The sequence below is a fragment of the Saccostrea cucullata genome, unplaced genomic scaffold (assembly GCF_032062105.1).
Source record: "Saccostrea cucullata isolate Sc308-1 unplaced genomic scaffold, CSIRO_AGI_Scuc_v1 ctg3350, whole genome shotgun sequence".
NCBI lineage: Eukaryota > Metazoa > Mollusca > Bivalvia > Ostreida > Ostreidae > Saccostrea > Saccostrea cuccullata.
Genome location: NW_026933358.1, coordinates 1 through 56,946, shown reverse-complemented (window position 1 = coordinate 56,946; position 56,946 = coordinate 1). Strand labels below are relative to the sequence as shown.

The following is a 56,946-nucleotide window of genomic DNA, read 5'->3' as shown; positions in this document are numbered from 1 at the left end:
TTTGAATATACATGATGTAAAAATGCATTATAATTCTTTGAAAATCTTCTCTGCCAAACCAACTACCTACATAGTTATAATAATTGGGTACCACAGAGGCGGGGTGGCTCTAATCATATACTGAAAATGAATTAATGCTTTGAAACCTGCTCACTCAATATAACTCAAACATTTATGATGAACAAGGATAACTCTTCCTAATTATAAATTGTGACAAGTGTGGACCTAGGGTCGGGGGGGGGGACATTACTGATTATGGATGAAAATTACTGATTAGATGAAATGCATTTTTTTGGTTCCCCTACTCTGCCTTTATATGGGTATTAAGTAACCAAACTAAACATGCTAAGTGTATAGTTATGATAAGCAATGGTGCGTCTTTCAAAATTGTGAATGTCATGGCCTCTGGTTTAAAACGCGAACCGACTTCAATTGTTGGAAAATTGTTGCATAATGCTCAGGTGACCTAGAGGGCCCATGGGCCTCTTCTTTTTGCAAGGCCAATGTTCCAATATGCTTTCTTGTATCTCACTAAGTACATGTATTTGTAGTCCGTGTACTGGTTAGTTTACAATCTAAGACATTCTGAGGCACGATGCTTCTACCGAGACGTGTACCGTGTCTTTGAATACCATATATCAGAGGACAGTGGCTACGTGAGCACAACTACCCACCAAACGTGCCCTAGTTGTACATTGGCAATACCAACATTTAACGGGGTCTGCAATATCCAACACGTCATATTTTATCCAGAGATAATACGCCTTTGATAAAACATGGCGGGATTGAATTTTAGCCTGTAGAATATTTGGTATATTCTTATCGTACCCCCCGTCTTCATTCATATGTTCCGCAGAATATGAGGATGCCTGCTTCAGTTGATAGACCCCAAAAGTGAGCGAACGAAAGTAATCCTCAGTCAACTCAGGAAAATCGGGCACTGCTTCTGTGGCCTCTATTTTCGTCATTTTTAGAGAGAGTCTTCTTCCGCTTTCTTTTATGAAAAGCTCTTTTAACGGATTAAAACGGACTTCTCAATCATGTGTTTGGCAACTGCTGTATCATTGACCGAGTCCTTGGCTAATGGGGGTCTGAATGCATTGATTAATGCTGAAACTATGCGAACATAGTCACCAATAAAAGGAATTTGAGTATTGGTGACTACGTTCGCCAAAAATTGCCATCGTTTCAAACGGCCATTTGCAGATTCCACCGCCCACCTAATTTTGGCCACCAAACGTGACAAGTTACCTTCCTCCGCAGAATGTTGTCGTGACAAGTTACCTTCCTCCGCAGAATGTTGTTTTTGCCCCTTTCCCCAAAAATATGGAGATTCTGATTTCAGCCCAACTGATTTAATAACTTCTAGTGAATCTCAAAACCCACGGTCTAAAACTAAAATATAATTACAGTTTGCCAAATTTAAAATTACACTCCCCTCATCTGTTAAGTGTTTATTAAGAATGGCCGCGTCATTATTTTTCCCGTCTGCCAAATACGGACCTAGTATTTCAACAATGTACCCATCTGATGCCACTATCATCATCGGTTTAACCAAGGAACTACCTTTATACATACTGAAAGACCTCCTTTGAAAAGTGTATTTTGAACTCTTTTGGATATAAATATACGTTCCGTCAATCAGTAAAATTGCAGTGTCGTTCTTTCCAGAGGCTAGCAACTCTCTTGCAAATATAGTTGTGTGTTTTCGATAACACATTGTCTTGAAATATGTTCAAAACCAAGATAATTTGGTACAAAATATTTTATCAATGACTCCCTCGCTCGTTTAATGATTTTACAGATATAAGTACTGGATTTAACATTAAACAAGGTCTTTAACAAACTACTCGAGAGTCCTGTTCGAAGTTTTACAAGTAGTATCCCAATTTCTATTCTAAGAGAGTATTTTCTATTTCTCGGTTTTTCAACTTGCAAACAAAGAAAATTGAAATGATTGCGAGTAATACCCGTAAGATTTACAAAATCTTCGTCATCGAAATCAAGATTTTCAAAGTCAATTCTAGAATTCTCATTATTTTGTATTAGCTGTCGGCAACGAGACAGGTGCTCTAAGAGATCAGCTGAAGATACAGATTTTGTAGCCCGTTGGAGACGGAATGAATATTTTTGAAAATCAGTTTTCTTGATGGTCTTACTGTCAGCAAAAAGGCAGATACAAGCACGTGCATTGTCATGCAAAACTACATTATACCTTACGAAAATATCTTTTCGTGCAACTGAGGGATTCTCTTTAAGACTTTTCTCCGCATACCACAAATAGAACAAAACCTGTAGCATTTGTCACAAATGCAGTCTTTCTCCAACACTTTTGTACCTAAAATACTAGAAAGATTTTCCCTGTGTTGTTCATTCTTTACTCCCTTCAAACCTCGGCGCTTACCAAAAGGAGTCCTCCTATTACAACATGTACAATTGAATGATTTCGGCATATTTAATGATAGATGCAAACAAAGTATCAAATATAAACCCAGAAAAAGCTCTAACCTATCTATGTTCCCAAAACTTACCTTAACCCAACAATACCCCCCCCCCCCCCCAAAAATGAAGGTGAATTGAAAACACAAATATAAACCCAGAAAAAGCTCCAACTATCTAAATTCCCAAAACTTATAACTTCGTTCAGGCAAGAGGTCTGGGGCCGCCTTAAGGCCCCTAGTGGGTCCTGGGCGAAGCAATGATGGAGGCCAAGGGAGGGAAATTCCCCAGAAGCTCTTGGGTTTTCGGGTATTTTAAGAGTAAAACCAGGGCAATTATAGTGGTATTGGTTATTATGTAGCAAAGTATGACATTATTAATATTGATCATATCATACTTTGAATGAAGGGGGTCCAGGGGGTGAAGCCCCCTGAAGCTCGTAAGTTTTTGTGTATTTTAAGAGTAAAACCAGGCACAATTATGTAGGAATTGGTTAGTTATGTTCCAAAGTATGACATAATTAATACTAGTCATATTATACTTTGAATGAAGGGGGCGAGGCCCCCTGAAGCTCTTGGGTTTTTGTGTATTTTAAGAGTAAAACTAGGCACAAAAATATTGGTGTTGTACTAAAGTATGGCAATATTAATATAATTCATATCATACTTTGAAATTTTAAAGGGAAGGGGTCACACATGTATACCTCCCTTACATCCGCCACTATATACTTTGTATTAATTTATCAGGAAGTATAATTCTTTGACAAGAAAATTTATCTTTTGTGGTGTTTGAGAATGGGCTTGTATTTAAAGTGATTCATCACATCTACTGAGTGCACATTGTCATGTTGATCAACTGACTACATTCAGTATCCAATCTGGTAATCTGATTTTAAATATTATTTGGCTCTAAAATCTAACAAAGATTTTAAACAGAAAGGCTATTATGACCATGACCTAGAAACTTCGACCAAGGTCACTGCACACCCATTGACCAGTGGAACTCTGTGAGTGAAGTAGTAGCCAGATTAGGCCAAGGAGAGAGAAGATATGCTCCAGACAAGGATTTTTCATAAAATTCTGCTATGACCTTGACCTTTGACCTAGAAACATAGTTGAAGGTCACTGCACACCGGTTACCCAAAGGCACTCTGTGGGTGAAGCATGAGCCAGATTGGGCCAAGGAGAGAGAAGATATGCTCCGGACAAGGATTTTTCATAATTTTCTGCTATGACCTTGACCTTTGACCTAGAAACATGGTTCAAGGTCACTGCACACCAGTTACCCAAAGGCACTCAGTGGGTGAAGTATGAGCCAGATTGGGCCAAGGAGAGAGAAGATATGCTCCGGACAAGGATTTTTCATAATTTTCTGCTATGACCTTGACCTTTGACCTAGAAACATGGTTTAAGGTCACTGCACACCGGTTACCCAAAGGCACTCTGTGGGTGAAGTATGAGCCAGATGGGGCCAAGGAGAGAGAAGATATGCTCCGGACAAGAGATCTCGGACGGACGGACAGACGGACGGACGGACAGATTGATCACTATAGGGCGGCCGCCAAGCGGGGCCCTAATTATATCAATAGTGGTTGAGAGTGCATTTCAATATCAAACATAGGTAATAGGCCTAAATTTGCAGCCCTTCACCGGCAATGGTGACGTCTCCATATCAGTGAAATATTCTGGAGAGGGACGTTAAACAGTATACAATCAATCAATCAATCAATACACAGACGGGTACCTTAAAGAAGGGGGATAAGACCTTACACACCTACCGATGTGCAAGAGGGTCCACTTCGCTTGAATCTTTTCACCTCCACCTAAACAGATTCATACCTGGCAAGAACCTTTAATTATATGCCTAATATAAACATTGATTTTCTTTAAATGATGTATGTGCAAACCTTTATTTTTTTAAATATATTTTTAGGGACCAGTGCAAATGACGTGCACTACCAGGCCTATCTACTGGAAGGACTCTACAGGTGGAACCAGGACAGGGCTTTTCAGGCCGTGGAAGTAGAAGCTCCGCTGTGTCACACGTACAATGGACTTCTACGCCACGCTGTCAACTACTTGGCACAGACTGTCCTTGGAACCCCTCTAGACCCAGCTTTCCAGCCTCCGAGAGTCCACACTGGTGAGATGATAGGTATCGAGTACCTTTACTCTCAGACGGGTAAAGCCCTCCAGGATATTAAGGTGGAAGAGGAGACAGAGGCGGAGGATGAGGGGGATGTAGACGAGGGATTCGATGAAGAGGAGGCCTTGGAGGACATGACTAAACCAGAGATAGATATCCTACTCAACTTCTTTGCCTGCCTCAGAGCCAGTGCCTCAGGAAACAGGTGACTAAAAGCCAAAGACACCCCCACTCACCTAGAAACAGAGATGGAAGAAACAGTAAGTTGCAATTTGAAAGTGCTGTATATTATTTACTCAAGTTTAATCAGTGTATCATTTTTATGGATTTATCTTACAGGATTCAGAGCTACCGGAAACTACGACAGGAATGCAGGAAGTGGAAGACCTAGCAGATTGTCTTCTGCAGTTCAAAAATTGTAGGACCCTGACTAAGACACAGGAAGACAGAGTGATCGCCCTTTTGGAGACACTTAAACCACAAGACCAAAGACCCACAGTCTTTCAACCAAGGACCAAGTCTCCCCATAAAGGTAGATTCATGGCAGTAAAAACTGCTAAAAAAAAACCCAAAGGCCAATCAGGAGAAAACAAAGAGGTAATTTTTTTTAATATTTACTTTATAATACACAAGTAAAAATTCATTGTAATCAGTTTATTTTTTGTATATTTCTTCTACAGATCCTTTGTCGGGAGTGCTTCTGGACCAGCTACCTTCCCCGATTCTAACCGTTACATGGAGGCAGTGGTTAGACGTTTAATGGAGTTGTACCCTTCGCCCCAGAACATGAGAAGCGCCCCGATACCCCAACCATCTCTAGGTTGGGCCTCGTACTAACATCTTACAACAGAATCAGAGACGTGGTACTAGACAATGCCATAGTGATGTGTATGACAGCAATTCAATAGTTGGCCATAAACAATACTACTCTGATGTTATGGTAAGTGTATGTATTTGTATTATATGTTATAATTATTCAGTGCCCTATGACATTATTTTTTTGCAGACATAGCTTAGTTATTTCTTGTTTTACAGGGACAGAAGGAAGCAAAAGAAGAGGGAGGAACAGGTCTTGTCTCAGGGAATTGAGGTCTCCAACCCCCAGTCACTGCCCCTCAGCTCGTCCTACATGCTTTGACCAATCCTCCGAGTTTGATGACACAGACCGATCCAGCCTTTAATTACAAACTACCGCCAAACACTGCCGGTCAGTCTACAGTCAGAATCAGGACGCTACCACCACAGTATCCACCTAGATTTCCCTCACCCCCTAGGATTCCGCCCTCACCACCAAAGGGAAGAGAGTCCATACCGGTCAGACCTCAGCCAATCAGGACACAATATGTTTTTCTTATGCCTGATGGGTCTACAACACAGCGTGAAGCCCCAGCAGTCCACTATCGCTGGATGAAAAATACAGTTTCCGCATGGCTGAAACTCTGCGGAAACTTAAGCTTACTAATAATTTCTGCAAAGTTTCATCAAGTTTCCGCAGTGCGTTTCCGCAACTGAAAATTGAGGTATACGCAAGGTTTCAGTATGCGTATACAGTTGAAATACATATGGTGTACCATAGGTTTCCGCAACAGAAACTTGTTTAAACTTGAGTTATACTCAAGGTTTCAGTATGCGTTTACAATTGAAATACATATGGTTTACAATAAGTTTCCGCAACTGAAACTGTAGTATTGACTAAACAATTTAGCCCAGCTTTTCATCCAAAATTATAACAAGTCTCCTTGTATTTGCTGTTGCATAAAAACTTATTTTTCTCCCTAAATTTTCATATTGGAAAAAAAACAACAAACTCACACTTGTAATCAAAGAATATTTAGTACAAAATGAAAGTAAAACTTTAGCAGATTAGGCCATACCAATTTCTAATACAGTTCGTCGGATTCGCCGCTTCTATTTTTAACAAATCCAAATTATAATATAAAAAAAATAAATTTCGCGCGCGCGTCCAGAAATATCCGAATTCAATTTTTTTTCTCTCGACTTTTTACACAAAACGCATAGAAGACTTGGAAATTTATGACAGAAGTGCGGGATTAGTGTATGTTTGTACTTTGTAACAGTCTGTGAAGTTTTGCAAGACGCTCATGTAACTGTCTGTATGTACTAGGGGTGAGCGATTAGCATATCCAAACAACCGGGGCTACCATTTTTGGGGATCAAGCTAGTTGTTTTCTGTAAGGAGGTAGCACGTCGGGCTAGTAAAAAACATAAATACACACGCAATGCAACAATGACAAGAACAATCGGTATTTTCACTTGTATTTGTTATAAAATTCCCAACCAGTTAAAATTTTCCAGACAACATGCTCCTATTGTCAATGAATCTCCATAATCTTATCTGTTTTGTAGTTTTATCTGACTTAATTACTTGCAAAAACGATCGTTTTTTTCGTAATCCGAATTTCCTCTATTCCTCCATTTATGGTAAATAAATGCAGATATCTCATTAAATTATTTACGATTATCCAATGAACTGAAAGATAAGTGTTTTGTGACTCACATAAAATATATTTCCAGTGTATTTAATGATTTATGATGAAAACAAAATGAATTTGATTTTATTCTAAATGAGCTAGTGTAATGATAAAGAAAAAGGGAAGATAATTCATTTAAATTAATTTAATGTTTTTTTTCATAACAATTTATGCATGATTAGTATTGATAGTGAGAACTTTTAATTTTAAAAAGAATGACCCCAGTACCCTGATTTTTTCAGCAATTAATTTCTTCTCCAGATTAATATTTATTTTAATTTTTGCCCCTCTGTTTGGGTTAGTAACTTTTACTTGGGACTATTAACTTGAAAGCTGCCACTAGCCTGTGGGAAAGTACTTGATTTTTTTCTCAATTACTATAGAAGAACATAGAAATTTTTGCCACTAATATTAATTATATTCGCTCGCCTCATAATTTTGAAAACTGAAAAAATAAATATTTGTAAAATATTTTCGCTCGCTCGCCTCTCTTTTTATTTTTGAAAATCCGAAGAACTATGTTACAAATTGGTGTGGCCTTATTTTAATTGTTTTTTTTTTTTTTACAACTATTGCATTAAAACTTGTAAGCAAGTTACCTAGTCCTTCATATATGTTTTCTGTCACCTCAAGGGTTTTTAGACAGTTTTATGCAGATAAAAATATAGAAAACAAAACTTTTGTACTTCAACCTGAGTCTGAAGATTTTATATACAAAGAACTAAAAAGTTTGAATGTTAATAAAAGTACAGGTTTAGATAATATACCAGCAAGGTTTTTGAAAGATGGTGCTTTTTATATTAAAGAACCTATAATGTCCATTGTAAACAAATCTATAACCACCGGTACTGTACCAGATGATTTTAAAATGGAAAGAGTCAAGCCTCTGTTCAAGAAAGGAAATTCCCTTGAAGTGGGAAATTATAGGCCAGTCAGTATACTATGTATAGTATCAAAGATTTTGGAAAAATGTGTCCATGTTCAACTTTTAGATTTTTTTAAAACAATAACCACTTGTTGTATTCTTACCAATCGGGTTTTAGAAACAAATTTTCAACAGATACTTGTTTAATACATATGTTAGATTTTATTTCAAGTAATACATCCAAAGGGCTTTTTACAGGTATGGTAATGTTAGATTTACAAAGAGCTTTTGACACTGTTGACCATACAATTTTATGTGACAAGTTAAAAGTTTAGGAGTTTTATCCACTGAGTGGTTCAAATCTTACGTCTTGTAGACAACAGCAAGTTCATGTCAACAATACTTCATCAGAAATTAATTCTGTAAATAGTGGTGTTCCTCGAGGCAGTATCTTAGGGCATCTTTTATTTTTAACATATGTCAACGATATGACTGTCAGTATTGATGATGACTGTATATTAATTTTATATGCAGATGACAGTGCTATTTTTTATGCACCCAGAGACCCTGCTATTATTGCTCAAAAACTGGGCATTGTTCTTGACAAATGTTCTTCTTGGTTAGTTGACAATAGACTGTCACTCCATCTAGGTAAGACAGAATCTATTTTATTTGGTCCCCCAAGAAAGCTTAAAAGTATCACAGATTTTAAAACTGTGTGTAATGGTCACATTATTAAAGGTTCTGACAGTGTTAAATGTTTAGGAATCTGTATTGACAAGTTTCTTTCATGTGAAAATATTGGTTTAAGTATCATACAAAAAGTTAATGCTAGACTTAAGTTTTTATGTAGAAACGCATCCTGTCTTAGTACAAAGTCTAGAAAGACCATATGTTCTGCCTTGATACAATGTTATTTTGACTATGCCTGTTCTTCTTGGTATTGTGGAATAAACAAGCAACTTAAACACAGATTACAAGTAACCCAGAACAAAGTAGTACGGTTCATTTTAAACATTGGTCCTAGAGAGAGTATCTCAAACAATATTTTAAACTCTCTAAATATGTTAAGAGTTGAGGATAGAGCTAAACAATTAAGATTAAATCATGTTTTTAATATATATCATGGAAATGCACCAGCTTACCTCCATGATCATTTTGTATTAAATAATAATATCACAAGAAGTGCAACAAATAAGAATTTTATTATATCGAAGATAAAAGGGAAAGAGTCTTCATGTTTTTTTCTATAATGCTATCAAAGATTGGAATACATTGCCACTGGAGATCAAAGAGGTGAAAACAAAACAAAGTTTTAAGAAAGCTGTAAGATCTTTTATATCTACTTTTTATCGTTTATTTACTTTTTAGCTCACCTGAGCCGAAGGCTCAAGTGAGCTTTTCTGATCACATTTTGTCTCGTCCGTCCGTCCGTAAACTTTTCACATTTTCGACTTCTTCTCAAAAACCATTGGGCCAATTTTAACCAAACTTGGTACAAAGCATCCTTAGGTGAAGGGAAGTTTAAATTGTTAAAATGAAGGGCCAAGTCTTCTTACAAGGGGGGATAATCAAGAAAAGACAAAAATAGGGTGGGGTTATTAAAAAATCTTCTAAAGAACCACTTGAAGCATCCTTGGGTAGTGCAGAAATTAAATTGTTAAAATCATGACCCCAGGGGGAAGGGCGTGGCCACAATAGGAAATCCAAGTTTTACAAAGAAATGTATAGAACAAATCTTTAAAAATCTTCTTCTCCAGAACCACTGGGCCAGGAAAGCTGAAACTTATATGGGAGCATCCTTGGGTAGAGTAGATATTAAATTGTTAAAATCATGACCCCCGAGGGAAGGGCGGGGCCACAATAGGAAATATAATTTTTATATAGAAATGTATAGAACAAATCTTTAAAAATCTTCTTCTCTAGAACCACTGGGCCAGGAAAACTGAAACTTATGTGGAAGCATCCTTGGGTAGAGTAAATATTAAATTGTAAAAGTCATGACCCCCGGGGGAAGGGCGTGGCCACAATAGGGAATCCAAGTTTTACATAGAAATGTATAGAACAAATCTTTAAAAATCTTCTTCTCAAGAACCACTGGGCCAGGAAAGCTGAAACATATGTGAATATAATTTCTACATAGCTTTTTATCTTTTTCTGGGCCAGGAAAGCTAAAACATATGTGAAAGCATCCTGGGGTAGTGAAGATTCTAAAGTATTAAAATCATGAAAAGGGAAGGGGTTTGGGGCATGATAAGTATAGCAAGAGGGAAAATCTGGTAAAGAACTTCATCACCCAAGTTACTCAGGTGAGCGATGTGGCCCATGGGCCTCTTGTTTAGTATTATAAGCATTTTGTGATAATTATAAAGATAAATATGTGCTACTGTAAACATGTCATTTTTCAAAGCATTAAGCTATACTCAAAAAAGTTCCTTCCTAAATTCCAATGTTTATGTAATTTTGTAATTTTTTGTTTACTAACATGGCTGTTATTTGAAGACCCAAATGGAAATAAGCTTTTTTCATAAGGCTTTTATGGGTTATCCTTATGTAGTATCTATCATCTGTATGTCGTGCAATTTATTTAATAATAATCAAGTGGATTCAAGGCAGGAAGAGGAGGTGGGTATTTTGACAAACTTCAATCTGTACTTTTTTTTAAAAAAAAAAGGGATAAATATTGGCTTTGCTGCTTTATCAGATGAAATTTTTTATTGATATAGCCTTTGTGTAACAATGATTTACTTTTAAGGCTCCTCTATTTTTCTGGTTGCTCATGACCCTGAAGGGGATTTCTTCAGATCCTTGTGTAGCAATCTATGTGAGCGGATCAAAGGATATGATTTTAATTAGATTGCAACGAAGATTTTGCGAGATTCTCTACGCAGAAAAATCAGCTCGTCTCAGTTATACAATGAAGTCGACCCTCCGGAATTCTGCTAATTAATTGACAAACCCATGTAAATAAAATTCTGAAAGGAGGGGACGCCATCATTTTTTAAGTGTGAAAATACAAGTTTTCCACCGATGTGTCCGTAAATTTGCTAAAATGCAATTAAGCATATGTACATTGCTAAATAACCCTGTATGCATCCGTATTAGGTCACTAACTGACTGTGTAACGAATTTATCCCGCTGAAGACCTTTTTCAATATAAAAAAATATTTGTGCATATTATGAAAATATTAAGCTTTAATCCAATAACAATCAACATAAAATATCGTTACGGTTACAAGAAATTTAACTAAACTACCTACGTTATTCGTTTCTTAGCCGCCATTTTAATTTACATTAACAACGCTTCGAACGGAATCGCGTGCCCGATTTTCATATTACGCCTCGACGGAGACGTAATATGAAAACGGAGACGTAATACGGAAAATTTCAGGGCGTCATGTGATTAGCTTTTATCCAATCAGTAAATTTGTCTGAAGCGGAATAAATTTACTTACCTACCCCCATGTTGTTATTCATTTCATTTATTCTAAGCTGGGTTTTCGTATAAAACACATTCAACTCTGAAATATTGTAAATCTAAGATCTCCCTTTTCCAACCATGGAATTCAAAGCACCTCGCCCCAAGAATTTGATTTAGCCAGCTTCTGCCTGGCTTAGGACTGAAGAGCCAATACTTAGGCCCACATCACAGCAAGTGCCTACATACCACCGCCAATTAGGCCAGCTCTCGACGTTCTATCGGTGGCCAGCTTCGCCCGTGAGAGGGTCAAGAAGGTCCCGGGAGGTACCATAGCTGAACATCCTACAGTTCGGGAAGTACCGGGGCCAGACCTTCAAGTGGGTGTTGGAGAATGACCTCGGGTTTACGACTGGTATTGTGGCACTGGTAGAAGCCCAAGACAAGGAGACACAGGCAACCATGCCCTTCAAGTTCCGGCTCCTGCAGTAGGTCAGGTCCTTTCCTTAGGTTCAGCACCAGATGTTGGTAAAGTAGAAGGTCATGGAAGACAAAGATATGCAGAAGGCGGAGGCGGCAATGATAAGTATGCCAGCGGAGACTGCCCCCCCCCCCCCTCCCTCAGAGAAGAGCCTGACGATGCCATGAACGTCAAGGATCTCCTGAAGGCGGTGAGGAACATCGAGACCATAAAGGTCCTCTCAGGTGGTATGTCAACATGGTTAAATGTTTATTATCAATGAAATTCATGTAATTTGAAGATCTGTGTATATTATATTACATTAAAAATATAGATAAATTATGTTTCACAGCTAATTTATCTAAATTTTCTTTTTGTTTAGTTTAGTGGTGAGTTTGTGTAGATGGTGTATAGTGTAGCACTATGTAGGTTATATATATACAAACACAAATACATACCTCTAGCTCATTCTTTTCTTTCTTATATACTGGTGTCTGTTTTTGTGCTTTCTCGTTACCGAATCAGTACCTAGCTTTCTAGCTGCAGCTCTCCGAAAAAATATATCAAAAGACCGGAGAGCTCCAGTGCCATCCATTAAAAAATTGTATATTTATTGCTTACAACAATTTGCGCTTGGTTCTAGATTAACTCTTTCAAATTCTTAAATCAATTGCAAACTAGAACTGTCCAATAGGGACAAATACCCCCGCTGGGTTTTTCAGAGTAGGTGCCATTTCTGAAATATTTCTACTAAGAGATGTTCACTATTGTCAAATAAAGTATATACGCCCGTCAAATATTGTTCAATAATCATAAATTGGTTAGGGTGCTCAAGTAACCTTGGTTAACAGATTGACACAGATTTCAATGATCTAATTTCCATTTCTTATCATGTTTATTGTACATACATCTCTAAGAGACTTACAGTGTAGGGATTAATTATAAAAAAATAATACATCATATAATTCTAACCTGGCTGTGTAAGAGCTTAACAAATATCCATCTGCAGTTTTAAATTGTTTATTGCATATTTTATGAAATAATGGAAATGCTACAGTCTAATATATAAAAATCTAATTAAAAAAACTAATTATTCTTTAGACTATAAAATTCTAAGTGAGACATGACTGAAATTTGTTGCAAATTAATATATAAAAATTGAAATGTAATTTTTTTTTCAATGAACACATGTATAATTAATTTTAATTATATTATGCAATACTAATTCAGTTTTAATCATACACTAAAACATCAATTTATTTTAATTCATTACACCAATTGAAAGATCTTTATCTGGACTATACCATCAAGAACTCTTAATTAACACAAGCAACTATAAGGTCATTTCTTTTTGCCCAACTCCCAAGAGATAAATTAAGATAACAGCTGCATTAGATCTAGAGATGCTCTTAGCTCCTGACAATAAACTCATTAATTTCCTGACAATAAACTCATTAATTTCTCTCTAATTTGACATGCACATTTCTGCTATCAAAATTCTCCTTGACCAGTGCTTGATAATTATGCCCATGGGACAAACTGAATTCCTCTCAAAACATTAACATTTGTTATTTGCTGTAAAGTATATGATGAAAAAATAAGTTTTTACTTAATTTAGCATTATTTAATAAGGATACAACTATATTTTTACATTTTTTAGGATTATGAAATTTAAAATTTTAAAGACCTTTTTTTTTTTTAAAAAAAAAAAAAATCACTTAAATAAAAGGTCACAGTGACCTTGAAATAGGTCGTGACACACCTTCTACCCAAGATGCATAAATTGTCCAAGTTTGATGATTGTAAGTCTAAAAGTTTTCTAGTTATAGGCCAAACAAAATCACAAAATAAAAAAGAAAAAACGCCTGTAAAATGCAGAAAAATCATCCAATCATAATGAAAATACCAGGTGCACGCCTTCATATGGTGAATAATTAGTGTATAAATTTTCAGACAAATCCATCCAACAGTTTCTGAGAAACGGTCCGGACAAAATCTTGTCTACAGACGGACGGACATGGTGATTCCAATATACCCCCCTAAACTTCGTTTGCGGGGGTATAAAAAAGAGATTTCTGTAAAACACTTATGCTCCCCTCCCCCTTATTGGAATTTTTCTAAGTCCAAAAGGGCATAACTCTGTCAAAAATGGCGCGATCGTACCCAAAACAGAATTCGATTAAGATATTTATCTGATAAATCTGTATAACAAATTTCATTTCAGTATAGGCAACCTCTGCAAAGAAAATGAAAGGAAACTGCAAATAATTGGAATCTTTTCTAAGTCCTTGGAATCTTTTCTAAGTCCAAGGGGCATAACATCGTCGAAAATGGTGTGATGGAACCCAAAACAGAACTTGACCTAGATACCCACATGATAAATCAGTATGCTTAATTTCATTTCAGTATGTGCAACGGTTGCCAAGAAAATGAACAGTAATTGCGAATTATTGGAATTTTTTTTAAGTTTAAGGGGCATAACTCTGTCAAAAATGGTGTGATTTTACCAAAAATATAACATGACATACATTTTTATATGATAAATCTGTATACTAAATTTCATTTCAGTATGTACAACGGTTGTGAAGGAAATGAACGGAAACTGCAAATAACTTGGATTTTTTCCAAGTCCAAGGGGCATTACTCTGTCAAAAATGGTGCGATTGTACCCAAAACAGAACTTGGCCTTGATTTTCATGTGATATATCTGTATACCAAATTTCATTTCAGTATATGCAACGGTTGCGAAGAAAATGAACGAAAACTGCAAATGATTGGAATTTTTCTAAGTTTTCTAAGTCCAAGGGGCATAACTCTGTCAAAAATGGCGTGATCATACCCAAAACACAACTTGGCCTAGATATTTATGTGATATACCTGTATACCAAATTTCATTTCAGTATGTGCAACAGTTGCGAAGAAAATGAACGGAAACTAAGTGGACCAACAGACAGCAACAAAGCACTATGCCCTCCTTTCTTCGAAGGGGGCACAAAAAAGCTAAAACTCAAAAAAATTGTTACCCGACCACCCCAAGCCAGCCCTAAGTATATGCCCAGCCTCCCATCAAAGACAGGTATGCCGTTATTCTTAAAGAACGTGAATTTCTTTTTAATTCTTTAATTTTTATTTTGTATTAGAATAAAATTATTTTTGATACTAAATATTCCGTTTTTGTAGGTACTTTGCTAGGCCTATCTTTCTGTGGATGCCGAAGAAACTGTGGAGAATTAGATTGACGTGTCCTGGGGAAGACTGAGTTAGGCAGGAGTTGATCTCCTCGGGCATTTACAAGACGCTCCGCAGAGTCCCGAGTCTCTCAGGGTTCTTCTACATGGCCACGGAGTACGCGGAATGCCCGAGATGTAAAAAGAAGCTCAGCATTTTCAGCACAATACACTTTAGAAAGAAAAATAGAAATATCTGAATTCAGATTATGTGATGAGGACGTACTTGACCGGCTCGACGTGGGGCACCGCCTCCAGTTTCCCTGCATCCTCACCAGAATTATGGCCTGCGACTTGGAAGTGGTTAAGATGCTGAGACAGCGTGGACTCGGGAACAGTGTTGCCAGACTCCGTCAGAATCTCGCGGAACTACACGGAGAGGACAACCCTAGGACGGCGCACTACCTAAGCGACTGCCAGACATTCAACTTCACCCAGAAGAAGGTACTGACGACCAAGACGTTTCCCCTCCCCGCCCACTAAGCCTAAAATGCCCTTCTGTCAGTGGCTGACCTCAGTCTATTGCCAAGACGTGCTGTTGAGACTGGAAGATGTCAAAGCTGGCACAACCTCAGTCAACCGCCGCATCCTGAAGATCGACTCCACCAGGAAGGTGGTGGTGAGGAAGCTCCAGGGGCCTGCATCCGACACTGTAGCGTGGGTCACCAACGTGGGAAATGAGCACGACCAGGTGCTCATCTCTGTCATCACCGCCGGAGAGGGAGCTGGACTTGATGCAATGTCCGAGGGGATCCAGAGACGGTACAGGGAAGGCAGTGTGGACTCTCCCGATGTGGTGTATGTGGACCGGGACTGCTGTGGCCACAATTATGTTGGGAAGAAGTTTCTGTTCTGGAGTGTCATTCAGGTATGTGATATCAAACGAGATGATTAACTGATTTTAATTTATTTTCTTTCTATGGTCTCGAAATTCTTTTTTCTACTTTGAAGGTCAGACTGGACATCTAACATTTCGTGTGCCGCATCTCCAGCGTCTGCACCACCGAGTCCCATGCCCATTTCCCGTTTGTTCATGGGACGACTGTTCGGCTGCGTCTTTCCTTGGAGTGAGAAGGACCTACCAGCCCTGAAGGAAGCCAATGTGACCCAGGCCAACGGCGCTTGAGTGACTGTTCGGGGTAAAGAACGGGAATGGTTGTCCAAGAAGGCGCTCGGCCTGCACTGCAGAAGAACCACCAGGGCCCCCGTTGAAAAAAGTCAGAAGATCGAGGAACTCTTTGACGTCTTCAACGGGGAGCAGGGCCGAGACATGCTGGGGACGCCACTCCTAGACGAAGACAAGGCCAGAGATGTGTCGGAAAGTCAGAAGCGGCAAGTGGGATGCATACAAGACCCACCCAACGTCTCCCTGTACACCCAGACAGGGACCCTGAGGAAGGGCATCAAAACCTGCCCATTTCCGCTGTGCCAGAGGTTCCAACTCCGTGAAATACTTCCATCTGCACCTGGACAGGTTCATTCCCGGAAGGTACACTGTCTATTGTCAAAGTCTAAGTATCTAGTCATGAGTTCGTTGAATGCCAGTGAGTTCTGCCAGCTGCCCCAGTCCCAATACGATACTTGAACCCCCCCCCCCCCCCGCCCAGGTGCCAGGGATTCAGCCTACGTACTACCCGCAGCCCGAGTTCCCACCCCAGACGTTGCCTTAACCAGTGTCCGGTTCCATGGACTGTTACAGACACAAGGTCAACAGGAAGTAGATGGTGGCGGAGTACTCCGTGAAACGAACGGGTGCAGTAAGTGCGACGAACCCAAGACTGCGCCTAGAACCGTCAGTACTTTGGCAACTGGTACTGCCTGGCCACCTCGGGGGAGAACTACTAGGACTGGTTCGTAGGGGCTACACTAGCCGAAAGAGGAAGCCCCACCAGACGACGAGGATCAACCTGAACCGAAACCAAAATTAATAAAACTGTAATTAAAAAACTTTTTAATAAAATTAACAAGAGGCCCATGGGCCTTATAGGTCACCTGAGCACTATGCAACAACTTTCCAGTGATTGAATTTGATTCATGTTTTAAGCCAGATGATATGGCATTCACAATTTTGAAACAGACACCATTGATCATCATAACAATACACTTAGCAGTTGCTTAGTTTGTTTACTTAATACCCATACGCAGGGTAGGGGAACAATAATGCATTTCAACTAATCAGTTATATTCAGCAATAATCAGTGGTGACCCTACCACACATGAACCCCTAACCCTTAGGCCTTGATATTTGATAAATACCAAGGAGCAGATTTCAAACCATTCATTCATTTTCAGTGTATAAGTACAGCTCCCCCCCATGGTTCCCCTGACCCTGGGGCCTTGAAATTCACAATTTTGGTAGAGGCACTCTTACTCATCATAACTATGTACTTAGTTTATTTAATACTCAGAAGCAGAGAAGAAGATTTTCAAAGAATTCATGTATTTTCACCATGTAATCAAAAGAGCCCCGCCCTTACACCAGAACCCCTGACCCTGGGGCCATAAAATTCACAATTTTGGTAGAGGCACTCTTGCTCATCATAACTATGTACTTAGTTAGTTTATTTAATACCCAGAAGCAGAGAAGAAGATTTTCAAAGAATTCATGTATTTTCACTATATAATCAAAAGAGCCCTGCCCTAACACCAGAACCCCTGACCCTGGGGCCATAAAATTCACAATTTGGGTAGAAGCACTCTTGCTCATCATAACTATTTACTCATTGGTTTATTTAATACCCAGGGGCAGAGAAAAGATTTTCAAAGAAATAATGCATTTTCACTACCTACTTATTTAGCCCCGCCCTAGCACTAGAACCCCTGACCCCAGGGCCATGAATTTCAAATTTTGGTAGAGGACTTATTGCTGATTACAATCATGCAAACAGTTTGACTGTTTGATGTCCATGAGTAAAGAAGAAGATTTTTAAAGATTGCATTAATTTTAGTGGTTTGGGCCCCACCCTCAGGCCCCAGGGGGGCAGGGATCATGAAATTCAAAAATTTTGTTCCCCTTCACCCATAGATGCTTTGTGCCAAATTTGGCTGAAATTGGTTCTGTGGTTGCAGAGAAGAAGCTGAAAATGTTCAAATGTTAACGCACGACGCACAACGCACGACGAAGAACGAAAACGGATAGCAATAGGTCACCTGAGTTTGAGTTTACTCAGGTGACCTAAAAACTGAAAAATACAAAAGCAAATCTTTTAATGCTGCCTAGTTATAATTTTACTTTGTATTTTTTTTTTATTCCAATTAACTTTGAACATTGAAGTTAAAAGGTCCCAAGCCCTTGTAATAAGCAGAGGGAAAGTTAACAAGTGGACCTTGGGCCTTATAGGTCACCTGAGCATCAACTTTCCCAAAAATTGAATTTGGTTCATGTTTTAAACTAGACGTCATGGTATTCACAATTTTGAAAAAGGCACCATTGCTTATCATAACTATACACTTAGCATGCTTACTTTGGTTACTTAATACCCATAGACAAAGTAGGGGAACAAAAAAATGCATTTCGACTAATCAGTAATATTCAGCAATAATCAGTATTGCCACTAACAAACATGAACCCCTGACCCTCGGTCCACACATTTCATAACTTTGGAAAAAGCACCCTTGCTTATCAACAATGTTTGATTACTACCAAGTAGCAAATTTCAATCAATTTATTCATTTTCAGTATAATAGTAGAGCCCCCCCCCCCCAAATGGTACCCCTGACCCAGGGGCCTTGAAATTCACAATTCAGAAAGAATTGCCCTTGCTCGCGAAAGCTATTTAGGTAGTTTATCTGCTTAATGCTCAGAAGAAGAGAAGACGATTTTCAAAGATTTAATATATTTTCACTATAAAATCAATAGAATCCCACCCTAAGACCAGAACCCCTGACCCTGGGACCATAAAATTCAGAATTTTGGAAGAGGCAATCTTGCTCATCATAATTATATACTTGGTTTGTTTAATGCCCAGGAATAGAGAAGTTTTTTTCATAGAATTACTGTATTTTCACTATTTAATCAATGGAGCCCCGCCCTAGAACCCCTGACCCTGGGGCAATAAAATTCACTATTTTTGAAGAGGTATTCTTCCTCATCATACATATGTACTTAGCTAGTTTATTTAATACCCAGGAGCAGAGAAGATTTTTAAAGAAATAGTGCATTTTCACTATATAATCAATAGAGCCCCACCATAGCACTAGAACCCCTGACCCTGGGGCCATGGATTTCACAATTATGGTAGAGGACTAAATGGTCATTACATTCATGTTACCAGTGTGACTGCTTGATGTCCAGGAGTACAGAAGAAAATTTTTAAAGGTTGCATTAATCTTAGTGGTTTTAGCCCCATCCCTCAGGCCCCAGGGGGGCAGGGACCATGAAATTCACAATTTTGTTCCCCTTCAACCATAGATGCTGTATACCAAATTTGGTTGAAATTGGTTGAGCGGTTGCAGAGAAGAAGCTAAAGATGTTCAAATGTTAACACACGATGGACGACGGCCGAAAACAGATACACATGTAGCAATATGTCACCTGAGTTTACTTATGTGAACTAATAAAACCATTATTTTAAAAAAAAACCTGTCTTATTCTTTTAAATTTAAAGAGAAAATCACTTGCAGCTCGCCAGAAACTTTGGCAAGTGGGTTACAATTACACCAGAGGAATAGAAACCATAAGTCTTTGTCAAGACTGTACGTAGCTCTACTGGTTTTACTCATAACAATGGAAGAGAAAAGTAGTAGTTAAGACTTAAAACTTTACAACAGCAATAAATAGAAAAGGATAATTCTCTTTTTCTGATAAGATTGCAATAAAACTACAACTGTGGAAGTCGCTTTTAAGAAAATGTTTCAGAATTTTCAATTTTAGTTACCATGGCAACATCATTCACCAAAATTTTAATAAACAAGATTTGTTTATGAAACACTATGCATATAGGTCACAGTCATGGTCACGAAATAATTGACTTTGGTGTTATTTGAAAGAAATTAATAAGTAGAGGAGGCATACTAAATATGAAGCCTCTATTTCCTATGGTTCAAAAGTTTTGCAAAATCTTTTTTCAGCGTATAGATCACAGTCAAAGTCACAAGACCATTGATCTTCATTTGAAAAAGCTTAATTAGTGGAGTAAATGCATACCAAATATGAAGTCTCTATCTTTCATTGTTCAAATGTTATTGTGAAGGCTAAAGTTGACAACAGATCAGCAGAGAAACAGACAGGACAAAAACAATATACGCCTCGGATCCACTGGCGGATATAAAGGGGGGGGGGGGTGCACCAACTCCCTAAAATTTTCAAAGTATGGTATGACTTATATTATTAATGCCATATGTTGGTACATAACTAACCTATATCACTACTCGTATTATTGTGCCTGGTTTTACTCTTTTAAATACACGAAAACAAAGGAGCTTCAGGGGGCTTCGCCCCGGGCCCCTACCATTCAAAGTATGACATGACTTGACTTGTATTAATTACGTCGTATTATGGTACATAACTAGACAATACCACTATTAGTTAGTAAGTAAATCGTTTATTATAGCGGCAAGTGTTAAAATACAATACAAGGAGAAACATTCAATACAATTGTGACGTGAACGATGGCGGATTAAAGCCAAACCGGCCTCCCTACAACACTCGGGTCTGATAAGAATCAGAATGTGCGCTGCCCAAATATGCATCCGCAAATTAACTACAGACTAAATATATTCACACGCCATGAAAACATCTGCTAAATTTAAGAAGCTGTGGACAAAAACCAAACCAGTGCTCTACCGCACAAATAAATCCAGAAGAAAACAAGACACATGGTCCCACACTTTACAATCACCGTAAATCGGCATTCATAGATGTAAAAAAGTATGACCAAGATTCATCCAGCACCCTCAGAAGGTCACGAATCAACAAATAACTAGGACAAAACCACCCAACAACTATTGTCTATTTATACTCATACTGTCTATTTATACTTTGGTACTAAGAAACAGAGAGTCTTAACTTCTCCCAATCTTCCTAACCCCACGGCCTGATATATATGTATACAATAAATCAAGCTAACTACGTCTGCGTATCTACACAGCCTTCTTTGTTCTGACGAAACCTCGTGCTCGGCACTCCCCCATCTACTTAGACCCCAGATTTTACAAGCCCCCTTGGGATAAAAAAGATAAACCGTCCATGCATTGGATACAAGGTAGCAAATACTACTTTATTCAATACCAACGCCATATTAAATACACAAGTAAAATACTACAATTTTAATGCGCAGATTAAATTATTAAACTGATGTTAAGAATTCACTAACATAAGGGAGTTAGAGAACTAAAGTCGAATAAATCAGGAACAGGTTAATTGACAAAACTATTTCAACATAAATTCAAACTTTTCATGGCCGATACTCCGAATTCCGGACTGCTTCTGCGACACAATTATTCAAACACCCGGACCTATACACTAACAAAAATTAAATGAAAATTAAACAATATTATTGTTAAGGTTTTACTCTTAAAAAACATGAAAATCCAGGAGCTTCGCCCTCTCCCCCTCATAAATAACTATATATATATGAAGATCTTCCATAACATATCAGATGTACCTGGCTCGTAGTTGCAGAACCGAAACTATCCGAAAAAATATACAGTATATTGATAAACCGGTCTGTCAAACTATTTTTTTTGGAGTTGCAGTTTTGCAACTAACCTGGCCCGTACAAATGATTCAAATGTTGAGGGGAGGGGGCGGTATCTAAATATTTAGATTGACGGTTAAAAAAAAACTAAACTCGGAAAAAAGAACCCCCTCATTATAAAGGCCTTTTCAAACTCACTCCTTTCCCTGATCCACTAGTATTTGTTCATATGTTTATGTTGATCTTTTAATACTGACACTTTTCTAATCGTGTTCTTAAAAACAAATTAATTATAACCTGGAATACAGGATTAAGAAGTAAGTAACTTCGTATGTTTTCATCGTCTTTTCACCCTTGATCGGAAACTCGGATGCAATTAATCTGAAGATTGCATTGGGCATTGTTTCTGTCATAATTTCAACTCATAGTATAGTGGTGATATATTATATCTGATTGTAAATAAAAATGCACCCCCCCCCCCTCCCCTGTCGGCAATTAAAATAGGTGATTCGTGCCTAAAAAATTAAATCTCTGTTGGTCTTTTGAACAAACAGAATGGATACGTATAAACATGCATGCAGAGGTTCTATGTCATAATCGTTTCTTGCAGAAAAAAGAGCCATAATTGTTCAAAGGACATAAAACTCTCTTTTCCGGTCGATGTCATGCACTGACTACATATATTCCAAAATTGAAGGTTTATCTGTAAAGTTCCTTGTCTCTTTGTGGATTTCGTTTTTATATTATTTGACATACGAGGGTTGTCCCAAAATTCCGTAGACAAGCGTTGTTTTGTAGGAACCCTATGTCATACATTAATGAAATTTCGTATATAGATTAAACCAATTAAAAATATATGGACAAATATGGAGTAACTACACAAATTATTCCAATTTAAAAGACACATTTCATTGTCTGGTGTACGTAGCCTAAAAAATTAAAATCTTACATTTAAAATCATACGGAAAAGTAATTACTTATTTTTTTAATGGAAATGAAAATTCTTAATACTGTTCAAACAGAATTTGGTGTTTATGCTTTGATAAATATGATTTTTATAACGTTTTATATACATGATTTTGAAATCCGACTTTCTGAAAAAATGGCGGCTGCGTTCACTGGACTATGATCAAGTGTTTTGATCCTGAACATGTACCATTCATAACGGTTTGGTAGGTTTTTCTATGTATTTAAAATGATTAAAACGTTTCTCTGCAGAAAAAAGAGCCATAATTGTTCAAAGGACATAAAACTGAAATCTTTTCAAATTACTATTATTTCATACCTGTACATGCATATACTTTGTTTATATTTTAATGTTTGATCATATCACAATAATTAAGCACATTTATAAATATAAACGACGTTTAATTTAAGAATTTGATTCATATATTTTCCAAAATTGAAGGTTTGTATTTTTTGACGTTGTAAAGTTCACTTTAAATGTCTCTTTGTGGATTTCGTTTTTATATTATTTGACATATATGAAATAAACCCATTTCACTTTGTTATGCTCATGAGGATGAAACTTTAAAACTTTCTTACAGGCCGTAAAAAGCTTTAATGTTGCAATGTTAAACTGTATAATATATCATGCCGATTTAAGATTTGAAATATATTTTCAGAAATAACAAACTGATATAGCGTTATACATTACTAGTATTTCCACGATCAAAACATTAAGATGTTACGAGTGATGGTATAGTCACGTTTAGGCTGTTTTTTTTTCTCCTAATGTAATTTTGATTGCATGTATCGTTCAAACGAGGACTGAAAATGCTGACAAAGATGTTTAATTACAAATCAGAATGTTACTGTTTTCATTTTCTAATGACCAAGACAAATAAAATACCCGTTTAACATTCCTTCCAACATATAATTTTTTTCGGTAGAAGAAAGGTAAAATTATTATTTCCTGTAACAAGAGGCCAAATTGGCAAACTCAGAATGATGACGTAACGTCATTCAGTTTTATTGTGAATTAAAGTTTTTCAAAGTGTCCAAGTTTTCGATAAAGTTTTTCAAAGTATCAAAGTCTTCGCCAAAGTTTTTCAAAGTGTCAAAGTTTTCACCAAAGTTTTTCAAAGTAACATAAAAAACTATAGTTAACTATGGTATTTTTTTTGTTAGGGTAGGCCCATGGTACTCAACGTAGTTTTCGAAGATAGGTTCAAAATAGGCCCGCGGCACAAAGAATGTTAATCAGAAAGTCTGAAGATGGTAGAGGAAAAGAAGAAACCACGATTCTCTGAAAAACAAATAGTAATACTAGTGCAAGCGATCAAGGAACGGTCAGAAATAATTAATTCAAAATTTAGTGTTGTTGTCAATAATGCAAAGAAGAAGCAATCATGGATTGAGATAACAGAAGCAGTGAATGCTGTGTGCTCCTGAAGAACAATTGACGAGTTTAAGATGATGTTAAAAGGAGAACCAAAAAGAGGGTCTCTGCCGTGCAGAGGGAACGTAGCAAGACATGAGGTGGGACACTTGAAATAGTCTCCCTCAGTTCCATGGAGGAAAAGGTGACTGTGTACCCTTGGGAAGATTCGGTAACAATTTTTGTAATTGATTTTTGTTTGGCTCTTGTATTTATAACTTCTTGTTGAAAAAAGAATTTACAAGGTTTTTCATCATTACCTAAATTTTCAGCTTCTGACAGAATTTTTAGCTCTACTGGTGAGAGACCAGAAGAGCTTATGCGATAGTAATGCGTCCGGCGTCCGTCCGTCTGTCTAGTCCGTCTGTCTGTAAACAATTTTTCAAAATGCTACTCCTCCTACAGTTTTGGTCTAATTTCAATATAACTTTGCACACAAGTAGACTATACTAACTAAGATACATAATTCTGTGTATCAGTTTTTGATTTCGATAAACGGTGTTGCCGTGGTAACTAAAAATAGAAATTTCTGTAAAATTGTTTCAAAATGCTACTCCTCTTACAGTTTTGGTCTGATTTCAATATAAATTGGCACACAAATAGACTAGACTAAGATACATAATTTTGTTTATCGGTTTTTAATTTCGATAAACGGTGTTACCGTGGTTACTAAAAATAGAAATTTCTGTAAAATTGTTTCAAAATGCTACTCCTCCTACAGTTTTGGTCTGATTTCAGTAAACCTTGGCACACAAGTAAACTACACTAAGATACATAATTCTGTGTATCGGTTTTTGATTTCGATAAACGGTGTTGCCGTGGTTACTAAAAATAGAAATTTCTGTAAAATTGTTTCAAAATGCTACTCATCCTACAGTTTTGGTCTGATTTCAATATAACTTGGCACACAAGTAGACTACACTAAGATACATAATTTTGTGTATTGGTATTTGATTCGATGAACGGTGTTGCTGTGGTTACTAAAAATAGAAATTTCTGTAAAATGGTTTCAAAATGCTACTCCTCCTACAGTTTTGGACTGATTTAAGATACATAATTCTGTGTATCGGTTTTTGATTTCGATGAACAGTGTTGCTGTGGTTGCTAAAAATAGAAATTTCTGTAAAATTGTTTCAAAATGCTACTCCTCCTACACTTTTGGACTGATTTCAATATAACTTGGACTCAAGTAGACTACACTAAGATACATAATTTTATACATCGGGTTTTGATTTCGACGAACGGTGTTGCTGTGGTTGCTAAAAATAGAAATTTCTGTTAAATTGTTTCAAAATGCCACTCCACCTACAGTTTTGGTCTGATTTCAATATAACTTGGCACACAAGTAGAAAACACTAAGAACATAAAGAGACTTTATCAATGATCATTATTCTATTTATTGCTGTTGTAAAGTTTCAATTCCCAACTGCTTAAGTACTTTACTCTTCCTTTGCTACAAGTACAAACCAGTTGCGCTTCAGTCTCGACAGAGACTTCTGGTGGAACCTGTATAATTTTGAAGTTGAAACACTCTTACTTAATTGACTTGTAATTTCCTTTACGCTGTCGATTAACTGACCAGGAGTTTTACTTTCGAAAAAATGTAAACTATAGCTTAAAAGCCTTTTCGAGTTACATTAGCTTTCGGTTTACGATAGCCGCCTGCGTGGCCCAGTGGTAAGTGCGTCTGCTTTAGAGTCGCGGAGTTTATCCTTACCTCGCGTTTTTTTTTTAAAAATATAATACATTTATTTCCAATAACATACAACAAATATTGAGGTAAAACTTCCTCAGAAGCCTCCAGCTAATACCTCACCTGGGGTGCCAGTAGCTCCCTGGATCGGTAATATTTTTTAATATTCAATTTACAAAAGTTTACGCAATAAAAAAATAAACATGGTTATATATCATTGCTGACATTTCATTTTCACAGATATACCCTCGCCGGTTTTAATTCCACTGTAGGACGTGGAGACCGATCCTTCGGATGAAACGGTATAAACTGAGGTCCCGCAGAAGTTGCTGGCACGAAAAATATCCTTCCCTGCTAAATGGCCGAGAAAGCCGAGTATAGGACAAATTTAGAACTCTCCACCGCAAGTGGTGCCGTCTCCATTTGCGTGCCAAAAATTTTCGAGAGGGACGTCAAACAATACACAATCAAGCAATCTTGGCCATTGAGCAGTGAGGGTTCTTAATCGTGCCAGTACCTACTGCGACACGGGGCCTCGGTTTATACGGTCTCATCCTTTGAAGGACCGGTCTCCACGCCCCACAGTGGAATTCAAACCTGCGTCTTCTTACAATAAAAATTGTAACATTTTTAAATGATTACAAGTGCAGTCTTATGATCAAGGTTAAAAATAATAATGCACTGCATTTTTTAAGTCTTGTAATTAAAAGGATCTGAAGTTATGGTCTGGTCTTGTTTTTTTTTAATTAACCTTGAATTAAGAAAGTGAACATGGTCAAACATTTAGATGTAGTGGATTTAGGTTTAATGTTGTCTTTACTTAGTTTGAAATCTTAATGATAAGAAAGGTCTCAAGTTATGACTATGGTTATATTTTCATGTGAAAGTTTGACCGAATAATAATTTGATCACACACACTCTTCCAAGTTTAAAGTCTAAATGTAAAAGAGTTCTTAAGCTATGGTTAAATTGTGTTTCGTTTCTCTCTATTTGACCTTGATAAAAGAAAGGAGGCAAGGTCAAAGTTCTGGTGCACTGCATCTTGTATTTAATGCCTTCTTTCAATTTTGAAGTCCTAATATCAAAGAGTACTCAAGCTATTGCCTAGATTTTTTTTAATGTAAAAGTAAGACATAGACTATATAAAACAATCAAGGTAAAAAAATTTGGTGGCACGTACTCCGTCTCAAGGTAATCTATCGATGTTCCAAGTTTGAAGTCTTCAGGTCAAAGGGTAAAAGTTACGGCCTGCACAAAACTTGGATGAATATTGATCGTATATTGTTGAACGTCCTCTAGAGAATTTTTCACTCATATATTGAGACGCCACCATTTGCCGGTGGAGAGCTGTAAATTCTGTCCTATACTCGGCACTCAGGGCCATTGACCAGGGAGGGATCATTTTCGTGCCAGCACCTCCTGCGACACAGACCTCGGTTTATATTAAAAGCACAGTTAAAATCTCCCCCTAGAATTAAATGCTTATTACAAGTGAGAATGGGGTGTAAATCTTCAAAAAATGTCGCTCTTTCCAAATCAATCATAGGCGCGTATATATTAACTTTTTTATACTGTATATCGTTATAACCTATGTCTCTGTAAACTAGCCTTCCGTCCATATCTGAATAAAATTTACTGACTTTAATATCTTGAATAATTACGATAACTCCTATACCTCTACTGTATTTTGTACCAAAACTAAAATAACATTTTTCGGTATTAAACATTGAATTTATATTTAAAACGTTGATCATATTAGTGAAGTGAGTTTCCTGTATTAAAAGTACAGATAATTTATGATTAGTGCACAGTGAGAATAATTCGTATTTAGACGGGGCGTTTAAAAGGCCTTGGATATTTAGTGTGGCGATTTTCAAAGTCATGGACGGTCGAAAGAAAAAAGACAATGGGCTGAGAGTTGTTTTTGCCTATGAACAAAAAGAGAAAATCGTGGAAAGTATGAACAAGAAAAGGGTAACTAAAAATGAAATACTGAGGGGAAATTCTAACTGAAACACAAATATAAATAACGTACAACATGATACATGCACTGTAACTGAAAATGCATGAAAATATGAAAAAATAAAGAATTTCCAAACAAATATAAATTATAACTAAAGAAAATAAATATGTGAAATAAATAAATCTGAACCAAAAAAAAAAAGGAAAAAATCTCCCTAAATTATAATAATTAAAACAAGTCCAGGGACATCCAGGTCGAAATGCGGGGAATCACTCAATTTCATTGTTCATTAACACGCGATTTTTGTTACCTTGAGAAAAAATGTCTTGCTGCCTGTCAGTCCTGCTGGGCTCAGACGAGAGGGGACTCTTTCCCAACAACAGGATAAACTCGTCATCGTTCTCCTCGACCATCTCACAGTCCCCTAAGCTTGGAGAGAACACCTCAGTACCCTCCCCCCTGGGACATAAGCTGAGTCCCACTCAGGATTTCTTGGACCAATGAGTCACCCCCTCACTGCCCCTCAGAGGAAGGGCTCTTCTGGCCCCCGTCATCTGTCTGTGGGGAGTCAACCGGTGTTGACCCCTCCCGAGGATTGCTGACCTCCTCTGTCTGAGCAGGGGAGTCTGAGGGCTTCTCCTGGGGCGGACCAACGACCCCGCTGTCCTGGGGACTCTCCTGGTCCCCCCCCACTTACCAACAGCCAGTTTGTCACTGTTTTCCTCCTGAGCCTTGCTGACGGGCTCAGGATTCGGGGGCTTACTAACAGCCCTGTCAGTACTAGCATTTTCTGGCCTACTAGTACTCTGGGTCCCAGGCCTACTAACAGCCCTGTTATTACTCTGGGTCCCAGGCCTACTAATAGCCCTGTCATTACTCTGGGTCACAGGCCTACTAACAGCCCTGTCATTACTCTCGGTCTCAGCCCTACTAACAGCCTGTGGCTGGGCTGCCGCCGAAGCATAGCTTCGATGCCCAGCCATCATCATGATTCCATGGGAGCACTCTCCCCTCAGGTGACCCACCTCCCCGCACTTGAAGCATAGGGAGGTCGACCAGGAACAACAAACAAACATTTGTTTCCGTAAATTGAGGTCAGGTACGGAATGTGTCTCTGGTCTCCCTCCCGCATCTTGATCTGAGCCGCCCGTACCCCAGTGATGATCTCACCATCCTTGACAAACTCCACTTTGTCTACGTCCCCATACTTCTCCAACACCTTACTTATGGACACCCAGATAGGGAGCCAGTGAATTTTGAAATTCACCCGGATCCTGTCGGTCGCCTCTAATCGGATCCTCAAGTTCCGGTCCGGAAAGAAGAAGTCTTCCCCTTCATATCTGTCGACTGGCTCCGTGCTGTCAAAGGTCAAGAACCACGTGTCCTGCCTTTCCATCGGCAATATACCAATGATCGACCTCAGGCTCAGGAATTCTGTGACGAAAGAGGTGGCATCGCGTCGTCATCTTTTTCTGGGACGTTCGATGCGTAAGTTTCAGGGTGTGTTCCATCACGACTCCTTGTGAGCTATCCAAAACCTCCATTGTGAAAAAGGGACCCCGTTTTTTTTTTTTTTTTTTTTTTTTTGGTTTAAAATAATTTATTGAGCAAATCAAATACATATTACATAATATGTACATTTTAAAAAAAATTATATAAATTACTTTACAAACAAAGTATAAGTTAAGGTCAAGATCTAATAAATGAAAGGTGCCTACAGATTTATCAAACTTGAGAAATAAATTCCTTTATTGATGCTTTACAACTTTAGCTTGGTCAAATAAGGTGTTTCGGGGCATAATTTGAAGGTAAACAAGATGAAAAACTGTATTTTAAACTGTCATTTTCAATGAAAAATTAAGAAAACCATAATATTTTATTTATATTTAAATATTGAAAGACTTTACTAAATGGAAACAAATGATATCAATGGATATTGCATGAGAAATATTTAAACTGATGGACATTCTATTTGTTACGAAAGAATTTACGCTAGCAATTTATGAATGGAACAAAACCGGTCATACAAGTATCAGGTAGTAAACATTAAATTCCAATGTTCATTGTTAACAGAGCAAAACAGAGAAGTACGTAACCAATATGTGTAAAATTTAGTTTCATCGAATCTACAGAAATCAGCTTTTATTCTTAAAATCAATATATTAATGTACATCAAAATTAGTCTATCAGAATTAATATTTTGGTTCTGAAATTTAACTAAACATCTAACTTGCCAAATTGTGGAGCACATTAAAGATATTAAATACAAACACACAGATTCAGTTTCTTTGCTAAAAATATCTATAGGAAAAGTATGAAAACGGATATGTGCAATATTAAAGCGTGAAAATTTATCATGTGTCAATACATTTAACCAATTTTTAACAAGCATAACAAGTGGTTTTACAAAGGTGCATTCATAGAATAGATGACGAACAGTTTCAATGTCAGTTTTACATAATATACATATTTTTTCTTTGCGAATTTTAATTCTACATAGATAATAGGTGACAGGTATTATGTCGTGAATAATTCTAAACATTGTGTCTCGGTTACTTTTATCAATAAAATCATTATGTAAACGCCTGAAAACCTCCTTGAAATTTACACTTGGAAAAATTCTCATAATTCTTGGTACAGTTACAATCTCTTCTAATAAAATGGTATAATACTGTTTGGTTGTCATATTACCAAAAGAATAATCATAATTGTAATTTTTAGCTCTACTGGTCAGAGACCAGAAGAGCTTATGCGATAGTAATGCGTCCGGCGTCCGTCCGTCTGTCCGTCTGTCTGTCTGTAAACAATTTTTCAAAATGCTACTCCTCCTACAGTTTTGATCTGATTTCAATATAACTTGGCATATAAGTAGACTACACTAAGATACATAATTCTGTGTATCAGATTTTGATTTCGACGAACGGTGTTGGCGTTGTTACTAAAAATAGAAATTTCTGTGAAATTCTTTCAAAATGCTACTCCTCCTACAGTTTTGGTCTGATTTCAATATAACTTGGCACACAAATAGACTACACTAAGATACATAATTCTTTGTATCGGTTTTTGATTTCCACAAATGGTGTTGGCGTTGTTACTAAAAATAGAAATTTCTGTGAAATTCTTTCAAAATGCTACTCCTCCTACAGTTTTGGTCTGATTTCAATATAACTTGGCACACAAGTAGACTACACTAAGATACATAATTCTGTATATCGGTTTTTGATTTCGACGAATGGTGTTGGCGTTGTTACTAAAAAATAGAAATTTCTGTGAAAGTCATTCAAAATGCTACTCCTCCTACAGTTTTGGTCTGATTTCAATATAACTTGGCATATAAGTAGACTACACTAAGATACATAATTCTGTGTATCGGTTTTAATTTTGATTTTGACGAACGGTGTTGGCGTTGTTACTAAAAATAGAAATTTCTGTGAAATTCTTTCAAAATGCTACTCCTTCTACAGTTTTGGTCTGATTTCAATATAACTTGGCACACAAGTAGACTACACTAAGATACATAATTCTGTGTATCGGTTTTTGATTTCGACGAAGGATGTTGGCGTTGTTACTAAAAATAGAAATTTCTATGAAATTCTTTCAAAATGCTACTCCTCCTACAGTTTTGATCTGATTTCAATATAACTTGGCACACAAGTAGACTACACTAAGATACATAATTCTGTATATCGGTTTTTGATTTTGACGAATGGTGTAGGCGTCGTTACTAAAAATAGAAATTTCTGTGAAATTCTTTCAAAATGCTACTCCTCCTACAGTTTTGGTCTGATTTCAATATAACTTGGCACACAAGTAGACTACACTAAGGTACATAATTCTTTATATCGGTTTTTGACTTCAATGAACATTATTACCTTGGTTAATAAAGATAGCAATTTCTGTTACTCTCAAAATGCTACTTCAAATGGATGAAAAATACAGTTTCCGCATGTCAAAACACAAAATTTGGGTTTACATAACACCAACAAACGGCTGAAACTCTACTGAAACTCTGCGGAAACTTAAGGTTACTAATAGTTTCCACAAAGTTTCAGTGCGGAAACTTCAAGTTTCATCAAGTTTCCGCAGTGCGGAAACCAAAGGTGTCCACGAATCCAAATAGTTTCCGCAACTGAAACTTGCTGAAACTTGAGGTATACGCAAGGTTTCAGTATGCGTATATGGTTGAAATACATATGGTGTACCATAGGTTTCCGCAACTGAAACTTGCTGAAACTTGAGGTTTACGCAAGGTTTCAGTATGCGTATACGGTTGGAATACATATGGTGTACCATAGGTTTCCGCAACTGAAACTTGCTGAAACTTGAGGTTTACGCAAGGTTTCAGTATGCGTATACGGTTGAAATACATATGGTGTACCATAGGTTTCCGCAACAGAAACACTATAAATTATACAATTTAGCCCAGCTTTTCAACCAAAACTCATTTTCCCCCTGAATTTTCATATTGGAAAAAACAAAACACACTCACACTAGTTATCAAAGAATATTTAATGTTATTATCAACATTTACATACATTGGCTTGGCCATTCATTTTCTCTTGCATCATAAATATTTTTACAACTAAGTCCGAGCTCTCATGTCACAACAGGAGGACAGAGAAAATGTCTGCATTTAATGATGTCTCATACATGAGAGATATAATCTTGCGAGAGGAACTTAGAACTGCAATCAATCAACTAAACCTGAATTCGGTATATGCAAGTCTAGTATCATCAAGGAAATGTAAAAGTACTTGGTATAATAAATGCACAAGTTCACATCATTAGTAGCCAATAAGCACCAAAGTGGATTTCTTTGTTAAATATTCAGTTTGTAGTCCATCATCAACCAACAGAAAAGTCCTTGAGTGGTCCACATTTTTGAAGACCCACTTGCACTTCAAGTTCAAGTTGGATTGACCTGCTCGTCAGTTACTTCAACCTATTGAAAATATATAAAAATATAGTTTAACAAAATCCCGATCTAAATAAAACAACATGTTAGATCCTCTTGCATACTCGCTACACAACATCTAACAGCATCCATAGAAGGTCACGTCAAATGTCAAATACGGAACAACTCAGACTCTAGACTTATTCATTCCAATAAATTAAATACAATAATTTTTGCATTCGAGTATTTGATTGGTTAATAGAATTTAACGTCTGACGTGACACTCTACAGGATGCCATTAGATTTTAGCCAATATGTGCGCAGATCTAACATTTAATTTTAATAAGATTGACAAACTGAAAGTTCCTAAAACTGTTCTAGCACAAGCCTTTGTTTGATTAATTTCAGATTTTCAGCATTTTTGATCAGAATGATTTAAAATAAAATCTAAAAATTTATCAAGTGTAAAATCTCATTAGTTTATTAAAGTTGCCTCTTTTAAACACTTGACAAGGGATAATGAAATAAACAAACTTGAATGTATTTAAATGTACTGAATATGTATGTATGGATTTGTTTCTGATAAGATTTTCAAAGTAAATTAAGGATTTTTTTCTTCATTTTACTTGTTCATCAAAATATTTTTTGTACCCCTAACCTAGACCCTTAGACCATGATTCATGATATTTGAATAACAACTAGAGGCCCACAGACCTTATAGGTCACCTGAGTATCATGTAAAGCCTAGAAAAAAAATATGTTTGTTCCCGACCGACCCTAATATATAGTGCCGACCCTAAATTTTTTTTAATGCTTTTGTCCCATGAAGTGCAAGATTTCACCCAGGGAATTATAGTCTCCAACTTTGCAAGCTTTTCAACATGTTCAAGACAGAAAGAAGTTTGAGTTACCTTTCTAATAAGTCACAGAAATACTTGAAAACACCATTTCTTTTGTCATTAATGTTACTTCTATACACTTTTTGATTCAAGAAGCAAAAAAAAAAAAATGTTTCAAAAAAAAATAATTACCTACCTATCTACCTATATGTTTTCAGCCTGAAAGGGGAAACAAATATTTTTTTTTAGGCCTAACAACTTCCACTCAATTGAATTTTGTTCGTAATTTAAACAAAAAGCCATGAAATTCACAATTTTGAAAGACGCACCTTTGTTTATCATAATTATACACTTAGTTAACATGCTTACTTTGGTTACTTAATACCCAAAGGTAGATCAGAGTAATAAAGATACAATGCAATTCCATTTTATAACCACCAGTTGTGTACCCCACCCCACAGGAACCACTAACCCTGGGGCCACACATTTCAAAATTTACTAAATGTTTTCATAGGTTTTATTTCATCTTAAATGGTTTGATTAATTCCAAAGAGCTATAAGACCCACCCTAATACTAGAATCCTTGACCCTGGGGTCATGAATTTCATAATTATGGTAGAGGACTCAATGCCGATTACAATCATACCAACAGTTTGACTGCTTGATGTTCAGGAGGGGAAAAGAAGAAGGGGATTTTCAAAGATTGCATGAATTTTAGTGGTTTTGGCCCCACCCCTCAGGCCCGCGGGGGAGGGGGGATAAAATTTATAAATTTTGTTCCCCTTCACCAAAATTGGTTGAAATTGGTTGAGCGGTTGCAGAGAAGCTGAAAATGTTGATAATACTTATCTTAAATAAATCATACAATTTTAGTAGGTAGCTCGCAAAATGAGACTTTCTAAGAAAATGTTAACATCTGTTTATTTCATGGAAACATATAAATATATTATATAAAACTTAAAAAGTAGAGGAAAGCAGCTTACATGTAAACCCCCTCCCCCCCCCCCCAACCCCACAACACATTGACTATGATCATGATGATAAATACTAAATAGAGAGCTTAACATTACACAGTGAGATTAACAAAACAATAGAAAATAAAAACATAAACTTTATGCTTTAGTCCTTAATTTCCTAAAATAGAGCTACATAAATTATATTAAGTTCTTACTCACTGTTAAAACATACCTTTTAACAGAAGTATTCTTCATCCTCTCCTATTAGCCTTAGTTTTCAGATGATTTGTTCAGTGGATATCTGAAATTAAAATAGATCAAGTTAGTACAGTACCGTACATTAATAACTGTTTTTGTTTTTAGCATGAGCTAAGAAAAGTCCCAAAAACCACTTGCATGTCCATTTCCTTGCACCTGACATTCAGTTAAAATTCTAATAGACACATGACAAAGAAAAAAAATGATGGAAAATTGTATCATTTTAAAATGGACACACTCTGGTCTAATTCTAAGTGGCAGTCCTATCACAACCACAATTTAAAAGTTCTTGAAAAGCAATTATATCTGAGAGTGAGAAAAATTAAATAAGTTACAATTTTTCATAAAAGCAAGACTACATCTAAATTATGTTTGTTTAAGATATGTAGGCCTTCTTTGATTCAAAATTATAATCCATTTAATACTTTATTTTATTTATTCCATTTTGCATCAAGGGCAGATAACTATTTATATAATAAGACAGAACTATGACTCTTTAGTGGCCATTGTTGAAAATTGATTTAATTAGTGATAGAAATATGGCAAATGGTAAACAGCTATAAACAGAGAGATTACAAAAATCTTATTTGTGTATCAGTCATTTTATCAAGTCAATAAAATTTAGAAGTCATATAGACGTAAAAGTATTATGTCAAATTTTCATAATGGGTCACACAGTGTGGCCCAGTGGTTAGAGCGACACCCCTCAAGTCGGGAAGTAGGTGCTGATTCTTACATCACGGGTCTCAATCCAATGTAGTACATAGAGACCGCTCCCTCGGATGAGAGCAGAGACTGTGTTGGTGATGTATCCACATGAATAAAAAGTTCTCTAAACGGATATCATAATTTCTACGAGCAACAAACAAATACTAGTATATGACTATATAATATCAATGCATGCAACTTAAGAAATTGAAAATGGCCAATTGCTCATTTCATCAAGCTCCAGTCTATCATAATGCAGAATTTATATACAGGTAAACAATAGCTGTTCTGCTGATATCAAGAGAATCATGTTTATGGTTAATATGATTTAAAAGTGATTTCTGATATTTAGAAACTGCACGGTGCAGCACCACATTTAATATTTGAAGCCCAAGGTACAAAAATAACATAAGTATTTCTAATGAAAAATTAAACCATGCACACTAAATCAAGTTTTAGGTTGCTTAAATAGTCTTATTTATTTCATATAGATCAAAACATGCATATGTGTCAACATGAAATTAAAATTTAATTTAAAATAAATATCATTTTAAGTTTAATTCATCATAATTATGCCTTGTACGAAAAGATGCTTATGTATCTTTGTATATAAATAGTTTATTCACTTTCGACATTTGCTTTAAAATCCTTATGTATGGTATGAAAATAAAATACTTCAACTTGAATAATGTGCGGCATTATGAAAATTATCAAGTCACTTTCATAGCCCAAAAATCTGCAAGTTCTCAGGAATTTTACTTTCATGACTACAACATGTACAAATTGGCATTTCACAGTGATACAGTACTACACGATGGCATTCTCCCATCATGATGCCCTCTTACATGTCTAATATTTACGATTCTAGATTGCATGTATGTTAAAAATATATTGAACAGAGCTGTTGAACCCCTTCCTCAGCTGTGCAGCACAGTCTTCCATCAATAATAAAAACAATTCAGCAAAAAATAAATGTACGATTCAAGAAACTACTTCTGAGAATAACATTGAACACATCCAGCAGCTATAATGAACAATAAAGCTCACCTTTTCTGAAAAAACATAAGCGTGGGGTCAAATCTTTCGATTTTCCAAATGAAAAAGTTAACACCGGATACAAGTACATAACGATATTATCCTCTAAAACCAACCTACATTTAAAATTCCGGAATACTACAACACGTTGTAATTTTTAAATTATGTAAATTTTACATGATCGGGACGATGCAGAAAATACAATAGCATATTCTAATATTCATACGAAAAACATGAAAGATAAATACAATGGTGCAAAATACATGCATGCGTTTAAACAGCAGTTAATTATCTGTATAACAACCTAAGCTGAGAATAATTTACAAGGCGCTTTTTCACAATAGATCTAATTACAACTGTACAATGGTCATTTTGAATTTTTGGAACGCGCCATTTTAGGTCAACATTATTCTTACGATTTCAGACGATAAAAACAAAAATAAAGGTGCTCTGAACTGTAACAAATAACTACCTGTATCTAATCTGCCGTTTGGGGTGCCTTTCTTCAGTGTAGATTCAAAAGATCTTCTCATCTCTGTTGTTTTTCTTGAGCAAATTCTTGGTGTTTTCTTCGCCATTTTGTCCTTCTTTCTTCTCTGAAAATCTAACCAATGAGAGAGAAGCATTCTGCCGCGATACGCCACCTAGTGATTCAAATTCTTTACGGAAATTTTGCATTTCTCTTTTGGCAATTTTTTTTTTTTTTACGTTTTAAATGCAAATGTCCTTGTATATATATGGCAACAGAATGAACAGTTTTGAATGATAAAATAAAATTGATCATGGAATCGAAGGGGATAAAAAAAGCGAATTTTAGACCTTTATTACATGATTATGGTAATTGTTGAAACGGACTCCGACTGTCCTAATGTTTTCAAATAGAATGATTTAAAGTCACATGTACACATGTATTTCGATTATTGTGTAAAAAAAAAAAAAAAAAAATGGTATACAAGTCAACAAAGTTATGCTGATGGCATATTAACCACATATGTGCAACTCAAAAGCAAAATTGGGGTTATAAGAATTATTCATCAATTGTTGAAAATTTTCTACTCAGAAAATATCAACATGAATGTACAAGTCTATTTGTTATCTAGGAATTTCCTGTCACAAATTGAAGTGGGGAGATTTACCAATATTTCTCCTGAAGATCGATTATGTAGATGTAAAATTCATTTTGTTTTTATAACATTGTCATGTAAAAAAAAAAAATATGATCGTCAAACATGTGGGGTTTCAGTTTATTAATAGTAAATCTCCATAATTCTCAGCTTTAGATGATGAACCGAAAAAATATTGGTCACTCAATACAGAAGATACGGAAACTCTTAATTTTGCAGGCAAATTTATATAAATGATATCATGTAATAGAAGTGGTTATAGTACTAATCCTTTACACATGTCATATGTAAATTCTTCTTTATTCCTTTACAATACAGGATTATTAATTGCTTTTAATAATTGTTTTGGTATTGATTGACTTATCTTTTCCTTATTATTGTAATAATCTCACACTTTTCTGTTTTGGACTCTAAATAAAACGTTGTTTTAATATAACGTACTTAGAAATAACCTATAGAAAAAAGTTATGAAATAAAATAGACTTAATTTTCATCAGGTTGCGTTTTATTGACCTCTAAATATTTTCAATATTTGAAGTTTACAATGGTGGCAAACAAGGAATACCATAAATTGTCGATTTCTTTTTGTGATTGCCGATTTTTTTTGTGTGGAGAAATTGTAAAATAATATTGAAATTTTTGAAATAGTCTATTGAACTAGCTATATATAGCAAATATTCTCCTTACCAATAGATTAATTTTATCATATTAAATTGATAGATAAATATTTAAGAGGTTTGTCTATTTTCTTTTAATCACCAATTAACACATAAAATAAAAACTTCTTATGCTAAATATGAAACATTCTATGAAATATTTTACATAACACATTATACATATGACATGTTTGATTTTAGGTGAAGTTTTATATAGTGTGATTTATTTTTAATTTTGAATGTTCAGAAACCTTTTTTTTTTTTTTTTTTTTTTTTTAATACATTCAGAAAATGATAACAAAGATTTGGGGCAATGCTCTGAATGTCCCCCTACAAAAACTAGGGGTGTAGTCTATTTGCAAGATAATATATGTATGAAAGATGTTATTTAAATCAATAGTGTATAATATAATCAAATGGTATGTTGACAAAGTACATAGCAAAAAAATAATATATGTTTGAAATATGTAACAGTTAAATCAATAGATTGAGTGCAATATAATCAAATTGTATGGTGACAAAGTTTTATACAGATACAGATTTTATTTGCTATGGGGAAAATAAAAAAACACTGTCCAACACACCCCTTAAACATGTATAGAGCCAGGTCACCCTCATATACACCAAATATAGATTATATCATACATGTATAAATGTATATAATTGTAAGTTTATTGCCAAAGATTTTAAAATATGAAAATTGTATGTGATGTTAGGGATTTTTGGTGACAAATAGAATTTCATAAGAGCATTTTTCAAAAAGATTAACAATTCACTTGTAATATTATTTTTCATAATTCTTAAATATTTAAATATTTTACAAGCAATAAATGATAAGACATTATTCAAAACATAAGTATTGTAGTTGATACCATGACTAAAACCCACAACAATATATTCCAACTTATATCTATACCTATGATTTCAGAGACTTTGTTCCATTTAATTTAACTTGAATGCAATCAAAAATCATGCTAAATTCTCTTCACAGCGACATACTGGACAGTATTTATCAATATCTGTATTCCATTTACTAAGATGTTTTCGGTAAAAATTATGTATTAGTTTATTTAAATTCAGTTTTTATCAAGAATTTTTCTAATTTTTTCATGTACGTTTTGCCATTGATTTGAGTAGTTGATATTAAACTCTTTTGAATATAGAAATCGGCTTTTGAGACTTTTGTTGAAAAAATTTTATAGAAAAATTTTGGTTTTGTCTTCAATGTTTTCTTTTTTATCATGAAATTTAAAGGAAAATGAATTACATGTGTCGTTAATATTGATGAAAGAATATTACTCGAATTAATACCGTGCCACATAAAGACTGTTTTAATTACTAAGTATTCACACAGATAGTTTTGTTTTTTAAAAGCAATTTCTGTCAATTTGAGTCCGTTTAATTCGTCATCAAAAAGATCTTTTAATTTTAAAACCACTTTCGATCCAATTTTTGAAAATAATTTTTCCTCATATTTCAAATATTAAACCATATATTTTCACGCAAAAGTCTAAATGATGCGCTTATTTCAATTTGTGCTTTACACTGTTGAACGCAAAAAAACTTCCTTATAAAATAGAGGAAGTGAGAATGTTGAATTGTACAAATATTTCTCGTACAAGGTAGGGTAATTAAGCCCGTGTTGCACTGCATTTAAAAGATCAGACTTTTCAGTATTTAATTTTGGAAACCCATTTAATGCATTTCGTTTCAAAATCAATAATATATTCCTCCATTATTAATTTCAATGAGTGTATTTCCATTTAATGCGTTCAAAAAAATGAATATATTAATTTGAGATTTTTAATAAAACTTCCATCTGGATTATTAAAACATTAGCCGTGTATATGAATTTAAAATTAATGAATTTATTATTTGACATTTTCCAAAGATAGTAAGTTTCCGTTTTCTCAGGAGTCCAGTATTTATTTCAAACTTTTGAAAAGCCAATTTTTTTTTCATGCAGTTTTATCATTTCCGATGTATATGCCTAAGCAAATTGCTTCACTATTAATTTTGGTTTTACAAATGTGATTTTGTTTAAATTTAAAAGGATAGATATCATGTAGAGAGAGAGAGAGAGAGAGTCAGATAGTCCTAACTACACATGTCATCATGTAAAATACATTTGATTTCATTTTTCCTAAAACCTTTTAATTCTGCCAAGAATTATTAAAAAAGCACTGCTTTTAATAAATTGTTTTGCTATTGATTGACTTTATATAATATTTTTATCCTGTTATAATTGCATCCGAAGTTATATTTATGAAGAGTATTAATTAAAAAATTCCATTCCACTAAATCAAAAGTTGTTTTAATATCATAATGTACTTAGAAATTTTCACAATATTCTAAAAAAGTTATCATAAAATAGATGAAATTTTCATTGATTTTTATTTATCAGGTTGACCTATAAATATTTTCCGCTAATATTATGAATTTTATAATCGGTATTAGTAATAAGGAATACCATTAATTGTTCAAGTTTATCGGCATTTCTTTTATGATTAAGAGCATTTTTTTTTTTTGTGGAGAAATTGTAAAAATATTTATTTTGAAATTTTTGAAATATTTCTATTGAACTAGCTTCTGAAATATTTAGAGACGGAAATTGATTACCAATATTTTTTCTTCCTTAATTTTATTATATTAGATTGAATATATATTATTTAAATAGTTTTCAATGTCATTTAATATGTAATCGAGTACATTTTCCAACAACACATATGTCGTCATAAAAACTTCTTACGCTAAATATGAAACATTCTATGAAATATTTTACATAACACATTAATCATATGACATGTTTGATTTTAGGTGAAGTTTTATATAGTGTGATTTATTTTTAATTTTGAATGTTCAGAAACCTTGGTGTCATTAGAAAAGGCTAGTTGTGTATACCATGTACTGCGTGTATATATTACGCCTGGTCACAGTCCATTGTTCCTCTAAGGTAGAAAAACCTCTCAATCCACATAGAATATACAAAAAATACACCAACACGGTAGCAGGTGTCTTCGCGACACGTGTCTCCCCACCTGTGGCACGTGAGGACAGGTGCCCGCGAGTGGGGTTCAACGTAAAGAATTGAAAATTTGATCAACTTACAGACTACTTTAAATTTATTTTTAAAAAAACTAAGTTCTAAATCACACATTTAGCACATTATACATCTCAATACGAATATAATTGAACATATTACTAAAAACTATACCGTGTTTTCAGTGATATTGCATTAATTAACATCACGAAAGCAAGATATATGAAATAAAACAAAATTAAAAAAAAAAAAAAAACGCCTACACATAATATACAATCTAATTAAAATTTTGAGATTTTCCATTCGCTCCAAGGGTATTGTTTCACAAAAGCAGACTTTTTACATATAAGAGTTCCTCGTGTGAATAAACATTTGGGGAACAAATGGAAGATTTAATTTTAATTAGATTGACATAAAATGCTGCAAATCCTGGGAACCATGACATCAAATTTTCAGGACATGTTTTCTTGTAATATTTTTAATGCTGTAAAACCGCGGCTTACGAATAAAATGTTTTCACGAAGACGGAAATAAAAATACATATATGTAGATATTAAATCAATGTTATTATAAAAATAACTAGTACATGTAACTATTGAACTATATATATATGAATAGTAAAAAAGGCTTCCTAGTCAATATGTATTGTTAATTAACAAATTGAAATTATTGAAATGATATCCATTAAGGAATATATATATAGAAACATGTATAAAGAATATAAATGCAAACCTTTCTATCTCAGATTATGTTCACTCTCGTAATTATCTGTATTTCATGCACCATGAAGACACACTAATTTTCTTTTTAAACAACTTTACATTAAACGTAATCGTAGTTTTGTGAAAATGATGTATGTTTTCAAAATAATCAATTCCCGAGGGGGAGTATTGAGTTAGGTAATGTAGAAAATCCTTGTGAGAGGAATCGATTTTGTTTAAAAAAAATATTTTTGAATTCCGGCACAATATGAAATAAACAATTTTTATACATTTAATATGAAGCAAGGATCTTGTATAATATGCTTATCATTGATATCAATATCGGTATGTGTAAGTTTACACAGAGCCGGCACATCTCAAAATCTGAATATGAACTATTAGATATTTAAAAATAAAACCATTTTTTTAAATGTGTAATTAAATATAAGGATGATATGAGTTGATTTTTCTACCCTTTTGAAAAAAAAATTATAGAGAAAAAATTTCAGTTCGGTTTTAAATGTGTAAATAAATATAAGGATGATATGAGTTGATTTTTCTACCCTTTTGAAAAAAAATTATAAAGAAAAAGTTTCAGTTCGGTTTCAGCATGCGGAAACCATATGGAATCGAAATCAATAGTAAAAAGATCATATGCATATGAGTTGATTTTTCTACCCTTTTGAAAAAAAAAATAGAAAAAGTTTCAGTACGGTTTCAGCATGCGGAAACCATATGGAATCGAAATTAATAGTTTCCGGAAACTGAAACCTACTGAAACTAAAACGTATCGTTAAATTGACGTTTCATTAAATTTTACATTGGTTTCCGTTTTGCGGAAACTATTAGGAAACAAACCTAATGGTTTCAGTATACGGAAACCCTACTGAAACTTGCTGAAACTATTATATAGTTTCCGCATTGCGGAAACCATACAGGAAACTTCAACGCCAAGTTTCAGCAAGGTTTCCGCATAGTTTCAGTTTTGCGGAAACTAGACTTTTCATCCAGTGATGATTTATAGACTTATCCATGCATATTTAAGTCTGCAATGAAAAGAGTGTGTATAAACACTTCAACATGTTCAATGAGAAAGACTAAAATCGTTTACTTTAAGTTGCAGTGTTTGTTTTTTAAACTCACAAATTGAAATAAAACGGGATAAAATTAATAAAAGTCTGTACCAAAAAATTGATCCCTCAAAATTAGTTAGGTTCCAAAGTTGTTTATTTATTTAAATATTAAAAAAAATAATAGAAATGACAGCTTTCAATGCATAGTCTATAGAGCAACCAGGTAAGCAAGATCGGCGAAACATTTTAGCGCAATTTGACGTCATTTTAATTGTGACGTTATTATGTTCAATTGTGACGGCAGTCAAGGGTATTGTGACGTGCCTGAGTCGACGCTGCGTTGAAACGTATGCGCTGATCAAGTAGATCGGGCCTCGTTAAACATTTTTGATAAAAAACAGGTATAGTTTCTGAATGAGGTCTATCATTCCTTGCAAAACATGGTTCAAATTCTCTCAGGCTTACACCCATCCAATAAACAGACAAAAAGGTATATTTTGAACCCTTATTATAAAGAATATTCTGTAGATGTTTTAGTCTTAAGGATTGAAGTTTTAAATCAATGTTAACCACTTCTAAACAACCATTTTTCTTATAATTGTAACAATCATATTTACTAGGCCATAAAAAGTTAAAAATTGCTCTTTCAAATTGTTTCAAATAATAATTTGGTAATAAACAAACAGAACCAACATACCACAATTTGGCACAAGCTAATACTTTAACAACCATGGATTTTTCTACAAAAGACAAATACCGTTGTTTCCAAATATTTAAAGTTTTAACAAATTTATTTAGAATAGGTTGCCAAATATCATCATAAGTAACATTATTACCAAATTTAACCCCTAATAATTTACAGTTTTCTACCCATGATATGCCAAAAGGATGGTCCAATCTACTTTTCCATTTCCCCAACCAAATACCCTTCGTCTTTTGTAGATTGAGTTTTGCACCTGAGGCGCGTCCATACAGCGTGCACCAATACAGTACACGCTCTATGGAGGCGTCACAGATACAAATAGCCAGACTATCGTCAGCGAATAAAGATAATTTAGCCGTTTTAGAAGTACCTGGTAGTTTGATACCTGAAATTTTATCATCTTCCCGAATTTTAATGGCGAAAGGTTCTAAAACTAAAATATATAACAATGGGCTCAGGCTACACCCTTGGCGCACCCCCCTACTTAAAGTGATAGGTTCCGAAATATGATTATTGACAATAACTGAGGAACATACTTCATTATATAAAGTTTTTATCCACCGAATAAGAGAAGGTCCAAAGTTATATGCCGAAAGTGTTTGAAAAAGAAAATTATAATTAACCCTATCAAAGGCCTTCTCTTGATCTAAAGAAATAAAAGCCGCCGGGACTTGTTTTTGTTCACAATAGTCTATGATGTTCCTCATTAAATGTAAATTATCAAAAATGGTGCGCCCTGGCACGGAGCAGGTTTGATCAGTGTGTACAATATTTCTACATCCTTTTTGACTCTATTTGTTATAAATTTAGAAATTAATTTATAATCATAATTTAACAAAGAAATAGGTCTATAATTCTTCTTTTGTAATAGGACCTTCACAGGTGTTCAAATAGTCGTTATGTAATTTTGGTACACTTTTAAGAAAATCGTCCGCTAAACACTGATCAATGCCTTCATCCGTGTACAATTTAGGATAAAAATCTTTAAAAGCTGCCAAAATGTCGCCGGAATTTGTATATTCTTGGGAAGATTCACTTATAATGTTTGTAACAGTTTTTTTCCTGGCTCTTGAAATTTCCTGTTGAAAAAAGAATTTAGAAGGTTTTACATCGTTATCTAAACTTTCAGCTTTAGACTGAATTTTTGAGCCTGTATAATTTTGAAGCTGAAATTCTCTAATTTGACTTTTGATTTCCTTTACTCTATCAATAAACTGACCAGGATTTTTACTTTCGAAATATTGTAGCCGATAGTATGACTTTTCCATTTGTCGTAAAATATCACGCTTTACATTACATTTCTTTTTACAATAATGAATAGTAAAATTCTTAATCTGTTCTTTCAAATGATCCCACAATTCTAAATAAAAATCGAAACCATCAATCAATTCTGTCCAATACTTAATAAATTGCTTAACAAAAGTTTTATCTTGTAACAGTGAATTATTAAATTTCCAATAACCTTTACCAAAATTAATTTTCTCAGATACCTTAAATTCTAAAAATACAACATCATGTTCACTATGACCAAACGGAATATTCTTAATATGGACAATACTTTTTGATAATATTTTTGACATGTAAAATCTATCTAGTCTACATGCTACAGAAGAAGAACTCCATGTAGTGTTAATAACATCAGGGTATAAAAATCTATAACAATCAATAAGATGAAAATCTGAAATTACATTTTTTAAAATCGAACTACCACTAGTACCAGCTTATGGGTTACCCCCTATCTTATCTAATTTTGTATTTAAGACACAGTTAAAGTCTCCCCCTAAAATTAAATGTTTATTACAGGTAAGTATAGGATATAAATCTTCAAAAAATGTTGATCTTTCGGAATCAGTAGTCTGCGCGTATATGTTAACTACTCTATATTGTATATCATCGTAAATTATATCTATGTAAACTAATCTTCCATCCATATCAAAATTAAATTTACTAATATCTTGATTAATTACAATAATTCCTACCCCTCTACTACATTTTGTACCAAAACTGAAATAACATTTTTCTGTATTAAACATTGAATTTATACTTAAGACATTATTCATATTAGTAAAATGGGTTTCTTGTATTAATATTAGCGATAATTTATGATCCGCGCAAAGTGAAAGCAATTCATTTTAGAAGGGGCGTTTAAAAGACCTTGAATATTGAGCGAGGCGATTCTTAAGGTCATGGCTAAAGTGAGGTTTAAATCTAGGGACGGTTGAGTGAAAAATAGACAATGGGCCGTGAGTTCTGTTTGCTTAACAAAAGTTAGAACATAACCTACTTATTCAGCCAATCAAATGCTTCCATTTCTCTCGAGGAATTGATTCTTCATGGTGAAGAATTCTTCTATTTCTGAAAAATTCAACGGTGTTTGATTGGTTTACTTGACAGTTATATGGGTGTGTCTTCATTGGTCTTTGTTCAGCACACATAAAGAAACTATTCAAAACCCACGTGCTGTTTACAATCATGATATCTAAACTTTCTAGGCCTTGCTACATTTTTCCCCACTGTAATCTTTTGTCGTTTTTTTTAATATTACTTTTTTCACATTTCGGTACATACAGAAAATACAACCATCGTCATGTATATCAGAGACGAACCTTGTCTTTGAAGACAGATTTAATCATAATTTTCGTCAAATTTTTATTTGATATTAGACAGCCATATCCACTCCTGCTGGCTAGGGCCTTGTCATCTTAACACAATCATTTTTCAATTTGCTTCCGACGCCTATGGTATTCATAAGTTCAGTAACTTTAATATCTTCACCATACCATTTCTCCAGTAAATCAAGGTATTTCATATAATCCCGTGCTAACCTGAATAGGTTGGGAGTCCATTCTGAAACCGCGTGTGTTCGATATTGATTGCGTGCTCGATATGTACAACGAGCGGTCAAGTTGAGCCTTATATATGACACAGCCGTAGGAGGAGTTTATTTTTAATCCATGCATTTGATTGGCTGAGGTTCTGTTCTAAGTCAGTAAGATCATATGAAGAGAAATCTTCGTCACGAAGAATGGGCTCCGCTTCGCTCCGCCCATTCTTCATGACGAAGATTTCTCTTCATATGATCTTACTATTACTTAGAACATAACCTACTTATTCAGCCAATCAAATGCTTCTATTTCTCGCGAAGAATCGATTCTTCATGGTGAAGAATTCTTCTATTTCTGAAATATTTTACGGTGTCTGATTGGTTCAGTTGACAGTTATATGGGTGTATCTTCATTGGTTTTTGTTTAGCACACAAAAAGAAACTATTCAAAGCCACGTGCTGTTTACAATGATATTTAAACTTTCTAGGCCTTGCTACACTTTTTTCTCCACAGTAATCTTTTGTCGCCTTTCTGAATATTTTTTTTTTCACATTTCGGTACATACAGAAAATACAACCATCGTCATATATATAAGAGATGAACCTTGTCTTTGAATACAGATTTAAGTCACAATTTTCATCAAATTTTTATTTGACTCTAGACAGCGATACCCACTCCTGCTGACTAGGGTCTTGTCATCTTAACATAATCATTTTTCAAAAATATAGATTCTTGTTACAAGGATATTCATTAGTTCAGTAGCTTTAATATCTTCCCCATACCATTTCCCCATTAAATCACTTACATAGCATCGTTTTTTTTGTCAATACCAATTTCTTCCAGTTCCATTTCCCCCCGTACAAAACTACATTACCTTCATATTCATATACTGTAGTAAAAAGTGGCAGGGGGGGGGGGTCAGCCTTTCAATGAACATTTTCTATAGGAAAAGTTATGTCTGGACCCCTACCCCCCCTGTTGCTACGTGCCTGAATCAAGCTATTTCATATAATCCCGTGCTAACCTGAATTGGTTGGGAGTCCATTCTGAAACCGCGTGTGTTCGATATTGATTGCGTGCTCGATATGTATAATGAGCGGTCAAGTTGAGCCTTATATATGACACAGCCGTGGGAGGAGTTTATTTTTAATCCATTCATTTGATTGGCTGAGGTTCTGTTCTAAGTCAGTAAGATCATATGAAGAGAAATCTTCATATGATCTTACTATTACGAAAAAATCATGGAAAGTAGGAACAAAAATAGGGGAACTAAGAATGAAGCACTGAGAAAAAATTCTAACTAAAATACAAATATAGATAACGTAAAACATAATGCATGCACAGAAACAAAAGTAAATAATTGAAAATATATGAAAATAGGAAAAAAAAGAATAACCAAGGAAATATAAATAATAACTGAAGAAATTAAACATGTGAAATAAACAAATAAGAACAAGAAACCAGGAGAATATCTCCTTAAATTATAATAATTTAGAAAAGTCCAGGGACAGTCCGGGTCGAAATACGAGGAATTATACATTTTCATAGTCCATTAACACGCGATTTTCGTTACCGTTAAAGTCATTCACTGCCTGTCAGCCCGGCTGGGCTCAGACGAGAGGGGACTGAGGGGCTCGTCTTGGTACGGCGCGACATTTCGCTTCTTCCCCGACACCAATGTAAAGTCATCCTCATCCTCGTCAACCATCTCCGAGTCTGCCCAGCTCGGGGAGGACACCTCAGTGCCCCCCTGAGATAAGAGCTGGGTACCGCTCAATATCTCAGCCACTAGTGAGTTGTCCCCAGACTCCCCTCCTGAGGGAGGACTCTCCTGGTCCCCCTTATCTGTCGGGTGTTGACCCCTCCTGAGGAATACTTACATCCTCTGCCTGGGCAGGGGAGTCTGAGGACTCCTTCTGGGGCGTGCCAACAGCCCCAGTGTCGGGGGGACTCTCCTGGTCCCCCACAGACTTACCAACAGTCTGCTCTCCGTCGCGGTCCTCCTGAGCCCTGCTAACAGGCTCAGGATTTCCTGGCTTACCAACAGCCTTGTCGTTGTTCCCGGGCTTACCGACAGCCCTCTCTGAGTTCTGTGTCTCAGGCCTCCCAACAGCCTGTGGCCGGGCTGCCGCCGAAGCGTAACTTCGGTGCCCGGCCATCATCCTGACACCATGGGAGCAGTCTGCCCTGAGGTGGCCCACCTCACCGCATTTAAAGCATACGGGAGGTCGCCCAGGAACTACAAACAGACATTTGTTACCGTAAACCGATGTCAAATACGGTATGCGTTCCTGTTCTCCCTCCCGCATTGTCACTTGCACTGACCTGACCCCCGTAATGATTTCTCCGTCCAGCACATGCTCTACCTTATCTACTTCTCGGCATACTCTAAAACCTGGCCTGGCCCCTTTGGCCTGGCCTCTATTTTGGCCTCTAATTTGGCTTCAAACCAAATTTTGGCCTGGCCTCAAAAGTTGGCCTGGCCTCAAATTTGGCCTCTGTAAAAATTTTTGGCCTCAATTTTGGCCTCACTCAAAAATGTTTTCTTTTTCTGAATTTGATTGATTTGATTGATTTTTTATTGGTTTCATTTTTTTCACATATTAAGCAGGTGATTAATATATTTCTGTTGAATCTATATTTTACATTACTTTATAACTGCTTGTCAATGCATTCCTGTGTACACGGTGTATTTATGCAGAAACGAGCTCTTTAAAATTGTGCAAATTCGAGCTGTGTGTTGATCGTCTGTGTACTTGTGTACATTTGATTGAAGACGTTTACCAAGACTATTTTGTATGAAGCTCTATTGGTTTTTGTGTTAAATCACTAGATTGAAGTCTGATATCTTCTTAGGAACACGGGGGTTTACTTAGTTTGAGTTGAAACTATATTTTACAACATGATTTTGTTGGTGACCTCTTTTCATTGAGTACATTTGTTTACATTTGTGAAATAGGTTGTATGAAGGAAATTTAAGTGAAACTGAGTTGAATTTGATGTAAAATCAAGTGATTCTAGTCTAATTTCAAGTTGTAAACACACCACACTGCTGCGCGCACTGTAAAACAGGGTTAATTTGTAGACAGATGTAATACTATGTGTATGATTGAGAAACCAAAGCATCAAGCCTCCCAGTGACAAAGACTTAGCCAGTCCTGTCAAGATAAAGCACATTAAGGACGCTGACACCTCGGTATTAAGGTACGACTTGTACCCAAGACTGCGAACCAGTTAAATGTGAACATGTGTTCTCGACATACACCGTCTGCAGTCATGATAGCCTAACCGGACACTGTCCAGCTAAAATATGTGTCATTTACACTTCTGCTGTCATCTGAAAATGGTACGTGAATACAGTGATCCTTAATTGTGCAGTGGAGAATTCACTCAGACTGATACAGAGGAAAAGGAACCAGCACAAGATATGATGGATGTTTAACTAACTCCAAACAAGTGTTTCAAGTGTGAAAAATCACATTCTATGCAAACTTTGTACAGAAAACTTTGGGAAGAAACTTTTAATGCTGCCTAGTGTTATGTTTTTATTACAACATAATTCTAGAAGGTCCCAAGCCCTTATAAAAGCAGAGGGAAAGTTTCTGATCCAAAATAAGGCAATATGAAATCAGTGTGTTGTTGTTCTTTAAAATATTGTATAAATATCACTTGCATAAAGTGTCAGAAATGAAAACCCACCAGGATTTGAACCCAGGTCTCTTGCCCAAAAGTCAGGCAAGTGTGTTACCACTACACCATGGGAATTTACATTGACACAAAATGCAAGGATGAAAATTAAGCATTTTTCTTTGGATGAAAAATTATATGAGCTTAAAAAAGACTGAAAATGGGAAGAAATACCAAAATAGGAGTTAATAATTACTTACAGACATCCTCAAATATGCTATAAAGGGGGTTTATATAAATTATTCTAAGCAACTCTTGTAAAAGGATTTGACCTTAGAATTTTTGTTTTCAGTAATAATTTCAAGGCTAAATAAACCTGGAAATAAGTAAAACTGTGAGAAATTAACAGATAATACAAAGAAAAGGAGTGTCAATTTGTCTGAAAATTAGATATATGAATGTATGAATTTTGAGCAAATGGAGGTTTAATAAAATCATTAAAAAATTATATTCCTTGTCTTATTCTTTCAAATTCAAAGAGAAAATCACTTGCAGCATGTGTCAAAAGTTTAAAAACCCACCGGGATTCGAACCCAGATCTCTTGCCAGTAACTTAGGCAAGTGTGTTACCATTACACCACAGGAATTAGAAATGACACAATTTGCAAGGATTACATCTGATGGAAAATTAGAAAAGGTTTAATTTGGAGTAAATCAAGGCAAAATAAGCCTATAATGACTTGAAAATAAACCATAAAATTCAAAATAATGGAGGAGGGGGGCCAAAGAAGGCTTAAATAAAGCCCCAAATGAAGGAAGAAAACAGCAGCAAAATATAAGCTGTCAGATTTTTTTAAAAAAATAATTTTGGGTGAATCAAGGTAAAATAAGCTTAAATTGACTGGAAAATAAACCATACATGTCAAAATAATATAGGGAAAAATCTTAAAAGAGGCTGAAATAAAGCCCTACTGATGTAGTAAGTAACTGGTAAAAATAGGCTGTTAGAATTTTTTTAAAAAAATATTTTGGAGTAAATCTAAGTAAAATAAGCATTAATTGTCTTGAAAATAAACCATGAAAGTCAAAATAATGTGGAGAAAACTTTTAAAAGGGGCTGAATTTTAAAAGGTCTAATTTGCGGCTCCTCCAGTACGTGAAGTCCTTTCCCGAGGTTCATCACCAGATGTTGGAGAAGAAGAAGGTCATCGTGGACAAGGATAGGCAGAAGGCGGAGGCGGCGAAGGTAAGTATGCCAGCGGAGACCGCCCCTCCCCCCCAGCGCAGAGCCAGACGACGCCCTAGATGACAAGGATCTCGTGGAGGCGGTGAGGAACATCGAGACCATGGAGGTCCTCTCAGGTGGTATGTGAACATTGTTTTACGTTTATATATATCAATGAAATTCATGTAATTTGAAGATCTGTGTATATTATTTTACATTAAAGATATAGATAAGTTATGTTTCACAGCTAATTTGTCTATATTTTCTTTTTATTTAGTTCCAGTGGTGAGTTTGTGTAGATGGTGTATAGTTTAGCACTATGTAGCTTATATATATATACAAACACAAATTCATATCTCTATCTCTAGCTTATATCTTTTTCTTTAATATATATTGGTGTCTGTTTCTGTGCTTTCTCATTATCTACTCGGTATCTAGCTTTCATAATATATAATACATTCATATAGCCAATAAAATAATAGTTAACATTTAATATTTACTGGTATATAAATCTACTAAGATATAAACAAAATCTATTTAATATTATATAGTATTTGATAGATGTAAAATAAGGAAATGAACTCTGAAATTCTGTGTATTGTTTTTTATTATTTGCAACTTGCTTATTCTGTCATACGAAATTGTAGATGTGGTGTACAGGGCCTGGAAACAGGTGCTGGACCCGTGTGACCTGAAGTGGATCTCCAAGGCCCTCTTCCGTGTCAACCAGCAGGGAAAGCCAGAGATGTGCTTCGACACCATTGACCGGATGTGGTTCCACCCCCCAAGCCAGCCCTAGTGTATGCCCAGCCTCCCACCATAGACAGGTATGCAGTTATTCTTAGGGAACATGTACTTCTTTTTAATTCTTTAATATTTATTTTGTATTAAAATAAAAGCTATATTAGGTACTAAATATTCTCTGTTTTTTTTTAGGTACTTTGCTAGGTCTTTCTTTCTGTGGATGCCGAAGAAGCTGTGGCGAGTTAGGTTGACGTGTCCCGGGGAAGACTGCGTTGGGCAGGAGTTGATCTCCTCGGGCATTTACAGGACACTTCGCAGAGTCCTGAGTCTCTCAGGATTCTACTACATGGCCACGGAGTACCTGGAATGCCCGAAATGCAAGAAAAAGCTCAGCAGTTGGAACCAGGACGTGCTTGACCGGCTCGACGTGGGGCACCGCCTCCAGTTTCCGTGCATCCTCACCAGAATGATGGCCTGCGACCTGGAAGTGGTGAAGATGCTGAGACAGCGCGGACTCGGGAACAGTGTTGCCAGACTCCGTCAGAACCTCGCTGAACTGGACGGAGAGGAGAACCTCAAGAGGACGGCGCACTACCTGAGCGACTGCCAGACCTTCAGCTCCGCCCAGAAGAAGGGACTGACCACGAAGACCGTCCACCTGCACCTGAACAGGTTCATTCCCGGTAAGTCTACTGTCTTTTGTCAACGTCTTAGTATCTTATAGTCGCAAGTTTGTTGAATGCCACTTATATTTACTCGCATTTTACAGGTACCAGTGCTAGCGACGTCAACTATCAGGCGTTTCTCCTGGAGGGGCTCTACAGGTGGAACCAGGACAGGGCTTCTCAGGCCGTGGAAGTGGAGGCTCCGCTGTGTCACACATACAGCGGACTTCTACGCCACGCTGTCAAACACTTGGCACAGACTGTCTTGGGGAACCCTTTAGACCCCACCTTCCGTCAGCCCAGGGCCTACACGGGGGAGCTGATCGGAGTCGAGTACTTGTACTCCCAGACAGGCAAGTCACTTCAGGTCGTTCCCGAGGAAGTGCGAGAGGAAGACCCCACACCCGAGGAGGAGGACCAGGACCACGACGAGGGATTTGAGGAGGAAGAGGCAGAGGACGACCCCACCCTTCCCGATGTCGACGTCCAGGGTGTAGCTGTGAGGCCGACCGGGAAGCCCTTGGCCAGCGCCGACCGACCACCATCCAGCACTGCAAGGCCCCCATCCAGCCCTAGGGTTGTCAGGCAACGCAGTGCTGACAGGTCACCGGCCCGTGCCGAAGGGTCTACCGAGAGGCCGACACCCGCTGTCACCCTGGAGACCCCGCCGCCCACCCAGGATCCACCAGCCCAGGAACCACCGACCCAGGACCCACCAGCCCAGGAAGACGAGACAGTAAGTAGAACCCATTCTCTATCTATTGCTTCTTATTGTTAAGTAAACATTAGTATAGACTGACTTTTTTTACTTTCTTGCAGGAAGAGGAACAGATGCCGGATCCCGCGTCTGGTATGCGGCAAGTGCACGCCCTGGCTGACTTCTTGTTGCAGCTCAGGGAGTGCAGGACCTTGACCCGGACCCAGCAGGAACAGCTGATCTCCTTGTGGGAGAAGCTGCAGCCCCGGGACCAGAGGCCAGCTGTTTTCCAGGCCAGACCCAAGTCTTCTCCACCCAAAGGAAGGTTTATGTCTTCAAAGACGGCCAAATCTCCCCCCAAAGCCGGTGTTGAGAAGACTAAGCGGTAAGTGTTTAGCTATTTATTTATCTGTGCTCTTATGTTTGTTTGTCTTATTGTACAGTATTTTAATTGTCTCATTCTACTCTTCAGGTCCTTCGTGGGAACAGGAAGTGGGCCAGCCAGCTATCCAGATACCAACCGGTACATGGAGATGCTGGTGAGGAGGCTGATGGAGGTTCACACCGGCCCAGTCAAGCGAGCCAACCAACAGACCCTGTCCAGATGGAGCCTCATCCTGACTTCCTACAACAGGATCAGGGAGGTTGTGACGGAGGACCCCAGAGTGTCAGCGTTGACCAGCATTCAACTGCTGCCCCTCAACCAGACAACTCTGATACTCTGGTAAATATCCCTATTTAAACTGCATAATAATGGCATATTTATCTATGATTTTTAAGTGTATGTGTTCTTATAGTATCTCTTATACTTAACAGGGACAACAGAAGACAGAAGAAGAAGGAGGAACGGGTGCTGTCACAGGGAATTGAGATCTCTGATCCCCCTATGACAGCCCCTCAGCCCCTCCCCGCCGCCTTGACGAAGCCCGCCACCCTTGTGACCTCCAGTGCCCCGGCCCACAGATACCGACTCCCACCCAACACAGCCGGCCAGTCCCGCGTCCGGATCAGGTCCCTGCCCAGGATGAACTCGCCCCCTAGGATTGCTGCCCCTCCCAGGATCATGCCCCAGCCAGTTCTGCCACCTGCCCCAGTCCCGGTACGATACGTGATCGCCCTGCCCCCCCCCCCCCCCCCAGGTGCCAAGGACTCAGCCCACCTACCAGCAGCCTGAGTTCCCACCCCAGAAGTTGCCAAATGCGGTGCCCGACTCCACGGCCTCTTACAGACGCAAGGTCAACGTAAAGGAGATGATGGGAGAGTACGTCCGCAGGTACGCCCCACGCCGTGGACCGAATAGGTGCGGTAAGTGCAACCAACCGAAGACCGCACCTAAGCACCGTCAGTACTATGGCAACTGGTACTGCCAGGACACCTCGGAGGAGAGCTACGCGGACTGGGTGCAAAGGATGGTACAACGAGGCTACTCCAACAGGAAGAGGAAGAAACCCCCACCAGATGCCCCACCAGACGACCAGGAACCCCCGCCAGAGGACCAAGATCCACCTTGAACCGATAACAAAATGTGAAAAAACCAAAAAAAAATTTAAAAACTTAAAAAAACAAAAAAAAAATTTAAAAAACTGAAAAATACCAAAAAAAAAACTCTTTAATGCTGCCTAGTTATGATTTACTTTGTATTTTGTATATATATGCTAATTTACTTTGTATTTTGTAGCTAGAAGGTCCCAAGCCCTTGTAAAAAGCAGAGGGAAAGTTAATAAAATTATTATTAAAAAAATTCATGTCTTATTCTTTAAAATTTATAGAGAAAATCACTTGCAGCATGTGTCAAAAGTTAAAAACCCACCGGAATTCGAACCCAGATCTCTTGCCAGTAAATTAGGCAAGTGTGTTACCATTACACCACAGGAATGTATAGAAATGACACAATTTGCAAGGATTATACTTGATTAAAATTGAGAAAAGGTCTAATTTGCAGTAAATAAAGGCCATATAAGCCTAAAAATTCAAAATAAAGGAGGCTGAAATAAAGCCTTAATGAAGTAGAAAATAACAGCTAAAAATAGGCTGTTTAAATTATTTAAAAAAATTATTTGGTGTAAATCAAGGCAAAATATGCCAAAATTGACTTGAAAACAATCAATAAAAGTCAAAAAAATATGGGGAAACTCCTTAAAGGGGCTGAAATAAAGCCCTAATTGAAGTACTAAATTGCAGCTAAAATAAGCTGTAAAATATTAAAACAGACAGATATTTATTCCAAAAAGAGGAAATAATGCTCAAAAGTACCAGGGAAATAAATATGGAGACCCTAAAAGACCAAAAATCCATAAATATATACCCGTAAAAACAATTTTAAAAATCCCTAAAAATCCGCTATTTAAATCTCTCTAATATATTTAATAATGCACTCTAAACTTTCTAATCAAGCAGAAAAACCCGCATTAATTATCTTTATTGAGCGCCCCTAGCGGCGACCCGAAATTCCTTTCCTTTCCCTCCTTTTCTCCCTTTTTCCCTTCATCCCCCCTTCTTTCTGTGCGCTTGAAATTGGAACAAAACCACGAAGATTGCGTACCATCCTTTGCGCAGGGGCCATGCTAATCTTCTCTGTATCGTTCCAATTTTAATATATGTACTGCCGAAAAGCAAGTACAATGTAATAAAATAATTGTGGCATATAAATACAATGATTCGGAGAATATTATGAAATAGCCCTTTTTAATTTTTGCATACTGTAAACACCTGGAGAGACGATAATATTGCGTAACAAGAAAGGTAACTGCTACCTACATGTGTATGTGACATACACATGTGCACACGTGTATACTGTTAAAAAAAAAATCATAAAAGATAATTGTATAAAAAAATTAACGGGTTGAAAAAAATAATTTTTTAAGGGGAGGGGATGGGTGGAGTAGGGTCATTTTCATATTATTAATAACTTTAAAAAAATTAGTAATATTTGTAATGTTGTCATATTTCATATCAAGCAGTTTTGGCGAAATATGTATTTTATATGGTATACAACCAAGCAACACTCCGGTGCTCAAAAAATGGCCGTTGAGTGGGTATGTCACTATGCAGAATGGATAAGGGCTTTCACGACGCTAATTGTTGAAACAAATAAAAATATAAAACTAGAAAATTCACTAACCTTCCAATAATTTGTCTTCTAAGTTCTAGTGCAAATCAACTTGCAGAGAATTATTTTCCAACTTGAACGTAATCCAATGCACCACTAGCAAACACTGCTATATACGCTGTTTAAAATTGATATCCACTTTGAAAATTCACAAAAATTTCAATCAATTCCTCACAATGAATATTGAAAATGCACACGAAAAATGGATTCACAGGCTTCTCTGACGACCGGATGACGATATCTACGCTTTTGTTGTTACGAACACAACGTCACAGTGGGCATTACGTAAACAATAGGTTACGGTCAAAGGGACATAACTCCTTCTAACTTGTGTCATGGTAAAAAAC

The 56,946-nt window shown here is 36.3% G+C and overlaps 1 protein-coding gene, 1 long non-coding RNA gene and 1 other non-coding gene across 3 annotated transcripts; 1 reads left to right on the top strand and 2 right to left on the bottom strand.

Annotated features, from left to right (window-relative positions):
• Window positions 1–32,211: 32,211 nt before the first annotated feature.
• Window positions 32,212–36,655, bottom strand: LOC134238079 (uncharacterized). The gene is made up of 3 exons (XR_009985929.1): window positions 36,423–36,655; window positions 34,642–34,710; window positions 32,212–32,662 (listed from the first exon to the last, which is right to left on the bottom strand). It is a non-coding gene; the product is annotated as an uncharacterized LOC134238079 (long non-coding RNA).
• Window positions 36,656–52,787: 16,132 nt separating this feature from the next.
• On the top strand, window positions 52,788–54,673 carry LOC134238080 (uncharacterized). Its single transcript, XM_062720207.1, has 5 exons — window positions 52,788–52,811; window positions 52,898–53,529; window positions 53,613–53,875; window positions 53,963–54,214; window positions 54,307–54,673. The coding sequence occupies exons 3-5, from the start codon at window positions 53,625–53,627 to the stop codon at window positions 54,662–54,664; spliced, it is 861 nt and encodes a 286-aa protein (XP_062576191.1). The 5' UTR covers window positions 52,788–52,811; window positions 52,898–53,529; window positions 53,613–53,624; the 3' UTR covers window positions 54,665–54,673.
• A 1,326-nt stretch (window positions 54,674–55,999) lies between these two features.
• Window positions 56,000–56,110, bottom strand: LOC134238081 (U6 spliceosomal RNA). Its single transcript, XR_009985930.1, has one exon. It is a non-coding gene; the product is annotated as a U6 spliceosomal RNA (small nuclear RNA).
• Window positions 56,111–56,946: the final 836 nt, after the last annotated feature.

Bases quoted from the DNA above. Each gene is read 5' to 3' on its own strand.
- LOC134238080 (XM_062720207.1), top strand. From the start codon at position 53,625: ATGCCGGATCCCGCGTCTGGTATGCGGCAAGTGCACGCCCTGGCTGAC. The intron at 53,876-53,962 runs GTAAGTGTTTAG...TCTACTCTTCAG, and splicing joins GGTGTTGAGAAGACTAAGCG to GTCCTTCGTGGGAACAGGAA. The intron at 54,215-54,306 runs GTAAATATCCCT...TATACTTAACAG, and splicing joins CAGACAACTCTGATACTCTG to GGACAACAGAAGACAGAAGA.